The 72089-nt window shown below is 40.2% G+C and overlaps 3 protein-coding genes, 1 long non-coding RNA gene and 1 pseudogene across 4 annotated transcripts; all 5 read right to left on the bottom strand.

The window, feature by feature from the left end:
* Positions 1–6176: 6176 nt before the first annotated feature.
* On the bottom strand, positions 6177–6569 carry LOC104608402 (protein S40-1-like). Its single transcript, XM_010274375.3, has one exon. The coding sequence runs from the start codon at positions 6567–6569 to the stop codon at positions 6177–6179; it is 393 nt and encodes a 130-aa protein (XP_010272677.1).
* Positions 6570–23190: 16621 nt separating this feature from the next.
* LOC104608403 (anthranilate synthase alpha subunit 1, chloroplastic-like) lies at positions 23191–34371 on the bottom strand. The gene is made up of 11 exons (XM_010274376.3): positions 33759–34371; positions 33444–33628; positions 33173–33362; positions 29555–29706; positions 29205–29320; positions 28858–29104; positions 28690–28746; positions 27700–27852; positions 26738–26818; positions 25074–25160; positions 23191–23899 (listed from the first exon to the last, which is right to left on the bottom strand). The coding sequence occupies exons 1-11, from the start codon at positions 33955–33957 to the stop codon at positions 23576–23578; spliced, it is 1791 nt and encodes a 596-aa protein (XP_010272678.1). The 5' UTR covers positions 33958–34371; the 3' UTR covers positions 23191–23575.
* Positions 34372–46192: 11821 nt separating this feature from the next.
* Positions 46193–47079, bottom strand: LOC148790651 (serine/threonine-protein kinase WAG2 pseudogene; annotated as a pseudogene).
* A 15248-nt stretch (positions 47080–62327) lies between these two features.
* LOC104608405 (subtilisin-like protease SBT5.6) lies at positions 62328–67234 on the bottom strand. Its single transcript, XM_010274377.3, has 9 exons — positions 67069–67234; positions 66777–66972; positions 66505–66678; positions 66297–66408; positions 64418–64982; positions 64229–64326; positions 63770–64127; positions 63466–63679; positions 62328–63089 (listed from the first exon to the last, which is right to left on the bottom strand). The coding sequence occupies exons 1-9, from the start codon at positions 67138–67140 to the stop codon at positions 62557–62559; spliced, it is 2322 nt and encodes a 773-aa protein (XP_010272679.1). The 5' UTR covers positions 67141–67234; the 3' UTR covers positions 62328–62556.
* A 2228-nt stretch (positions 67235–69462) lies between these two features.
* Positions 69463–71199, bottom strand: LOC148790650 (uncharacterized). Its single transcript, XR_016077908.1, has 3 exons — positions 70858–71199; positions 70550–70707; positions 69463–70432 (listed from the first exon to the last, which is right to left on the bottom strand). It is a non-coding gene; the product is annotated as an uncharacterized LOC148790650 (long non-coding RNA).
* Between the last annotated feature and the right edge of the window lie 890 nt (positions 71200–72089).

The raw sequence follows: 72089 nt of genomic DNA, 5'->3' as shown, positions 1-72089 counted from the left end.
TTTAGACCCCCGGAAATTGTAAAGAAAACTATGTGCCTTTGGAAAAAAATTGCTTAATTGAGTGCAGGAAAAAGGATTTTCTCTTCTGGGAGAGAGAAAGGTGTATATAATTGTAAAAAAAGCTCTGTGCATTTTCTCCTCCCTTAGGAAAAATGGGAAAAAATTGCTTGTGTGTAGGAATTGCTCCAAGTCTCTAACTTGACAGAAGAGAATAGAACTCTTTAGTTCTTTTCAATTATTTTTTTCTCACTTGCTTGGGTTAGTCATATTAATCTCTAACTAGGGTTTAGACCATTGAGAAAATCTATCCACTGGAGCTTCTTCAAAGCCATATATAGCGTGCATCCTCGTATAACATGAACCAACTTGTATTAACTTGTAGCGTTGAAACAGTGTTGAGATACTGTTATATTAGACATTCTCTTTATTTTGAGCTGTTGGCGGAGTCAAAAGACCAACCCCACAAGACAAGTTGCTCAAGCGTCTCGTCTCAACAAACCAAAATCTTGGTTGCGTTGCGTGTGTTCAGTCTCGTGTCCAGTGGGAAATTGTTGACATTGGTGCCTTCTTCACCTCTTGCCAAGACATGCTGGCCACGCGGCCTTTGTAAGCACTTTACCACAAGGCCAAAAGAGTTTTTTTTGATAAATTTATTTTGTAATTCCAAGAATCATTTTGAATTTGGATGCTTAAAAATTGATGGAACTTATTCTTTAATTTTTTTTGGGTTTAAAACCCATTATGAGAATTGATTTTCTTGGGGTAGAAAATTTAATTTCGAAAATTCATCATTTTTTGACAAAAACTCGTTCTCTAAATACCAATAGTGATTCTCTGGTGCAGAATTTTAACCAAACATAGCTAACATGGACTTAGTTTAATTTTTTCTTCATGCACCACTGTTAGAGAATAAATAGAAAAAAAAATTATTCAGAGACTTTGTCTAACAAATTAAGCTTTTAGGTTAAATGGTTCTTTGGTATAGTATTAGAAAGCATATATATTTGATCAAATGGTTTAATGTTTAATCCTTGTCGCCTCTGTTATATTCGAAGCCTAGTGAGCTTTTACATGAGGGGACATTTTATAGAATAAAAAAAAATGTATTAAGAGACCTCAACTAACAACTTATATTTTTAGGTTGAATAGTTCCTTGAGAACCACAAAGTACAAGGCTTATTGGAACTTTTGTGGCTAGTGTACATTATATTCTTTTTATTCTATTACAAAACTTATAAATGACTGACACTTGTTAGAAAATAAAACTTATTCAACGACTTCACTTTACAGCTTAAGCTTTTAGGTTGAATGGTTGTTTGAGATGGTATCAAAGCCACTTTGACCAAATGGTTTAGTGTTTGATTCTCGTCACCCCATTATAATTAATTAAGTTTCAGCACAAGGTATGAGTGGGCCTATGCTGTCCATGCTTCAAGCCCAATGGGCTTTTGTGTGAGGGGGAATGTCAGAGAATAAAATCTATTCAAGGACTTCATTTAATTTCTTAAACTTTTAGGTTGAATGGTTCTTTGAAAACCATTGAATGAAATATTTTGTTTGAGTTTAGTTTTGTGTAGCAATAAAAACAATCCAATACTAGCTTGATGGCTTTATTTCTGGGCGTATTTTAAGAAAAGTTGAAGACAAGTTCATCATTATTTAAAATTCAAAAAGTGATCCCATTCCAACATTTTTACTAACCGGCCGGGAATGGTTTCATGTTAGAATACTGAATGCAAAGGAAATTAAAACACAATGAAATCGTTTCATTTGATCTGCCAGATGGGCTGTAAGATTTAGCTTGAATTGAGCTCAAAGTTTCGATCCATTCCATATTTACATTTGAAATGGTTTAATAATCCTGGCTGCCAGCTACGGGGTCTTAATGATCCTGGGCTTCTTTGCTAACATAAATGTGGTAGTGGTATTACATGGATTCGAGCTGATACTTGAGAGCGTTGTGAAACAATGAAAGCATATACTTTTCATATCATCCCCCCTCCACCAAAAAAAGTAAATAAAAAATAAATCGACTTGTTCTTAGGATATAACAAAATATTTCATTATTTACCATTTTCATTGTTATTTAATTTAACCAAGTGCAGCTCTCTATAATCAACCTCTCATTTGATTAGTTACTCGATTCTTTTGATAGTTTATTAAACTATTTCTGATATCAAATAAGTAAATTTTATCAAATGTCCAGAAAGTTGTTAAGAATTTTAAACTAAACAGAGCGGAAGACACTACATAAGATAGCAATGAAACTGTATTGCCCAGCATAGGTTATTAAGAATTTAGGCTGACGCTGTGCTTGACCCAGCTATCAGTCTTGAACTACAAGGCCTGCCTAGCTAGGTTATTCCATGAGATAAGGTTTTTCTTCACCACCCAACTGAACTCCTCAAAAAGAAGGCCCAACACATGGCCCACATTAAGTAGGTGCATGAGATAAGGTGGTGGCCCACGTAATCTACAATTAAATCCAAATCAAATCTCCCAATTAAGAAGGCCCAACACTTGCCATGCCAGAGAGAGAAAGAGATCCTACTAACAAGGGTGTTGCACTAGTTTATGGTATCGACGCAGGCACCTAGACAGACTTCTTTAATTTGAAAGCCCGTTCCCTTTCATGGTGTTGATGATAGCTTCCACATCAACCTTTGCCAATCTTGCCAGCTTGCCTCCATGGTGACTGTGAAGTTGAATGCAAGCAACTGTCTAGTGTCTACCATAGAAAGAGTGGAGTGCATCATATCTATCCCTTATTAATTGAGAGCGCTCAGCTAGCTAGCTTGTAGCTACGTCAATCCTAAAGCCAAAACCTCTAGCTAGTGACTATATGATGGAATCAATGGAAACTTGATCAGGATAGTCTGTTGAAGAGTTTAAGCCTCTTCTTCTTGGCCTCCTCTTATAGCTTAATTCGACTTTAGACATGGTTTGATCTGCAACTTGGGTCACTTGACTACCTATTAGTCGAGTTAGGCTTAGCTAGGCCTTTTTCCACTAGCTTGGCCTCCGACGTATAAACCATGCATGACCTGAACATGTAAGTTGGCCAAGTTCTTAATTAAAGGTAGCCTTCTCCTTGGAGGACAACTTCTTGGCCGTATGTCATATGGAGGACCTTCCGACTAGTTCGAGTTGAGAACAACCTAAGGGTCCATTTGGTTTATAGTTGGAATCAGAATCGGAATGGCCTATTCCGTTCACTTGTTTGGTTCAGTTTGAAATCAGAATCTGGATGGATGGAATAGATTCTCATTTCTAGGGGAGGGGGAGGAAATGGCCATTTTCTCATATGGGGAATGCCATTCCACTAGGAATGAAAATAGGGTTTCAATTCTACCCAACCAAACAATTAGAATCGGAATCCGATTCTAAACCCCTATTCCTGCAACCAAACAAACCCTAAAATCGAAAGGAATTTTGTGGAGATGACCTATAGAAACAATACATACGAAGTATCTAAAAGAGTTTAAGACTAATTGGACTGAGAGTACCCTATGGGCTATGGAAAGACAATAGCCAAACCACCGAATCATCTAGAGGGAACTTGAAGTTGGCCATGAGGTTATCCTCGTAAATGCAGAGCCTACTTACACAAGATGAGTATGTTGGCTCTAGTCCTCCCTTTGAGAGTCTAAGTATGTGTTTGGTAGAGCTTTTGTTTACTAACTAAGCATTTGTAATTGATTTGTCTTCAAGTATAATAAACGCCACATCAGCAGAACAGTGAATAAAAGCCTAACTGTTTGGGGAAACGTTAAAATGAATCTTTCCCCAATGGTAGACATGCTCATAAATCAAGAAAAGCTTTTGTGAATATCTATGCATACAGATCACCATGATGACTAAATGATGATTTGGTGATGACATTATAATGTTTTGTTAAGCATCTATCTCGAAACAACCAAGGAACAAAACACACACTACTCTAATTGAGCATGTCACATATATCTCATGGATTTTGAGCAGGTCTCTAGTGGTTAAGGAGCATCGATTGGTTCTTTTTTTACTTGAGCCAAAGGTAAGGCAACCCTATGATAAGAGGAAGGACCTTGAGCCCATACCTTGGTTTCCTGAAAGCTTAACCTCTACAACATCAACTTCATCTACCTTGAGTCAAGAAGAAGAGCCCAAGCTTGAACTTGTTGACTTAGGTTGTGTTTGGTGCGTCTTTTTGAGCGGATTTTTTGACTGTTTACAGGCTGGGAAGACTGATTTTCGATCTATTTCTGTTTGGCATGCGGAAGATCTACCCGCCAAAAGACGAAATACCGAAATTTTGGGCTGATTTCGGAAAGCTCTAAATGAAGCTTCTTGCATCTTTTACATTTTATTCTCACGCGGAAAGACGCACGAAAAGACGTGCATCTGCTAAACGTGTTTTGGACTGCTCAGATCTTCATGCAAAAGCTCAATGTGTCTTTTGACTGTTAGAGCTACTAGAAGATCTTCCCAAAAAGATGCGTCAAACGGGCCCTTAGACAAGCGCTTATCATCTCCATAGTTGAACCAAGTTAGTAGTCACCTCATTCTCCCAAGTGGGGTCAAGAGATGCAACCTTAATCTGCATCCCAATAAGGAGTGGACACCTGGCTGAGTTGAGGAGTAGACATGTGATTGATGGGCTTCAACCCAGGAAACGACATGTGGTTAACTAACCAACCATATGGAAGTGATATGTGTAGACGAGGAAACACATGACTTGAGTCGACGTAATGTCTTGGGCTCTCTACCCCCTTAGCTCTGGAACATATGGATTCTTTTGGATCAAGTGGTCTATTCCATGATGTCATAAGTAAATAATAAAAATTAAAAAAAGATAAAATGTAAAAAAATACTGAGAATAAATTAAGAAATTTTGTATAAAACTTAGGGCACATTTTTAGTATTATATATTCATCATATTAGAAAAGTATGATAAATTATAAATATTTTTATTAATGATGGAATTGGAAATACAATTTAAAACCAACAAAAAATGAAACCACTATCCTATTCTCTCTTGTTAAGTTTCATTTAACTCTCATTCTCTCATTAAATCCTATATTTAAGGTATATTTGCTTCTCATCATTAAATTCTATTAAGTAAAATTTCAGCCTTAGTTTTAATAATACAAAATCAATATTTTGAAAAGTTACTTGAAAATAAAACCATTTTAATTTCTTCTCTCCTAGTGGTGAATAAACAATTCAACCATTTGGGTCAAATGAGACAATCAATGATGGTATAATTAAATAAAAAATTTAAAAATAAATAAAATATATAAATATAGAAAATAAAAAAAATTTGACATATCTCTAGTATTATATATTCATCATACTCATTGAAAATAAGTATGACATATAAGAAGTACTTTTATTAATGAGGGAATAGGGAATATATAATCCCAATACTAGAGTTTATTTTTGACACAAACTTTAATATCAATTTTGATTGTAAACATACCTTGAAATTTGTGTTTGATGTCATTTTCAATGCATAAATGCATTGTTATGGAACACTTGCAAAACTGAACCAAAGTAGATATATGCAGAATGCAGTGAAGGAGCATTCCCACTATTCCCAAACAGAGCCTAACAAACACAGCTATCGTCAAACAAACAAACAAACAAAACCAAGTCAAAACTGAAACAATAATAAACCAGAACTTACGGTCAGCCCATTTGCACTCCCATGCATTTACAGCACTGTAAATTTCATTTTGCTACAACCAAACAAGCCTAAGACAACCTTCCTCCTAGTTTCATCTTCTCTCATATTGAATGAATTGCAACCACATATCATTCAATTTTCCAAGCTTACTCCTCCCAATCAAGCAAAACCAAGGCAGGTCTTAAATTGCATATATAATCCAGAGACTACTTTCGGGTTTGAGTTAATTATGAGAAGTTCAGCATTGCGTTACCCAAATCTCCAAATTCAAGCTGGGCTCTTATAACCTATATATATATATATATATATATATATATTACAATTAAAACTTCCGAGCCGGACGGAATGCAATGCCCAATCAAGGGTGCCCCTTCAAAATCTCAGACAATTAATTTCAATGTACGTATTAGTATATTTTGAACCAGAGATGGTGGTAAGCGAGAGAAAGAGATAGATTGAAAAAATGGGAATTTTCCTTTTTAAATTGGGATTTTTTTCCATCTGGCCGGCGTCATGATTCGATGAACCCTGTCAATCGAAGTATGGAGTTTCGAACTTGTTTCAAATCACGACCCTTGAGGGTCCTGCCTTTGCCGGTGCAAACAGAGAAGGCCATCTTCCCTTCAAGTCTCCGAGCTACCAACAAGTGGGGCGGCACCATCTCGCCATTGCCATCTTCATCGGAATCTTGAAAATGTAACCAAGAACGACCGGTGGCCGTAGTCTCCGGTATAGTGACCGGAACGGAGCTGCTCGTTTTCATCACCTTCTTCCTCCATGGTTGCCTGGAATGATCAGAACTGTCTTCGTCATCGTGGTCGATGGAGCTCTGAGCATCGTCTCCTCGGCGGTGGTGGTGGTGGTCGGACCAGAACACTTCGGACTCCTGGAATACTTCTTCCATATTCTTGTAGGCTTGTTAGGTTGGACGGAGGATAGGAAGTTGGAAGTCGGGGAGGAGGGGTTGGTGGGGTTTTTATAGTGGGGAGAGAGCAGCTTTTTCTGTTGATTGATTGAACGACTTGGGTTGTGTATCGTGGAATCTTAATATATCGTACTGAGTAATTTTCATTGTTTGTTGTCAGATGGCGTCACCATGAAAGGCGTTGAGTGCGGTTGTCGGCTCTTTCTTCTTCTTTTCTCTCTCTCTCTCTCTCTCTCCATGAACATCTTCCTCCATTTCTTGAAACTCACGGCTTTCCATGAGATATAAATTACGGCAGACTGGTGGCCCCAGTTTGACATTTTCCTGGAATAGGACCCATGTGGGGATCTAGTGAGAGTCGGCAATTGTGGTATATTGGTCCTCGGATCAAATGCTTTGTTTGGACACTGTAAGTGCATGTCTGTAACATAATGGAGGGGAGCTCTGACGTTTGCTTTTTTACAGGGTTTGAAGTTTTATCTCCACTTTCGTTGCCAATTCTTTCAGTGAGAAAAAAGATGAACAAAAAGCAAAAAAAAAAAAGCAGAACAGAGACCCCTTTGATATTATTTGTTCTGTTGTTGCGGCCCGGGGCCCCGGTAACCTGACATCCGTTGACTACTTTTTAAGTCATTTCCACACTTTGAAGTTTGATGTAATATCTTGTCCTATGCTTTACCTTGGAAACTAATCAGAGTGATTTTTTATTTTGATACTTTTGTTCCTCTCTAACTTGAATCTCAATTTTTAAGTGTCGGATCTACATGCATTTATCACCCTTTCTATCCCCTGAAAACAATTTTTCTTGGAAGACAACAATCGATAATTTGATATATATATATATATATATATATTATGACAGATGAGATTATTGCAGAAAAATGGTTTTCTCCAATTGTTGCATTCTCCGATTTAAACATTTACAATCTAAATCTGAGCTCTGCATGAAATCTTAATCATCTTTCTACTGTATTTATCACATTCTGAAGCAACTATTTTATTTCCCCTTTTTTTTGGATCTTCTTTTGTTCCCTCAATTTTCAAGTGAGTGATCAGTAAATTAATACAATGGGTTTTGTTGAAATCAAACCAAAGCTTCTTCACAAAAGGGGCCTTTACCCCCTTTCGCAAAGCTCTAGCCTAAGAGCAGCTATTTATGCGACAAAGAATGCCAAAGTTTAATTATAAGGTCCAGATCCAACCCACTGTTCACCCTAACAAGACCCTAAATGTCCGGAACAAAAATTGGATAATGGCCCCTTTGACTTCTTGGAAATTTTAACTCTACTGTGGTGCCTAAATATAGCAAGGAATAAAAGATCTGAATAAGGTTCCAATAATTTGGAATGTCTAACTAATTTGGTCGAAGAAAACAGGGAGAATTTTAGATTAGTATCCTATACTTTATGTTTAGTATCACTTTGGTCCCCAGATTTTAAAATACGACAATTCAATATCTGAACTTTTAAATGTAACAATCCAGTACCTGACATTCATCGACAGTTAACCTGTCGTTAAGTGACATTTTAAAATGACACAAATGCCCTTCAAGTGTCATCTAATTTTCTTTATCAACTATCCAAACATTGATAAAAAATTAATAGCCCCAAATCCTTGCTTCTTCTATTCAAGAAAGTAGGGGTTACATTTGATTGGGCATTCTAATGACCCCAACTTTATTGAATAGAAGAGGTAAGGATTTGGAACTTTTAATGTTTTTGTCAACGTTTGGATAGTTGATAAAGAAAATTAGATGATACTCAAATGGCATTTGTGTCTTTTTAAAATGTCATTTAACGATTGATTAACAGCTAGTTAACGACAGGTACTGGATTACCACGTTTTAAAAGTTTAGATACTGAATTGTCACATCTTAAAGTTTGGAGACCAAAGTGACACTACACCCAAAATATAGGGTACTAATCGGGAATTTTCTCAAAACATAATAAGCATGCTATTTTCTTTTTTCATTTTACTTCATGGTGCTACACAACAGGGATGGGCGAATAACTCGTCCCTATACCTATAACCCCCCAACCCAGATGAAGGCGATCGAGAATCCATCCAAATCTTCACTAGAACCACCTAAAAGCCTTACCAACTGAGCCAATTAGCAGTAGCACCTTCATAACTTCATAATAGTGCTATTCATGTATGTAGGTTAAGCTACTCTCAAGTGTGCTCAATAATTTGATCAAGTGTGCTATACAATGCAACTAATGTACCATATAATTTGCTTAACAATTAATGGTCTCTTTTCTTTTGTCTGGGGCATTAATTAATTAAATAAAGCAATAACTATATCATAATTAATCAACTATCTATTGTATTGGAAGTCTCATACAAAAGCTACATTTTCAAATTAAATCATGCAAGGCATCATCGATCTTCTGTAACAAGAGTTCTCATGTGAAATGGCACGGTTCTTTTCAGTCTTAGACATTTATGCCATGTGGGTCAGATTAAGGTCTTAATGAAAGGAACAACCCAAATAAAAGAATATATACTTTAAAGAAAATGCACTTTGGAGTATATAGTTAAAGATAACTTTACCGTCTTATCAAAGAAATTTCAAATGTCCATTTAATTATGAAGATATAAATCCTAATCAAGGCACAGTGAAAGGAGAGCAATATACAGAAAAAAAAAGGTTGAATCCACCTCTTGATTTATCAAGGCACAGTGAAGGGGCAGCTCTTAATTGATTGATGCAGTTGAATCAAGAACTCCCTCATCAATTAGTAAAAATAAGTAAGGAATTAAGTGACCTCTTTAGAGTCATTTTTTTCAATCACAAGTTGTCTCTAGAAATCCTACAAAGAAAAAGTCTCTAGAAAAATTAATTCATGCTTACTAAACAAGTATATATATATATATATATATATATATATATATATATATATATATGATTAATGACAACAAATTTCTTGATGAATAGCTTATTTCTGACTAGTTGATACAAAAGGAATTGATTAAGCTAAGTGCAAACCCTAGATCAATGTAGAGAATATAATTAAACTTGAGTTTTGTCAAAATCGAAAGCTGTCTTACTTTTCCTTTAGATTTTCACAAGATGGTCTATTCCTCCATATGCCTAATCAAATTTGAAGTTTAGGCGCAGGAAGTTAGCTCTTAATCATATCACTACATGTCTAACTATAAGCAGATCTCATCATCACAAGTCAAAAAATTCATCGATGGTCAAGTGAGCTTAATTAGGTGGGGTACATATTGGCTGTTTTGTGGCCAAATGGAATCCAAGGTGCATGGAAAAGCCTCTGCCTAGCTAGTCCAAAGCAAAAGCTCCCCTCCTCCTAAGCCCTAGCTCTTCTTTAGCTCCCCGAACCTCCTCTTACACAGTTCAACTGTAAATGGTCACCAGCAGGCACCATTGACCCGCGGAACCAGGAAAGCATCAGCAAAGTTGAATTGCTTTTCCGGGAGGCCCGGAACTAGCCTTTCCAATCCTTAATAAGATAGGAGCAAGCGAGCTAAACAGACAAAACCTAAAAAGCCGAGACGTTGAATTGCTTACGAGAAGCAAGAAGAAATTAAAGCTGCCATGCATGCATATCAAAGCTGTGTCTCCAGTACTATTTCTATCCTACAGGCTACAGCTCATCATGCTCCGCGTCAACTGTGTCCTCTCTCATCAAATAAACCACGGAGCCAACAAGCAACAATGCCCATTACATCAAGGTTGTCCTGGTTTTGTATTCCAGTAAATATTAAGGCCCGTTTGGCGTGTCTTTTCCACTGTTTATAAATTGGGTAGATCGTGCCGTGGTCTTTTATCGTTTAGTTTATAACAGATTTAGCTGCCAAAAGTTGGTACATGAAAAAATGCGAGAAGTTTATTTTAGGCTGATTTTGGGAAACTCAAATGGAGTTTTTCGTGTCTTTCTGGCTTTATTTGTATGCAGAAAGATGCATAGAAAGCCAAATTAGTTTCAGACTGCTAAGATCTTCATGCAAAAACTTAATATATCTTTTGACTGTCATGACTATCAGTAGATCTGCCCAAAAAAAAACTTGCCAAATGGCCCCTAACTATCTTAAGCAAAAAGCTTTCAAAACGAAATGAAATATGTCACATGCATGTAAGGCTCCATTTGGGATGGTTTTTGCATTAACTGAACTGTGGTGGTTGATCAGGTTGAGCACCCATGCATGTTTCAGATGATTAATAAGCTACCTGGAATAACTTCATATATTATATACAGCAGTAAGGGTGTCCACGGTTCGGTTAACCAAATCATGACACTTTTTTGTAAACCGAACTGGTGGTACCGGTTAATCGGCGCATTGGTTTTGGTTTTTGACCAGTTTGGTTCTTCGGTTTTTTGGTTTTTTTATATTTATAATATATATTATACAAATATAATATATAATATTATATTATAAATAATAAATGATATATAATATATTATAAATATTTGAAAAATATATAATATATAATATATTTATAAATAGATCATTATAAGTATAATATAAGTATATATTTTATATATAATGAATATATATTTATATATAATACATAGAAAATATGTGACGTATATTAAAAATATATATAAAATATACATAAAAATATATACCGATCAATTCGATTAACCGTCATTTTTTTTTCTTTTATAAGTTAACCAAAAATTGAAACCAAATTGATCAATTTAATTAACTGCATTTTACGATTCGATTTTCTCAATTCAGTTCAGTTTTTCGATTTTTCATGAACATCCCTATACAGCAGCGTTTTTAACATTTGGAATGCCAATAAAGATTGGCGGTTAAATTTCTAGGTTTTCACCAAACACAGCTTAATTCTACAATTGGAATATCAGAAGCCGCGTCCTGAAAGAAGTCCATGTCAACCGGCCAATATAAGAAACTTGCATGCGTCCCCCCTTAGTACTCTCTCTGCGTTGATTGTTGGGTCCTTGATCCACCACCAATCTGTGGTTTGATGAGTCCGCATGATTTCTCTCTTGTATTTATCGTTTCTTTCCTTTTTTTTTCTATTTTTATTATATATACTTTACCTCTTTTCAGAAGGGGATTAGTTTCGAATAAAATGAGTGAGACAGTCTTAAGATATGTGCCTGCAGTGAGACATTATATTTACTTTTAACCTTGAATAAAATGGTTTTAATTTTTTAACTCAAAAAATTCCAAATAATTTTCTCCAGCAGAAATCTATACTACTATAAAAAGTATGAATAGGGTTTAAGATTTTTGGAATTTTTTGGACTAAAATACCCTTTTTTGAAATAGGGTCCCTATTTATTATGAGGACAGAAAAAGTAACGTAAATACTATTATTCATTTCATTCAATTCCCTCTCATAAAATTCTATGTAAGTATTAACTCCCATTCACCTTCATTTAACCATACATTTAAGGCATTTTTGTTTTTTTTTTCAATTACTAAGGGTCTGTTTGATTTGCAGGAATAGGGGTTTGGAATCAGAATCGGAATCCAACTGTTTGGTTGGGTGGAATCGGAATCCCATTCCCATTCCTGCTTGAATGCCATTCCCCCATTTGAGGGAATGGCCATTCCATGCCCCTCCCTTGGGAATGGAATCCCATTCTTACTGATTTTAATTCCCATTTCCATTCCTGTCTGAATCAAATAGACTATGGGAATGGACCATTCCGATTCTGATTCCAATTACGAACCAAACGGACCCTAAATTCCACTAGCTAAATCCATGCATACATATTTCTAATAACATAAAAACTTATATTTTTAAAATTGACTTGGAAAAGCAGTATTTTTATGTGGTGTTAAGAAATTAAACAATTGTGGGTCAAATAGGCCAACCCATGTTGCCTTGTTGCCACAATTAAATAAAAAAGAATTAAAACTTGATCAAATGCAAAAAAATATAGAGATTAAAGAAAAATTTGGGGACATCTTTAATATCACATATTCGTCACATATTCTCTCTCATTAAGTCTCATATCTAAGGTATATATTTAAGATATATTTTTCTCATCATTAAATTCTTTAATTAAATCCACAACATTGATTTTAATAATATAAAAATAAAAAATTTGAAAAATAATTTAAAAATAAAACAATTTTCTTCTCTCCTAATGGTGGGTAAGCAATTCAACCATTTGGGTCAAATGGGTTAACTAATAATGTCATAATCAAATAATAAAAATCAAAATAAGTAATATATAAAAATACAAAAAATGAATTGAGCATATCTGTAATATTATATATTCATTATAATAAATAAAATAAAGTATTAAATGTAAGAAATATTTTTATTAACGATGAATAATAAATATTTAAAAAAGATAGAACACAAAAAACGAAAACTATACAATTTTGTCGAAAACATTGAGGGACATTTTTAATGTTATATATTCACCATATTAAATACAAAATTGTTAAAATAAAAATTATTTTTATTTATGATAGAAATGGAATACAAAATGAATAATAATAGTAGTAGTAGTAATGGTGATTATAATAATTGTCATTGTAATTTAAAATTCCAACGTGCTTTAAAGCACGTCCACATTTACTAGTGTTCTTTAAAATAGTGAATTTGTCATTATTTTTGAACATAAATAAAGTTAAAAAATATTATTTAATTTCCAATAACTTAGACACTTGTGACTAATCGTAGTGATTGGATCAACTTAAAACATGATCAATATTTCTTAAAACTGAACCAGGGCTGAATTGGAAGTGCTGTTAATTAAAGACTTTAATCATCTTTAACAATATTGTTAAAGCGTTTTCTTCATAAATATTGCACCTCAATTAGATACTTAAGTTGATGACTAAGATGGCATAATGTGCACATATTTAATCATCATCTTTTTGGCTGGGAAGAGTGCTTTAGTATATATATATACATATATATATATATGGTATTTTTAAAATCTTATATTTGTGTTCTTTTCAAATTTTTGCAATCGGAATCATAATAATCTATTTCCATAGCCTATTTGGGAATGAGATTCCATTCACAAGAGCTAAGGGGGAGGGAGTGGCCATTCCCTCATACCAGGGAATAACATTCCACCAGAAATGAAAATGGGATTCCAATTTCATCCAAACAAACAGTTAAAATCGAAATAATCCATTTTGATTCAAATTCCCATGAACCAAACGGGCCTCTTTTGCAAACTTATATGAGCCCTTTTTTTTTGACACAAATGCCACTGTCAGTGTCAAGCACCTAAGTTTGTGTCTGTGCGTGTGTTACATATTGAGATAAAAAGACTAATAAAATTATTATATTAACCGAAGAATTCAAAAAGACAGGAATACTTTGTTTAAAGATGAATGATTGACATGCATTGTAAGTGCGCACAAATTGCTTGATAGTGATGCCTTCATCTATTTAAACGACAAAGGAATTTCTCTGTTAGTGGATTGGTATCGAATTTTAGGTGAATGATGGTTTGATGGAAACACTTGTAAGTTTGAGAAAACAAGAAAGAAGGGATGTCAGTGGGTTGGTTTAAGTAGTACACCACACTGAGTAGAACTGTAAATGGGTCGGGTCTGCTTTTGAACAGGGTTGGTTTAAGTGGTTTTATAGACGGACCCGGAGCTGAATCCATTATTAATTAAGATAATCAGGTCTGATCTGGTTCCATCCGATTATAATTGACATTTATAATTATTTATGATAATATATAATAACTTAAAAAATTTATGATAATATAATCTAAATGAAAATTACAGTAAAATAGTAAAATAATTATATATTGCTAAAACACGTATTTTTAACCAAAATTATCTTATATATTGTATGTCTATGAAATTCACTCTTCTATCTATATATATAACAAGATGGTCTATATCAGCATGACTCTCCTTGCTCCATTACCCCCATCTTGCATTTTCCTTAATCTCTTTTCTCCCTTTCTCATCACTCCCATTAAGCTATATCACCATTCCCAACCCAATTATCTAAAAATATTCCTAAGATTTTTCTCCCAAGTTATTTCCTTTAAGCCATTAGGAATGTATCATGTTACTTCATTCCCCAATCAATTCATGGTCAGTTCGTGGTTCTTCGGCAAAAGCAATTCATGGTCAGTTCCATTCGTAGTTCTCCGATGAATGCTGTTTTGGGAAGCAGTTATAGTATTTGGTATCGGTTGTAATGTTTGGGGCTCTATCCTCTTCTACAAATCTACCCCAACCTTGCTATTACAGGCTCTTTGCAATCTCTTTTGGGAACCTCTTCTGTCTTTTCTCTCGCCGTTTGTGGTGGATTGGAGTTGTGCTTTTCTACTTCTGTTGGTGATTTTTCACCTTTTTGGATTGCAGAGGTACATTTGTTCTACATCCATTTATATCTTTTGTTCTTCTTGAGAAATTGTATTTGGGTTGTGATTGGCCTTGTTGGCAATTCTATGTACTTGTATCAATTTCTTGAATGAATGAAATATGATTTTAACCTTCCAAAAAAAATCTCTCCCCAATCTATATCCACTCTCACATTTAAAACATTCATATTAATTAATAAACAGTTAAATACGGTTAATATTTAATCCAATCCATATTCAATGAGTATTAAATAGTGTTATTACCAAAAGTTAATAAATACAGTTAGTAAATTACCAAAAATTAAATATTCTTATTAGTATATTTAGTAAATTATCAAAAATTAATAAGTATTGTTTAACTCATCATTACTTTTTAAATTATTTTGGATAAATACTGTTATATTCATGTTAATTAACAACATTTTATAGAAGTTGAAAACTCTTTAATTAATTTATATAAAATTGAGAATTATATTTAACAATTATCAAAAAGTGTAAAATTTTAGTTATTGCTATTATTATAGTTAATAACCAAATGCAGATGGGGGGTTAAAATATTATAATATTGGAAAATGAATTTATTAATTAATTTATATTGGAAAATAAAAGATAAATTAGTGTACTTTTGTTAGTAAACTACCTAATAAAAATCAATATTTAATAATAATTTAAAATAATTTTCTATAAATCTCCATAATTACACAAATGTAATAACTTTTTTCAAAAATTTACATAAAACTACATTTTTAGTAAAATAACATTTCAGAAATTAAAAGATATAATTTTTTTTGAAAGTTTATTTAAAATGTGTTAAATAATTATAGAAAATTTTTGGAATGTTTTGAAAAATTTATTACATTTGATATATTTTGGAAAAGTATTGAAAAATTATGTAATTTTTATTGTAAAATATTGAAGATTATAAAAGATAAATGAGTATGAGAAAGGGAAAATTGTAATTTGAAACAATAATTAGACAAATTATTAAGATAAATTAATATAATATTGGAAAAAAGAAATTATTGATTAGTTTATATTAGAAAATATAAGATAAATTAGTGTAATTCTATAAGTAAGCCATTTTAAAAGAAAATAAATTATTTAGTAACAATTAAAAATAAATTTGAATAAATTTTCAAATTACACAAATGTAATAAATTTTCCAAATTTTTCATGAAAGTGCATTTATGAAAATTAAAGAAAATTTAGTATACTTTTAGAAATTTACAATGTGCTTGGTATTTAGTATATCCTTTTGATCAATTTTGTCATCAAATTGAATATTAGGTTGATAGGGAGTGGGTGCCTTGAATTAAAGTCACCCAACACTAGGGATGGGGTAGGAAAAATTTGAGGATTCCCCATCCTTGATAAGGAGTGGGTGTGTTGCCCTGAATTCGCCTGACATTGAGGACGAGGCGGGGAAATTTGAGGATTCTCTATCACTAATAGGGAGTGGGTGCCTTGCCCTGAACCCACTTGACATTGGGGACGGGGCGAGGATGGGGTATAGTGTCTTGACTATAGGGTGGGGACAGGGATGGGGTGTCCCGCCCTGTTACAATTCCTATATAATTGTTAATTATTAGTGAAATTAATAAAAATGTTAGCTTTTGTAATTATTTTTATTTATTTAAAGTCAAACAAAATTTAATTTAAAAATAATGAAAATAATAATAGTTATTAAAATTACTACAAATGATTAATAAATTAAATTTATTAAAAAATATTTGTTCATATTAAATTAACAATAGTTATTTTTTTGTAAATCAACATTAAATGAAAATATAATTATTAAAATTTTAAATATGGAAAAATCCCCAATCAATACCCTGTTCTTTGGCTTAAGTGACAATTTGGTCCCCAAACTTTAAAATGCGACAATCTAGTACCCAAACTTTCATAATATGACAATCCAGTACCTGGACTTTTAAAATGTGACAATCCAATACCTGTCGTAACCAGTCCGTTAATCAGCCATTAAGTGACATTTAAAAAGTCAAAAAATGCCCTTCAAAGGCCATCTAATTCTCTTTATCAACCATCCAAACATTGATAATAAAATGAACACTCCCAAATTCTAGATTCTTTATTCAAAAATGTTGGTGATTGTTTAGAAGAATCTAAAATTTGGGATTGTTCATTTTATTGTCAATGTTTGGATGGTTGATAAAGAGAATTAGATGGCATTCTTAGGGCATTTTTGACTTTTCAAATGTCACTTAACGGCTGATTAACATAATAGTTAGTTAACAGCATGTACTGGATTGTCACATTTTGAAAATTCGGGTACTGGATTGTCACATTTTGCAAGTTCGAGTACTAAATTGTTGTATTTTAAAGTTTGGGGACCAAATTGTCACTTGAGCCAAAATACAGGGTACTGATCCAGAATTTTCCCTTTAAATATTAACAATAACTTTGAATACTTTTAATTAATTAACAGTAAATTTTGGTTATTAACTTATCGATTAATTAATAATAAATAAAATTATTCAATATCTCAGATTTTCCACGGTCCCCACTAGTGCAAAAGAGTTCAAGATAACGAAGAGATACTTCTATATAAGAGGTGGTCCGACCAATTATTAATTAGGACGCAAAACACAACCAAACAGAACTGACTATCAATTCGGTTCAGATAGACTGACGCATTAACTAATAGCTCTATGCACTGACCCGGCCCTATTGGGATCTGGGGCTGGGATAATCGATGGTCCATGCGGAACCCAACCTGTTGAATGATTTTACAGCATTGAAATCTTGGTACGTAAATAAAAGATTTCAATGCTGCTGGGTCGGGTTTGGTTCGACAACCCTTGTATTTTTTAATCGGGTTGAATTCCTCCTTGCGTGGAAAACGAATTAATGCAGTCTTGTGAAGAGAACAGACATGATCAATCGTTTGCTTGGATTAGTCATCATCTAGCCCATTGGAATTCTATTTCTATCCACTGGAGCGCTTCTTCAAGCCATATATAGCGTGATTTGAGGTGTTGGCAAAGTCAAAAGACCTAACCCCCAACAAGACAAAGTTGCTCAAGCGGTTAGCGGCCCATCTGATCAACAATTTAAAGCAAAAAAAAAAAAACCTTGGTTGCGTGCTTTCAGTCTCTCAAGTCCAGTTGGAGATTAATTCTTTCTCTGGGTCTATAACCCATGACTGTAAAATCTAGTTATATAACATGCATCTATCGCTTTCTGGAGTTGTTTTGTGTTCATGCACCACAAAGAACAAGCATTAATGGAAACTCTTGTGGCTAGTCTTTTGTTCTATTATAAAACTTATGTGGTCTTACATCACTTGACAAGCACTTTACTCTAATCTGGAGAATTAAGATTGCGTCAATGGTCTGCAACTCCCTCCCAGATGTTATTCAATGAAATCTTTCATTTTTTTTGTTTTGTGTAGCATTCCAAGCAACCCAATCCTAGCTTAGATAGACTCACTTGTTGATGTATTTTAAGCAAAATCGAAGAAAAAATCATTTAAAATCCAAAAGTGATCTCATTCCAATATTTTTCTAACTGGGGATGGCTCCTGTTCATATATAGATATGCAAAGGAAATTAAAACACAACGAAATTGTTTCATTTGATATGCCAGATATATATATAGGCTGTAAGATTCAACGTGACTTTCTTTTCTTTTTTTGCTAAAGATCCAACTTTGAAGTCCAAGTATCCACTCCATATTTGCATTTGAAATGGTTTAATTCATTGCCACTCAGCTTTGCATTTAGTGCAATATCTATTGAGAGATAAAATATTGTTTCTTGTATATGGGGAATGGCTTAATTAGAAAGGGAGTCGATGTTCCTGACAGCTAGTTATGACATATGAGGGCCTAATCCAGGGTTTCTTTGCCATATCAATGTGGTATTACATGGATTAGCTGATGATACTTCAGAGATTTGTGAAGGTTAAGTTGTTATTAAATATAACAAAATATTTCATTTTTTGTCATTTCCATTGTTATTTGACCAAATACAGCTCTTTATATATAAAAACCATGGTGATCATGGGTCAGGTTAAGAGTAATTTTGTCATTTGTCATAAAAAATATTTAATAAGATTGATTGACCATTGGTAATATAGGGTCAAGGGGAAACTAGAATCTTGGAAGAACAACACCCCATACCTAGCGAGAAAACTAACTCTCTTTTAAGTCGATATTAGCATGTTCGATATCCCAAAGGAGCAAACAAAAGAAAGGGATAAATTACAGAGAAAATTTTTATGGGGTACGAAAAAGGAACAACAAATGGAAGAATGTGTATATGGACATGAATCAAGGAGGCCTTGGAGTTAGAAATTCAACACTAGCTAATAGAGCGAACCTAATGAAACTTGGGTGGAAAATTATGAATGAATCAGAAAATTTGTGGGTCCATGTAGTGACCAAGAAATAGCTAAAACAATCTGACCTCTTACAACATTCTGCCCTAAAGAGCAGTTCTTGAGAATGGAAAAACAAAAAATCATGAAAGAAAAGGAAAACATCAGAAGGAGAGTCAGATGGACAATAGGCAATGCAGCCCACTGTAATAACCTCTGGACAGACAATTGGGTAGAGGATACACCCCTTAAAACCGTAGTGAATGACAGAGACTGGGATCAGGAAAATCTCGCCCTCAAGGTGAAGGAAGTCATCGACGTGGATACAAGAAGGTGGGATCTTCGCAAACTCAATAACCTTGTCCCCACCCACCTAATAGAAAAAATTAAAGTCATTTATCTTCCCACCAGAGAAGAAGATAAGAGAGTGTGGGGTCATGGCACTGGTGGAAATTAATGGTTAAATCTGGCATATATTTATCTAAGGGGGGCGTTCTTTTTTTTGGATTTTGAGAAGGGGGGAGTTGGTCATCCCATTAATCAAGAAATCTATGTTGTTTTTTTTTTCAGATTTATTTTTTTGGGTATCACTTACCTAGGTAATTGATACCCATATCATAAGTGGGTAAATAAATTTCCCACCTGAGGGGAAAGTTGACAATACTCTTGAATGGGACAAAAATGCCTCTTTTAATAATAGATTTTTATGGTTAAAATGGTCATTACCTTATTTACATGGGAAATAAAAAAACATGGGTAAATGCACTTACCCATATAAGCCTTTCCTGAAAAACACTTACCCAGATAAATGCATTTACCCATATAAATAACTTACCGAAAAACAAATGGGCCTTAAGGATAAACGTCAGCTTCGACACTCAAATCCTAAGGGCCATAAAAATTTCCAAGAAAGTTCACTGCCCAGTAAAATTAAAAATTTTCTTATGGCTTCTGTTCACTGAATAAATTACCTTCCAGGAAATATCTATGTGAAAGAGGTTCGAACATTGGGTCGGGTTGCCCATATTGTGGGGAAACAGAAGACATAGATCATATTGCTCCTAAGATGCCATTTCGCCAAGCAAATTTGGAATTTGGTTGATACTCGAAACTGGCTAGGCTTGATTGACTCGCATGAGAGTGTACTTGAATGGTGGATACATTTAGAGAACAGAGAAATCCACAAAAGAAATTCTTGGGTCAGAGAAAGAGTTGCGAATTTATTCTGGTATATATAGAAAGCAAGAAATGAAAAGATCCAACACAATAAAGAATCATCTCTCCAAGAAGTTGTTTCAAGAGCTTGGAACTATGTAAAAGAATATTTTGAAGCAAACCCGATTTACTATCAAGCCTCAGGATCGGTAAGTAGGATCATATGGGTAATATGGAATCCAGCGGAAATGAACACCATAAAAATCAATTTTGATGCTTCAATCTTGCAAAATGAGACTGTGTGTTAAGAAACCACCTGGGTGGCCACTAGGTGAAGTGTTTAGTACCAAGATGGGCAAAATTGGAGGAACCACAGTCTCTGTAGCTGAGTTGTGGGCCGCTTTGGAGGTCCATGTGCGAAGCAGGCACGTTCGAGATAGTCTCTTCCCTCAAGATTAACCGTGTGACTGCAAGTTACTTATTTTTGTGGACACCGCCGGCTGGCTCATAATCCCCATCCTTGTTTTTCCTTTCCCAGTTGTATATAAAAAAAAAAGAGTCGTGGTTAGTTTAAGAGAAATGCCAAAAAAGTGAAGACGAAATTTAGACAATATCCCTTTTATTAAATGTCTGAAATCATTTTAATTTAAAGAATGGTAGGTGCAGGAGAAAAGGAAGGAAACTGTTTTCTTAAAGCCCATCGGCTTATAAGAGGTTTTTACATTATAAATATAATACTAAAGAGTAAAGATATACAATAATATAACTATAACAAATTGTTGAATCTAATAGAGCTCTTTTACTGAGGTTATTAATTAGGGCCCCATTTGGTGCGTTTTCTCGTGCGGTCTTTCAGCTGTTTACAAGCTGGGCAGATCGTGCTGCGGTCTTTTTCTGTTTGGTTCATAACAGATTTAGCCACCGACAGCCGATATGCTGAAAAGACACGAGAAGCTCATTTGGGGCTGATTTCGGGAAGTTCCAAATGGAGCTTTTCGCATCTTTCTCTTTATTCTCACGCAGAAAGATACGGAAAGATGCATGAAAAGACGTGCAATAGCCAAACTAGTTTCAGGCTACTCAGATCTTTACGCAAAAACATAATGCATCTTTTGACTGTCAGAGCTACCAGAAGATCTTCTCAAAAAGACTTGCCAAACAACTCCTAAATAAAAATATATGACAGAAAAAGCTGTGCTTTGATCTAACATAATAAGTGGGCTGTGATTAATTTACCCGGCCTAGTTACAGTAGTTTTAAACCAGTTTCAAGAGTTAGGTTGGAACAGGCTATGGATGTCACTGTTGAGACCCCAAACTAGCTCCAACCCGACCCGACTATTGTGGGTGGGGGGTGATTTGAACCAACTCAATCCAGTCTGTGCCTTGATCTGCCTGGTCTAGCCGAGACATCAGGCGGATCAGACTAGCTAGACTATTTTTTCCACCACCCCAGACACAATAGATAGATGTGGCAAATTCCCAGAGGGCTCCCTCATCTAATGAATTTCTGGAAATTCAGATCTACCATTAGCCCATTGAATTTCTTTTTTGGAGATTCTTGAATTCAAAGCATTGAACACATCCTCACGATAATAACTTGTAGCATCTAAGCAAAGATTCATCACAACCAGTTGGCATTTGCGGTTTCGTCAATCATCCATATATTGTGCTGAATGATTGAAAAACCATGGAACAATGTTTTTGATCCAAACAACTAAAGAAACAAGATTCTGTCAATAAGTTGAGAAACTGGTTTGTTCATTAGCTTAGCTCACATTAGCTGAGTCAAAGCCAAATTTTCAAACCTATGATGTCAAGGAGGTTGTGAGCTCCTTAATGGCTAAATATTGTTCCAGGTGGCCAACTGGTTGGTAGTTGGTATATCTGTAGCTTCGCGGCAGTGGAGACGCAGATCTATTCCCATTGCCACAGGCACAGGGGGGTTGGGAGATGGGTTACCTCATCCCCAATTCTCCATGGTGGAAGGTTGGCCAAAGGGAGTAAAAAAATAGATGCCCCATATTGAATGCATCGTATTCTTATCCAAGGCCATGGAAAACCATGTATACACCAATACAGAAGGGATATAGGGGTTTTCGAAGTTTGGGAAGGCTACCCTTTATTCCTCTCAGTCTGTTGAAATAAAAAAAAAAAAAAACAAAAGAAAAATTTGACCCAACGTTGCCCCAGATCCAGGCACAAAGCACCCTCGCCACCTCAAACCCAATCCAAAGAAATGAAAACATTACAAAAGATTTTGTAATAAGAACCAAACACGAGCAGCAGCAGCAGCCGCCGCCACTAAACAAACAAACAAACCAAACAAGAGGAATTAGCCAATACACAGAAGGAAAACCCATGTTAGTCTTCCCACAATAAATTGGAAAGGTTACTACATAATCTTGATTTATTTATTTATTTATTTTTTGGTATTACATTATACACATTAGAGTCAAGTCTAGGACAGAGCACTGTGAGGATCAAATTCGAATTCTCATTTAGGAGGTGGAATCAAACCCATGGATATACAGACTCTCTGTGGTATAGCCAGTGGGCCTCACCTTCATCCTGCTCTGCCCCATCTGGTTATTTTTTACGACACAAAAGGGTAAGGACAGAGCAGGGTGCATATGAGATCAACTGGACAAATGGAGAGGTTGCAGCTCTGCCGGTTTGATTATAAAAAGTAGAAAGAGGGCCTTTCCATAATGACTTCAATTCAATCTGGGCTTATAACCTACATATTACACTTAAAACTTCCAAAATTGAATATATGCAATGCCCAATCAAGAGTGTTCCTTCAATCTCAGACAATCTCAATGTTCAATTTATTAGTATATTTTGAATTTTTTAATAATCATGATACAATTTGTTCTATTGTGTTCTCTGTAACTTCCTACTACAGATTTTAAACAATGGAATGCATATACAGTATTAAGCATAGCTTCTTCAATAAAGTTATAAAACTCAAAACACCCCGCATAGATGTAAAATCATTTTTAAAGTGTGTGAATCTTGATATGTCCATATATTTGTACCCATTGGCATCCTATATTTGAACAAGTTCCCATATCCCAAACTTGTAGGGTGAGACAGATTCCAACTCCAAGAGAAATGATACGTACCCGCAGTTGAACTCAGGTAACATAAGAAAGCAACTCCACATGCATATAAAAATATGGTGCAACTCATTATTTCTCAATGAATGTTGACTCTGCAAGATCAATTGCACGGGCAAGAGCAGCAGCTTTGTTCTCGCATTCCCTTTGCTCATCACCTGGGTCACTGTCAGCCACAATTCCTGCTCCAGCTTGAAGGTGAGCCACCCATTCTCGTCGTTTGTTGACATCCTTATATGAGTATATGGTGTCATAACGAGTCCCAGTGGGGAAAACCATGGTTCTAAGTGCCAAGGCTATGTCCATATCACCATAAAAAGAAATGCACCCAAACCCGCCACTATATGGCCCCCGCCTTGTGACCTCTAGTTTATCAATCAACTCCATTGCTTTAACCTGTTTTACATGAGATCATACAATGAGAACACACATAACAGAAGACCATAATATAGTAACAGAAACAATTTATAACGTTCCAGCTTCAGCTTAGGTACTGGATTTTAGGTATCAAAGAGAATTAAGTAGAGGAATATTTACTACCACAGTAGACATAACCAACTAGTAGAATCAATAAAAATTCTCACACAACATGCTTCAGAACAACCATACAACAAACCACATACACAAGAATTGGGGCTCCACCTTTACTTGAGGTAAAGGAATTCGTATTTCCATGATGAGCATAACTGATTAGAATGGTCAATAAAGAATTAGTATTTATACAATCACCAATTACTGGTTTTCCGAGGGCAATGCTGAAATTACAACTGGAGGCACCCACAAGCAGCAAAGAACACGATCTTCTATAGAAACATAATATAAAATAATCAAATAAAATCTTTTCTGGAAAAGCTTCATAACTCTTTATCTGAGAGTGGAAAAAACATCAAAAGAATATAACAGATCAAGTAAAAAGCAGAAAGATGATATGATCATTGGATTATATCGTTTTATTCTTTTCATCAATTTTTCTGGTTGGTATCATTTTGATTGAGACTGAACAAATAGGGGCTTCAACATCCCCTACAAGTCTGGCAAAGGTAACAGACAAGCATGAAAAATTCACCTTCTATCTAGTTTTAATTGTATTAATTGTTCTTTTATCAAAGCAAGCACATGCGAGACTGGCCAAACCCTATAGACTTGGGGCCTGTTTGGGAGAGCTTCAGATTTGATTGAGCTGCTTTCACTAAGCTGCTTTGAAGAAGCTAGTAAAACAAGCTTCACCAGAAAGCCATATTTTGGATGAATGATATATTTGGGCTTTGCAGGTTTTTCACCAATCATTGCTTTAGACTGTCCGTGTGGGTTCCATCTCACAAAAGCCAAAAGATGGTACTCGAAAGATCTCCCAAACAGGCACTTAGTTTCTGTTTGTTAATGGCTGAAGTGGCTGAACAAAATGATCTATTGCTTTTTTCTAGTGTGCTAAATTGTTAAATAAAATAATCAACAGTATGGTAATCAATCCAACTTTATCTTCAGCCATTAAAGAGATCACAGTTGTTGATTAGAACCAAAAAACTTGGATAAACATTAGTAACCACAAAATAAGGAGGTTACTGAAAACCTTTGGTGCACCACTAACTGTTCCAACAGGCAATGCAGCACGCAAAGCATCCCAACAAGTAAGATCATTGAGTAGTTCGCCTGTAACCTACAAAGGACCAAGGGATTTCCATTAAATTCTAAAACAGATATTTACTTACAAAGAAGCTCCTATGGAATTCAACTCTTTGAAGAGAATAGGTTGTCTAAATTCTAAAAGCAAGGGAACCAATGTCATCCATAACATGTATGTCATGTATTATATCCATGAGCAAATACCATCAGAGATTGATCCAAAAAATAATGCAAATACCATCAGAGATGAGATTTTTAAAAGCAAAAGAACCAATATAAGTCCATAGATTTCCAAACAACTGAGACACAAGGTGGGGTGCAGCTTTTTAGAAATGATAAATAAAGAATTTGATATATAAGAATATGCAAATATAGATTCTGTATCACAAGGAAAACATTTAAACCTACATAATGGCATAATGCAACAATCCATGACCACATTTCACAGAAACAAAAAGGCATTGATAAATCAGTATCTTTAAAGCACCATAACTTACATACATGCAAGACAGACAAGTCCATGAAGGTATAAATAAGGTTGAAATCAAAGTTTAAAGTTTCAAAATAACCACAAAATAAATCATAGAGAGGGAGGAGGATCAATAGGGGGTGAAACCACTGCTTTAGGCAAGAAAGAAGGGGAAGAGAGAGGAGGAAAGGCGGAAACCTTTGTTTCAGACTTTCAGTGAACCCCTATTCAAGTGAAGAAAGAAAAAAAGGAAGTTATATATACCTCAAGCCTATAAAATTTTCAATGTATTTGTTTGTCTCCTAATTGCATAACTCAAAATAGCTAATGTGATGTTAGATCTTTAGCATTCCTAATCCTAGAAGGTTGGGCTTCAAGTATTCAATAGGTTTTTCTTTTTAATGTTTCTTTTAAAAGTTCATAGATCATTACTACTGCACAAGCAACAATAAATGGTTATACCGAAGTTAATACTCTCATACTGGTGCAAAACACATAAGAATATACAAAAAAGAAGCAAATATTGCTAGAGAATAAAAACCTATTCAGGGACCTCACCTAACAGCTTAAGCTTTTAGGTTGAACAGTTTCTTGAGATGGAATCAAAGCCTGCTTGACTAAGTGGTCTGGTGTTCAATCCTCGCATCCCATTATAATTAACTAAATTTCAGCACTACAGGTGGACCTGTGCTTGTCCACAATTCAATCCCAACAGGCTTTTACATGAAGGGGCATGTTAGAAAATAAAAAACTATTCAGGGACCTCACCTAACAGCTTTTAGGTTGAATGGTTCCTTGAGATGGTATCAGAAACTGTCCAATCTAAAAGCTTAAGCTGTTAGGTGAAGTCCTTGAATAGGTTTTCGTTCTCTAACAAATATAGAGGCATGCACCTAGGTTGCCTGCCTCAATCCATGTACTTGCCTTTAAAAGGTGGCATACCTTGAGTTCAATCTAGGTGCATGCCCTAAAATGCATCCTACCTGTGTGCCTAGGTGTGCCTTTAAAACACTAGATGAGACAAAAAATAAAAAATAAAAGAGTAGCTTGCACATCAAGTTTTTTTATGGTATGTTTGGCTAGTCTTTTTCTGTTCAAGTTATAAACTCCACCCAAATCCAGAACTGCAAGAAGATTCTTACCGTAGAGCTGATATGCATTACATGAGAGTATCTTTCTATATTCATAAGCTTCTCTACCTTCACAGAGCCAGATTTGGAGACCTGCAGCAATAGTCTCTTATACATTAAAGTGTGTCTTAATAATCTACAACTCATGGTCAAAAGGCATGCAAATTTTGAGAATTAAAAGTGGAAGGAACATGGTCCTTGCATAATTCCTGACATGGCCAAAACACCAGAAATAAATATGCCTCAAAGAATTGAATCCATAAAAAATAAATGTAACATGTAAAAATTTTAACTCACGATGAAAGGATCCAGCATATTAGATGCAAATATTAAGTTGTGAGATCCATGTTAGTAATAGAATACAAGTTCCCGGTGCTTGCATTGCTGCTGCCAAAACCTAGTCTACAAACCTTAAGTTACTTAGACCTATTTCCTTCCCACACCTCATTTTCTTATTACACTTACTCGTGTGCTAGGTTGATGGTAAGAACATAACCATGCCAATCATATTTCATCAATGGTTTACTGATTTTGTCTGTTCATAGACTTTCATTTAAGTGCTCATAGTTTAAACAGGATTTATGCAGCCAATCCCACAAAGTTGGGATAAGGCCTGGATGATGATGATATATATATATATATGAAAGCAGATTTTTCACAATCTAACCCTTAATTGGATTGGAGACTGGGAAGTGACTCCTTACAAATTTAAAAAATGGACAAGAAAAAAGAATAGAAAGTCTAGGTTGAAAGGACCCAATTTTTTTAAGCTATCTTCCTCAATCACAAAACCAAGGGCACACTACTAGGTGAGAATCAACAGGTCTCAAAATAAGGCCCAAAGTCTACCCACATAAAATCACAAGGAAATGCATCTAATGTTTGGAATGAAAGAATTATATAGAAAGTTGAACATCTAACACTGTACAAATAAATTTTCAGGTAGATGATGAACATTAGAAAAGAAGAGAAACCTTTCCAACATCATTTCGTCCTAAATCAACTAACATAATGTGCTCTGCACATTGCTTTTCATCATTCAGAAGCTGCTTTTCTAACATGTCATCCTCCTTGTCTGTTTTTCCTCTTCTAATAGTCCCAGCAAGTGGTCTGTTAATAATCTTTCCCTGACAATATGAGCAAAATAGAGTAACTAGTTGGTAAAACATGAGGAAGAGCTCAACACTATAAACATGGAAAGCCTATACACAAAATATTATCATTCTAAACAAGATCAAAAGAGGAACATGTATATGAACATCATGACATCTAAAACCAATGTTAGATGTCAAAATCTTGGGCGCTGTTTGGATAGACTTCCACTTTTGTACTTTCAAAAATATCAAAGTATAAAGTACATTAAATACTTTTACTTTGGTATTTTTGCTTTGAAAACCGTTTGGGTAAAAAATTTTGAAAAGTATGCTTTTCAAAACAAAGTACCATTTCTGTTTGGCAAAAGCATGTCTGTTGGTACTTCCAGTGACGGTTTCCAGTGGTTTCAGGGTCTAAGACCGGTGATGGTAGTTCAACTCTAGCAGTGGCGAGCAGAGGTAGGGTCGAGAGTTTTATCGAAGGGTGGTCACGTGTGACCACCTGTTCGCACAAAAACGGAAGCGCCAAAAGCACGAAGTATAAAAAGCTAACTTCGTGCTTTTGGGGTTTTTCATACTTTCAAAAGTATGAAAGCAAAAAGTATAAAGTACACAATACAAATGCTATGTCATGTTTTCCGTACTTTTATACTTTCAAAAGTACGAAAGTACTTTATAGAAGTCTATCCAAACAGGGCCTTATTTTAACAAAATGTCAAAAATATGATTTAACTTCCAAGAGAATAAATCACTTCTATAGAACTAAATGTAAATAATAAATTTTAAAAATCTGTAAATAAGGTAATCATTTATAAGGAGAAAACTTCTAAGCTATTCAGGTAATGACTCAGCCAAGCCATATCAGTTTACCTTCTTCACACGGGTGAGAATTTCAGGGCTTGAAGCGACCAGAATGCATCCTCTAGCCTAAGTTTGATAGGAATGTAAAAACAAAATCAGTTACAAATGTAATAGAACAGCTCATATAAACCAACTTTAAGTGAAATTATGTAAAGCTACAAAGAAGAATAGATGCACCTGTAAATAAGTCATATATGGACTTGGATTCACAATTCTCAATGCTCTGTATATTTCAAATGGGTCTGCAAATGTTCGGCGTTCAAACCGTTGACTTAAAACAATCTGAAATATATCGCCTGCTAGGATATGTTCTTTAGCCTTCATTACTGCATTCTTGTATGCTTCACGTGTCATGTTTGATTTTTTCAATGAAGAACCAAAGTGCCGAGTATATAATTTTACAGACCCTGCTGATAGCCTTGGGCTAATAATACATAACGAGAAATAGGAAGAATAATACATAACAAGTAAGAGCTAATAAGGAGTATAACAAGGAGGCAAGATAAAACGAAAACTTTACTCACGGAACAATATTGTGCACTTTAGACACTAAAACTTCCAAGCGGTTCTTTCCATCAGCATAAGCCTCATCAATTGAAGAATACTGATCCAGCCGAACCCAGTGAATCACATAAGCTCTCTGAGGGCAAAAGAAACACCCAAGAAACCCTCAATGCTCAATCAAGTTAGTAGTTAGAAACCTCCAAATAACTCAAAATGAAATCTACGACTAAAACATTAATAATGTATGAAGAACATTATGGATGATCATAAATTCAATTGGCATAGTTAACAACGGAAGCATGGAAAATGACAAACTTAAACTTTGTTCTTGTTCAAAAGAGGGAATTGATTGTTGTTATAGAAAAAGTACCTTCTCTACATGATCAAAAACTATGACATCATCATAGAGGCCTAGATGAACATCTGCTAGGTTTCTGTCATCCTCAGGAGCACTTGAAAAAGGAAGTTTTTTCTTCTCAACATACCTTACAGTATCATATGAGAAGTAACCAACCCAACCACCTGTTCATATGGCATAAGCTATAATTATGTTTTTTCTTTATAATTATAATTCAACTGAAATGAGTAAAGAAACAGAATTGCTTTCAATCAACCGGTAATCCAACTATTACCAAAAAAACTGCTATTACAACATGGAAAACTTTTTCATGATACTATAACATTAAAAATAGTCATTTCTAAATCAATAGAATACTTCAGATGATAAACAATTCCTGTAAACTTGACTGTTGTTTAGTGGCTCCAGTGAATAAACTACATAAATAAAATAAGATGACCATTATAATCCTGAACCCATAGTTTTCAAGGTTCTAGGCGATTCTAGGCGACATTGGGGCGCCTAGTCGCTTAGGTGGGTGCCTAGGCAATAAGAATTCTATAATATAACGAACTAACTTTTGGATAATTCCCTAGTTTTATATACCATTCAGCAAGCATATTAATTGAAAAATAGCAATTTTCTTTATTAAGAATCTCAAAGAGCCATTCAACCTGAAAGCTTAAGTTGTTAGTAGAGGTCCTTGAATAGGTTGATATTCTCTAACACGCCCCCTCACACGAAAGCACATTGGCCTTGAAGTGTGAACAAGCACAGGCCCACCCATACCTTGTGCTGAAACTTAATTAATTATAATGGGGGTAATGAGGATCGAACACTAGACCACTTGGTCAAAGTGGCTCTGATACCATCTCAAAGAACCATTCAACCTAAAAGCTTTAGTTGTTAGGTGAGGTCCTTGAATAGGTTGATATTCTCTAACAAAGAACATTAAATTTCCTCTAAAAATGTGTCGAATCATCACATCTAAAAGAAAAAAATCTTATACATATAGTGATTTCATTATTTTAGAAAATAATACAACTATAATAAGTATTTAATAGAGCAATTTCATATCAATTAGCAGCTAAAGATGGTTATTAACTTTATATAATAAATATTCAAGATGGAAAGTAAAATAGTAAAAAAAAACAAGGATGGAATTTCTGTTTTATTTAATTGAAGAGAGAGTGTGTAGAAAAAAAATACTCACTATACTTCTAAAACATTAAAACCCTTTAATCTTTTAAATTTCAATAGTAAAATATTAAAGCGAAGTAATATGATATATATAATATAAAATAAAATGTATTTAAGACACATATAATAAGATACACCAATATAAATGATATTATATAAGGCACTTGCCTTGTCATTTTTGTCACCTAGGTGGGTGCCTAGTTGCTATAAGTCGAGGCGTTTGGGTGAGGTGCCCTTGGCAACTATGCATGAATCATTCCAGAAAGTTGTTAGACAGTGTATGTTCTCAATTCCAAAGTAATGTAAACTAATACCCCTTAAAGTTGGACATTTATGAGACTTATGTTAGCTTAAAATGTTCTCAACCAATTGATAAACTTGGGGAGTTTATCATACCAAGGTTGACACTCTTGTGTTGCCAAATTTGTGGAACAATATATCTCAATTACTTGGGTTGGACCTAAGGTACAGTGAGTGGGTGTTTAAGAAACATTAAACAAGACCATTTCCAATCTAACCCTAGACTGTGGAGACAGGTGGGTAAAATTGGGAAGTTGCATTTAATCCCCTGACTAGATAATGATACTACACTGGGTGTTGGACTGGTCTGCTTCTAATATGACAACCAATGAGATCCTTTTGGGGTCAAATAATTGGGAATGTTGGAGTATACTACAAAGATACTTCAGTGAGTGATCATTGTGATAGGATTAGCCACTTTGTTAGACAAAGAGAATATCTAGGTTACACTTTCTATGATGGAAACCTAAAGTTGCCGGTAGTGGATTTCAACATGTTTTGAAATTGCTTTGCAAAATGTACTTATATTTATAAATAGTTTATTTTGATAAAGAGTTTGCTAATGGTTTTAATCATAGGATTCATTATGAGTAGAGGGTGTGGCACTGCATTTGACAGTTAGGGAAAGGGTCCATCTATATCTGCAATGTTATGATATTATTGGCTGCGAGATTTTATGCAAATGTCTTCTTAGGCCTTAAATACTTGGTGGACATTAACTCAGCCCAAATTAATGGTCTTGGGCTCATAGGATGGATAAGACCCAGTTTTAAATATAAGAATTAATGAGCCAATTGTTGGGCCCAACACACTTTGGCAAATTCACTTGTATAGACAAGCTGAATTTGGTCCATATGTTAAGTGAAGTGTGGATCACTCTTTTAGAATTAATTTAGCTAAGATCTTGTGGGTCCCATGCCACATGGAACCTTTTCTCACTGATCCTTATCCCTAATAAGATTTAGATGTAACCTAATGTTGGTCAAATTCTAATTAGAAAGAGTTCTAGTTGGAGTCATAACTAACTAGTTTGACTAGTCAAAGTCCTAGCAGAATTAGAAACTCCAATTGGATTGGGACTTTCCTAATCAGAAAGAGATGATTTGGCCAGATCATGCATCTTCTTGCATACTATTCTTTTGAAAGAGTTTGTAAGAAAACAATTCAGCAATAGTGAGAGAGAAAACTGAAGATCGCCATTAGGCTTTTGACTCCCAATCTTGGACAACATTCAAACCTGTTCTTGGAGAAGATCAAGGCAACAGTTGACCATCTTCCAGAGTTATTTCAGAGGCAAAACATTGCTAGTTCATCAGAGATCAAGGAGCAATCTTGGAGGTACGCCATCTTCATCTCCAACATTGTATCTGTGAGACTATAATAAGGTGATCTGACATGAACTACCACTTAGATGATCTGCACTTGTGGACTGTCAAAATTTCAGGTATGAGAGTTTTGAATCTCTTCTTTTGGTCTGAGAAATCTTGGTGAAAATCTTGAAGGTGAACTCAACAATATTGGGTGAATTTAGGTTTGAAAACCCTAAACCAATTTGTTGATTATGAATTTGGAACATCACAAAAGTTTTGAACTGTAATTCCCCCTCTTGGTGCCAGTGTTAAAAAAAATTGAGTTTTGATTTAACTATGCCTCAATTACGTCTGTCTAAACTCCACCCCAATGTGGTCTACTAGGTTCTCTTTCAGAAAACTAAATATTAGCTACAGAGACTAAAAGAATTGATCTGAATTGTTAACTGATCAGCAACAGTACCATTTCAGTTTTATCCAAGATCTCCAACCTAAGACCATTGCCAACTTAATGCAATAAAAATGATGTATGTGGTTCAAGATTTGAAGTGTCAAAAGAAAAAAAAAATACATATAACTATAAAGAAATAAAATTTAAGTATTTGGGCTCTAAGATTGATTGGCATTTGTAAAAAAAGAGGTAAGCTCATGTATCTTATAAACAACTCCATAGATTTATAAATTAACTCTTTTAGTCATGTAATGTTCTACCTAAATAGATTTTCCAAGGGGGGATTTATGTCATTCACATTCCATGAAATTACAGAGCAAAGTTGAGATTGATTCATAATAAGTATGATGTTTTCATAAAATATGCAAGTAATTGATTCCTTGTACTTACCACAAAATACATCTGGAAGTTCATCAATGCGTTGAGGCTTCCAATTCTTCATAATTCTCCGAGGAATTACCATCGGATCATCAACATATTCCTCAGTTCTACTCCCTTCCTCATGGTCCATAATTGTAACAAAATTATCCTTTGCCACAACTTCCATTGTTGGCTGAGCTCCGATTACACTATAGCGTCCCTGGGGAATGAATTCAGAACAGAATACATGACAACGAAATAGGAATTATTTCAAGAAAAGAAAGAAACAATGGGAGCTTACCACATTAGTTGCTCGGAAACCCTGCTTTACTGATTCAAACAAAAAACTTGGAGCTTCTCGATCATCTTCTTTAACTAGGCATCGGTAAGCAAGCACCGGAGTCAGGTGGTCTGAGAAAATGCAGCGGTATAGCGGAATTAAGTTTCCGTTCTTGGAAGCTTCTGCAAACTTCGCATCCTCCTCAGCTAAATCAATAAAACCAGAAATCAAAATCAAGTTCAAGATATTGTAAGAGAAATCATTCTTAATTGTATCTAAAATCAATTCTAGAGACAAGTTAGGAAAAGGAAGCCCTCGTAGAGAAGAAAGAGATACCTAACGAAGAATAAGAGAAAGCCGAACAGTTCAAAGTAAGCTGACGGAACTGGGTGCGAGAGTGGGAGACGGGGAAGCTAAGGGAACCTGTTGATCTTCTGCTGCAAATGGAGACAACTGAAACCTTTGGAGATAAATGTCTACGCGACGGAAGAAAATGGGGTGAAACCACTAAAGTTTCCATCTTCAGAGCGTCCATTGAATTTGGAGCGACAAGTTGAGCAGAGACAAGTTTCAATACGAATTGTGTTTCATGGTTGATGGGCCTTCTTTCAAGCAACCAAAAAACTTGCGGGTATCACTGGTCAAGCAGTTGATTCAAACAGCCATTGGATGAGGAAACCAAGTTGAAGCGTATTGTAGTGGACTTTCAAGTGGGAATAATGAAGCAGAATAACCTGATCTGATTGTTTAACGAAGGAGAGATGTGGGGTTCCAAGTACAAGGAGCGTCTTTTAATGGATCAAACCATTGATTTTCTGACTCTTAATGGACTGGTTTAATGGCGGCGGCGAGATGATCTAGTAGCGCTGGTTTGGCCGTGCTAACTGCGGCAGCAGTTCCTGGAGACCAGAGGTAACAGGCAACCGGTAAATCATGATGATCTAGTAGCGCCGGTAAATCATGACGATTCTGGTTTAAGTTAACGGATCGAATTTCGGATATTGGATGATCCGATTCGATGTGACCCAATCCGATCCAATCAGATCGATTTCGAATTTCGGATATTGGATTCGGATCAATCGGATTTTCTTAACGGATCGGATCGGATATGCCCTTACCGAATCCGATCCGATCCGTTTGGAGCCCTATAGGACTGAGTTGGAAAGAACATGGGGGTTTTTTATGGTTGAAAATAGATTTGGATGTAAATTGGTAAGAGAGATGCGATAAATAGAGCGAGAATAATGTATTCATTAAGGTTATCTATGTTATGGGCCCGGGCGTAGGATCTCGTCACGGGGCGGTTTGTTGGGAAAACTCCTTGCCTTCCCCTTGCCTTCCCTTTGCGAGTTGACCCTATGGTGGCGAACTGAGGGGTGATTTATTCAAGAGATCACCTAATTCTCCTTGTTCTCCTCTTGACTGAAAATTTAATACCTTTATTGAATAAATCAGCTCCTTAAATAGGAGATTACAGGAGGGTTTCCTTCTTGTATTCGGCTAAGGTAGTCCCTCTCTTATCGCAACTTAAACTTCTATCGAAACTCAAACTCCTACTTCTAAGGGGAACACAAAAATAGGGGATAAGGGAAAGGTACAGCTGGCGTGTGGGCCCCGCTCTACGTTGGCGCGCGTGACCCACCTTGCTGCTGCTGTGAGGTGCGTGCTGCTGCCATGTGGTGCGTGCCGCTGCCGTGCGGTGTGTGTTGCTGCTGTGCGGTGCATGCTGCTGCCGGGCGGTGCGAGCCGCTGGGCGTGCGGCTGGCAAACTGTACCGCGGCGCGCTGCTGTGCGCACTGCTGCCTGTGGTTGCGACGTAGTGTGTTGCCGGGAGTCGTGTCCATAACATTACACCCCTCCTGGGCAACGAGCTTGTCCTCAAGCTCGAGGTCGGGGTAGGTGTTGTGCAGGTCGGTCCATGGAATCCAAGTGGCCTCCACTGATGGTAGTTCGTCCCAGTCTACTAGAACCTCGAAGGTGCCCTGATTGATGCATGACGGACGAGAGCTCTAGGTTGGAGGATGGGTCTGCCGTCCTTGAGAGGGGGTAGAGGAGGCACTTGCGTTGGGGAGTCCCTGTAAAAGGCTTTAGTAGGGACACATGAAAGACATCGTGGATTTTGTTGTGCTCGGGCAGTTCCAGTTGATAGGCAACCTTCTCGATCTATTGAAGAACTTTGAAGGGCCCGTAAAACCTTGGGGTCAGCTTTTGGCGGCCCCGTTGCCTGAGGGAGAGCTGTCGGTAGGGCTGGAGCTTTAGCCAAATGAACTGTCTTGGCTGGAAGGTGACCTCACGGCGGTGCTGATCGTAGGCTATCTTCATGCGTGCCTGTGCCTGCTGCAACCGTAAGGAGACTTCAGCCAGTAGGGCATCGCGGTCTTGGAGGTTGCGGTCTACTTCTTCCAACCGTGTTGAACCCGGTTCATAGGAAAGAAGACGATGAGGGTCTCGCCCATACACCACGCGGAAGGGAGTCATGCCGAGGGACGAGTGGTAGGATGTGTTGTAGCAGTATTCGGCCCAAGGAAGGCAGTCCATCCAGCGTCATGGTTGGTCCCTCACGAAGCAACGGAGGTACATTTCTATGGTGCGATTGACAACCTCCATTTGCCCGTCCGTCTGTGGATGATAGGCGGAGGAAAAGGCTAGGGTCATGCCTTGTAATCTGAATAGCTCCTTCCAGAAGGTGCTGGTGAAGACTGCATCCCTGTCACTGACGATGGTCTCGGGCAGCCCAAGTAGGCGGAAGATGTGTGTGAAAAAGGCGTGGGCCACAGAAACTGCGTTGTAGGGGTGGGACAATGGAATGAAATGAGCATATTTTGAGAAGCGGTCCACCACTACGAATAAGATGGATTTCCCTCCGACTTTAGGCAAGCCTTCAACGAAGTCCATAGAGATATTGGCCCAGATCTGCGTTGGGAGTGAAAGGGGCTACAGGAGTCCTACTAGGTGTAAGTTCTCCCACTTTTGTTGCTGACATATGGAGCAGTTCTGGATGAAATCCTCGACCGAGCCTCGAATACCATGCCAATGAAAGTCTGCACGGACGCGGTGTAACGTCTTCTGCACCCCTTCATGGGTGGCAGTGTGGATGCTGGCGAGGATAGCTGGAATCAAGGGACAATCTGTTGGGAGATATACCCTTCCTTTGTACAGTGCAAGTCCCTCGTGGATGGTCCAGTTTGGTTTGGTTGTGCCCGACTGTAACTCTTGCATCAGGTCTCTCCACGTTGGTGATTGGGGCAACACGCTCCTTAGGTCCTCTAGTAGGGTCATGCGGGGCTGGGAGACCGCGCAGAGGTGCGCCGTGTCCTCTTCACGCCTGAACAACGCATCAGCGGCCCGGTTGGAGGCTCCCGCCTTGTGGTCTACGCGGAAGTCAAATCTTAGCAGTTTGCTTGCCTAGTGCTGTTGGGGTGGAATAGTAAGCTGCTGTTCTAGAAGGTATTTGAGGCTGTAGTGATCTGTCTTGACAATGAAGGGTTTGCCCCACAAATACGGCCTCCAGTGCTGGACGGCCTTGGCCAGTCCGATCAATTCGCGCTCGTAGGCCGGTAGCTTGAGGTGCCGATCTACTAGTTTGCAGCTAAAGAAGGCTATGGGGTGCCCTTTCTGTTGCAGTATTGCTCCGATGCCTATGCCAGACGCATCACATTCTACCGTAAATTCTTGCTCAAAGTTTGGTAGTTGTAGCACGGGGGTAGTGGAGAGTGCGTCCCTTAGGTTTGTGAAGGCGGTGTTAGCTGCTTCATCCCATTGAAATGCATTCTTCTTAAACATCTTGGTCAATGGGGCCGCCAGGAGTCCATAGTCCCTTACAAACTTGCGGTAGTATCCCGTGAGCCCCAAGAACCCATGGAGAGCCCTAATGGTCTGCGGCTTGGGCCACTCCCGGATGGGTTGAATCTTGGAATTATCTACCGAGACTCCTTCCCTGCTGACTATATGGCCTAAGTAACGAACCTGTGGCTCTCCAAAGGAGCACTTGGTTTGTTTTAGGAAGAGCTTGTGCTGTCGTAGCAGCTCCAGAATTGTCCTTAGGTGACAAACATGCTCCACCCACGAAGTACTGTAAATCAAGATGTCGTTGAAAAATACTAGGACGAACCTGCGGAGGTGGGGCCGAAATACCTCGTTTATCAGGGCCTGGAATGTAGATGGGGCATTGGTGAGACCAAAAGGCATGACCAGGAATTCAAAGTGGCCATGATGCGTTCGGAAGGCTGTTTTCTCCACATCTTTAGGGGCCATTCGGACCTGGAAGTAACCTGACCTGAGATCCAACTTAGAAAAGTACTGAGACCCGTGGAGCTCATCTAGCAATTCATCTACCACCGGGATCGGGAACTTGTCCTTGATGGTTCTACTGTTGAGCTCCCTGTAGTCCACACAAAATCTCTAGGTGCCGTCTTGCTTTGGCACAAACAAGACTGATGAAGAGAATGGAGAGCGGCTGGGGCATATGATTCCCTGTTCCAGCATCTCTGCACACTGCCTCTCTATCTCGTCCTTCTGTAGGTGCGGGTAGCGGTACGACCTCACGACAACGGGTCCTGCCCCTGGTATTAATGGGATCCAATGGTCACACGACCGGCCAGGTGGAAGGCCCTTAGGCTTTGAGAACACGTCTGAAAAGTTGACAAGAAGCCTCTCCATCTCTGCGGTGTGCAAGGCATCGTCATGGAGAGTATGCACCTGTGGTTTTCTTGCTCTCATCTTGGTCCCTTTCCAAGTGACCCACTTCCCATGTAAGTCAAATGTCATGGTCAAGGCGCTGAGATCCCATAGGATGGGGCCGAGGGTGATGAGCCACTTAATCCCCAACACTATGTCGAACTCGTCTAAGGTCAGTACAAATAGATCTGCGAGGAATGGTTCAGAATCCACCTGGATTTGGACGCTTCGGCAGATCCCTGGACTGTGAATTCTCTCCCCGTTTGCTACAACCACCTGGAGCCGCAGCCTGTCATCCATTGGTAGCTTCAGTCAGAGCGCAGCCTGCTTGCTGATGAAGTTGTGGGTGCTCCCTGAGTCAACCAGAATCCGTACCTGTTTTCCTGCCACCTGGGCCTGCAGCTGCATGGTTTGGGAGTTTTGGACTCCAATGATGGCATGGAGGGAGATCTCGGGTTCTTGTGCTGCCTGTTCCTCTTCTTCCTCCTCCAGCTCGTCTACTAGGAGGCAGAATAACCGCTTGCAATGGTGGTCGGCTGTGTACAACTCGTCACAGTTGAAGCATTGGCCCTTGGCTCGGCGCTCTACCATCTCGGCCCTGGATAAGCATCTGATGGGAGGTGCTGTCGTGCTGCTACCCATGCTAGTTGCAGCTCGGGTGGTGTTGCTGGTGAAAGGGCGTTGTTCCCTGTTGGCAGCCATCGTAGGCCTTCCTATGGTAGATCTTGGGTTCGCCCAAGTCGTTGCGGGACGCCCCATGCTGGACAGCCCTTGGATGATCTGCAGCTTGTGCTCGAACGCTCGGGCCAGATTCATTGTTGTGACCAAGTTGGGTGGGCTCTGCATCTCCACATCAACCCTCAGAGGTTCCAATAGGCCGGCTGTGAACATATCCACCTGCTGGTCTGGCCGAACCGAAGAGGCTCTGGCGAGAAGGGTCTAAAACTGCCGCTGATACTCCACGACGGTCCCGGTCTGCTTGAGGTTAATGAGCTCCCCCAAGGGGTTGCTTGTTAATGGGGGCCCGAACCGGAGGAGGCAATACGACTTGAATTGGCCCCAACTAAGGCCTGGTTCTTCTTGCTCCACTCGGTAGAACCAGAGCTGTGCTTCATCGGTCAAGTGGAATGCTGCCAGGCGACCTTGTCCTTCTCTTCCGTGCGCTGATTGCAGAAGAATTGCTCACAGCGGTACAGCCATCCAAGTGGGTCACCGTTGCCACTGTATGAGGGGAACTCCAGACGACTGTATTTGGGTATGATTGCTGCTATTGGTGTGTCACTCTGTCACTCACCGGAGCCCTCTGCCCGATCTGGGCGGCGGTTGTGATGAGTGGCTGCCCCTTCAGGGCTCCCTTCTCTAGTGGAGAAGTATAACTCCAGTAGATGCCGAAGTTCCCTAATGTCCTCTTTAACTTCCCTTACCTCCGCGTGATTTTCCACGAGACGGTGTTCTAGCTCGTAAACCCTGGTCGATAGCTGCTTCGTGTCGCCCATGACACTCGGCTCTGATACCAAAATGTTATGGGCCCGGGCATAGGATCTCGTCACAGGGCGGTTTGTTGGGAAAACTCTTTGCCTTCCCCTTGCCTTCCCTTTGCGAGTTGACCCTATGGTGGCGGACTGAGGGGTGATTTGTTCAAGAGATCACCTAACTCTCCTTGTTCTCCTCTTGACTGAAAATTCGATACTTTTATTGAATAAATCAACTCCTTAAATAGGAGATTACAGGAGGGTTTCCTTCTTGTATTCGGCTAAGGTAGTCCCTCTCTTATCGCAACTTAAACTTCTATCGAAACTCAAACTCCTACTTCTAAGGGGAACACAAAAATAGGGGATAAGGGAAAGGTACAGCTGGTGTGTGGGCCCCGCTCTATGTTGGTGCGCACAACCCACCTTGCTGCTGCTGTGAGGTGCGTGCTGCTGTCGTGTGGTGCGTGTCGCTGCCGTGCGGTGCGTGCTGCTGCCGAGTGCTGTTGCCGGGCGGTGCGAGCCGCTAGGCGTGCGGCTGGCAGACTGTACCGTGGTGCGCTGCCGGGCGGTGCGTGCCGCGGCACGCTGCCGAGTGGTGCGTGCCGCTAGGCGCGCTACTGCCTGTGGTTGCGACGCAGCGTGTTGCCGGGAGTCATGTCCATAACACTCTAGCTGTCCTAAAACAAGAATTCACATGCTTGAATGTGTTTGCTAGCTGTCCTAAATCGAGGCATGCAATTTGTCGAGTTGGTTACAATCAACAAACAGCTTTTGTGAAGATATCTACATGTTGATCTTTCGTGGAAATGTGAGATGTTGTAATCATCTTTCACTGGATGTTTTCTCGAACAAAATGGTAGTCTATATCTATATGTTTTGTTTGTTCGTGAAACACTAGATTAGCTACAATATCTAAGGTAGCTTGGTTGTCACAATACAATTCCATAGGAGAAATGATGGGCATGTTGAGGTCACTGAGAACACACTTCAACCATAGCAATTCAATAGTGACGAAAGCCAGAGCGTGGTATTCAGCTTCTACAAATGACCTAGATAGTATGCTTTATTTCTTTGTTTTCCAAGAAATGGTTGAATTACTGAAGAATACGACATATCTAGAAGTCAATCATCGTGTGAGAGGGCAATTGACCTAGTCAGAATCACAATACGCCTTAATGGAGAGATCAACATTGGCATCTAAGAACAGACCATGATCTTTAGTGGAGTGGAGTTACCACAAGATATGCATAACAACAATCATATGATCTTCTGTGGGTTTTCATGTATTGACTAAGAGCATGAGCAGAAAAATTGAGTTCAAGCCGAGTGATTGTCAAGTAAACTAGTCGACCAACAAGACATCTATAGAAACTTGGATCAAACATCATCCCGAAAGTTATGTTGGTGTTCCATAGGAGAAGGACTAATGTGACAGTTTGTCATGCCTACTTCTTTAAGTATATCCATAAGGTATTTGTGTTGTGAAAGAGGTTAGAGGGCCTAGGCCTTTAATGTGGAAGCAAGTAGTCAGATAGGATTTGAAATCAGCAATGAGATCAAAATTATCACCAATGATGATTAGGTCGTCTACATAGATGAGAGCTGCCATATAAGTACCATGATGTCAATAATAAAACAAAGAGCAATCAGCAAGAGATTGAACAAAACATACGCCTTAACTGCTGTTGTGGAACTTCTCAAACCATTGTCGAGAGGCCTGTCGGAGTCCATAAAGTGACTTGTTAAGCTTACATACCTGATTCTGGAGAGGAAAAACTTTGAGGGATGGTTATGTATACCTCCTCATGGAGATCTCCATGCAAGAAGGCATTATTAATGTTGGGTTGATGTAACAGCCAATTCCAAGTGGTAGCAACTGCCAAGAGGCATCAGACGGTAACGAGTTTGGCCACTGGTGCATATGTATGATGAAAGTCTTCTCCTTCAATTTGATTGTAGCCCTTGGCAACGAAGCGTTCTTTATAGCGTTCAAAAGAACCATCTGCACAGAGCTTGACCTTGTATACCCATCATGAACCAATTCGACGCTTACCTAGAGGAGATCAATGGGTGTCCAAGTATTGTTTTGTTTTTAAGGCTGCAATCTCTTCTTCCATAGCCTTTGTCCAATTAGGATCAAGAATGGTATGAGAGAAACTTGATGGTTCTGTTGGAATGGAAATAGTATTCATGGAAGGTGAAGGAAAATCACAAATGTAATCTTGTAGTTTGATGGGAGGACGACGAGCATGAGATGGTCGAGTTGAGTGATTATGGCTATCAACAACTGGTTCAAGTATATATTGATGTGAGATAGACTATTGGAGTGAAGATGGGTTTGATTGGGTCAAGAAATCTAATGGTGGTGGGCTTGTGGCAGAATTGGGCGACTCACTGATAAATTTTGGGTTTATAAGTTGAGGTGAGTTCATAATTGGTGGATTTGCATTGTTTTGTTATGGCAAAAGGTGTTGTTCTGATTCAACGTCTGGCTGTGGTAGAGGTATAACTGGATACAAAGGCCGTGTTGTATCATGGCCTTGAAACGGGAAGTTTGTCTGATAGAAGATAACTTCCCGAGAAGTGAAAATTTTGCAGGACTCAATGTTAAATATGTGATATCCTTTTTGTCTATGAGGATATCCTACAAAGATGCCTTTAGTGGCTCTGGATGATAACTTGTCCCGTTGCTTGGGGTGGTTGTGTGCATAACAAAGGCACTCGAAGACACAAAAGTGAGAGTAAGTTGGTGGCTTCCCAAATATGGCTTTAAAGGGCGTTTTTTCCATAAAGAACTGGAGTTGGCATGTAATTAATTAAGTTGTTGTCATAATGCATTCACCCCAAAATTCTAGAGGAGGGGATGCCCAGAAATGTAATGCACGGGCAACGTCGAGCAAATGGCAGTGTTTCCATTCAGTGGTTCCATTTTATTGTGGTGTATCAACACAAGAGTGTTGATGTAAAATCCCTTCATTTGAAAAAAAAAAACCCTTCATTGGTTGAGAAAAGAATTCAATGCCATTGTCTGAATGCACTTGTTTACAAAACTCTGAAATTGTGTTTGAACCATTTTACAGAAGGAAATCAAGTATTGTAATGCTTGTGCGTTATTCTGTAGGAGGTACACCCAAGTACTACGGGTACAATCATCTACTATTATGAGGAAATATCTAGCACCACTGTGTGATGGAGTGGTGTATCAACACAAGAGTGTTGATGTAAAGCCCCTTCATTTGAAAAAATTCCTTCATTGGTTGAGAAAAGAATTCTATGCCATTGTTTGAATGCACCTGTTTAACAGAACTCTGAAATTGTGTTTGAACCATTTTATAGAAAGAAATCAAGTATTGTAATGTTTGTGCCTTATTCTGTAGGAGGTACACCCAAGTACTACGGGTACAATCATTTATTATTATGAGGAAATATCTAGCACCACTATGTGATGGAGTGTGATATCCACCCCATAAATCAACATGAATCAAATGAAATGGTACTGCAGCTCTAGAGGTATTGACAAGAAATGGGGTCCGTGTCTATTTGGCACAATGGCAAATGTCACAGGGATGGCCAATATCTGAAGAAGAAACATCAAATAAATGTGATAGGTTGCAATAAGGTGCATGACCTAAGCAGTGATATCATATGGAGGGAGAAACTTCACTACGAGCTGGAGTAATAGTTGCAGCAAGCTAGGAACTAGAGCAGTGAAGTAGTATATTCCTTACCTAACTTTACACCTACCAATCTCTTTCTTCACACTCGGTCCTGTAAAATGCAACAAGTGGGAAAGAAAACATCAGTTATGGATGTTTGATTTGTTAGTTTGTTGATAGAAATCAGATTATAGTTGAATCTAGGTATATACAGAACATCAGTTATGGAGAATGCCAGAGTGAGTTGGACACTACCAAAATGTGTGGCTGCTATTGTGTCAGCATTTAGTAATTGAACCATCTTTGGTTTAGCTAAAGGAATGGGGTCATCAATCAAGGAAATGTCAGAGACCATGTGGTCTAAGGCCCTGCCATCCAAGACCCAACAGGTTTTATTAGACGAAGGAGAGACTTTACTAGAGAGGTTTATAGTAGAATTTCCATATACATTGAGTTGGAGTAAAACCATAAGCTGGTTATATTGATCAAGAGTAAGTCTAGTCATCGGTGACATTACAAGAGTAAATTCTTGTGTGGAAGTCACAACAAGTGAAGCTTGTCACCGTGGTTCCTTAATCTTTTCCCAATTAGGTGGATAACCATGCAGAATAAACTACAGAATAAACACCGTGGTTCCTTAAGCTTGTCACCGTGGTTCCTTAATCTTTTCCCAATTAGTCATCGGTGACATTTCAAGATCGCACCATATTTCCCTGGCTGTATCAGAATAAACTACACTACTATGGAGATCTTTAATCAAAGAGTTGAAAATCCAGGAAATCACCCTGGAATTGCATTTTATCCATGTGTGTTCCACCGGCAATTTTGGTTCCGATTGTGAGAGAGATCTGTCAACAAATACAAATTTATTCTTTGCTTGAAGTGCATTTTTCATCGCCTTTTGCCATGTTGAGGAGTGGTGAGGACAAGATACAAGGAGTGCCCTTGAATTGTTAGAAGCACTAAAAAAGTATGGAAAGGTTGGATCAAGTTCCATGTTCAAGAAGAAAACAATCAGTAAAAATGAAGAACAAGAAGTAAGGTAGAAAGAAAGATTAAAGTCTAGCTCTGATATCATGTAAATTGGTACAATGAGATGTGAAAAACAGAGCGAGTGATAAAGTATTCATTAAAGCTATTTAAAGATAAGTTATAATGTTCTCCAGCTATCCAAAAACATGAATTCACATGTGCTTGAATGTATAGGTGTTCGCTAGTTGTCCTAAATCGAGGCATGCAATTTGTTGAGTTTGTTACAGTGGTTATGACTGTTTTCTGTTATTTGTTGTTGTTCTAATAGATTCCGCCAATCAAAGTTCCCAGGAATCGGAATTGGAATTATTTACTCTTGTTTGATTCAGTTGGGAATAGAATATAGGATTTTGATTATTGCTATTATGTTCATTTTGTAATGGTAAATTACACGGACCTTGTACTATGGGGTCATTAGATAAAGAGCCCATCCATTAGCGTTCCGTCAGGAATTTGCATCTACTAGTCCCTTGGACCAGCATCTTGCTAGTTCACTGCTGTGGTTCCCACTATGTTCTTATGGCAGCATATTTTTGTTAGTTATGTCAGTGTTAATTGGTAGTTATTTCAGTTTGTTATTATATCTTGTTATTTCAGTTTTATTATTAGTTTATTTGTCATATAAGCAATAAGGGCAATTTGTCCTTTTACAATTAGTCAACATATATATATATATATATATATTAAGAATAGATGGGCAGATCAACTATCAACCCTCTCTTCTTCTCTTCTGAAATTTCATCTTTCTTTTCTTTTGAATTCAAGACTGATTGTAGTCTTGATCGACTACTCTCCACACAGCCTAAGCCCTTTTAATTGAAAACCTTATGGGAGTCTAGACTAATGACCGTTTTAGACTCCAAATGACATGTCTCTTTCTTCCTTAAACCAATTAGATTTTGAAGAGGAAGTTGGATGGCGGCGTACTGTGAACCCTTTTACCCTCCCTAAATTGTGAACCGTGAACTACGGCACTAGACGGCGGCGATCATTTGAATAGAATAGTTTGGACAGCGACAATAACTCGGATGACAACCCCTATGAACTTTTCATAATATTTGTTAATGGTTAAGCATGAACTCTATATTGGTCTATTAGTCAAAGCTAATCTAAATCCATGTGATTGAAGAAGAAGAAGAAGAAGAAGAGAAGGAGGAGGAAGAGGGAGATATACCTGGTTATGCCGGAGAAAATAACGATGAAAGCTTTTCTAGTTTTCGGTAAAGATGATCTTATCACCGAAGTTAACAATTCAGGGAGGGTAAAAGGGTTTTAGAGGCTGTCGTTAGTTTTTCAATGAAAGGGGTTGGGCTTCGTGGAGGTTTTTTATTGGTTTGGACTAGCAAAATGCTGGTCCAGGGGATTAGTAGATGCAGAATCTTCCATCAGGTATATTCAAGAAATATTTCATTTTCACAGTTACCATATTTTATAATCCCTAAATTGCCCTTATGATAATTTTTTTGGACAATTTTACCCACTTTCTTCTCCATCGTGTTGAAGCGATCAGATCGTTGATAAAAAACACACAACTGCTTCCACCTTCGGTGAGTGTTGGTATTCACTTAAGCTATAAAAGAATAATTTTTCTGGCATTCGATTTTGCACTTCCAAATATAATAAGAGTGGAAAGCAATGCTCTATTTTTCTTGCTCTCTCTCTCTCTCGGTCCCATTTACACCTCCATTCATTATTAACTATTTTTCTCCCATTAATAGTGACTAGATCATTTGGGGCATAATTCCATAATAGATGGGAAGATGCAATACTTGTTCGATCGTACCCTTCTTTTTGGAACGGTTTCTCGATGGCATAAAATGGCAGAGGTGTCATAGTTCGTGGCGTACTTACACCATATACACCAGTTTCTGATTAAATTTAATTCCCAGAAAGGGATGGAAAATCTTTTCTTTTCTTCATTTTTTTTCTAGACTTAGATCCATTTGTGGTCTCCATTTTTGGTTGACAAACTAAACTGATGGAGGTTCTTCCATGACCATCGTGCTCGGCTTCTCCTCGAACTTAAACTAACTTTGTTCATGTGCCTCACGTGTGTTACCTTCTTCTTTACCAGCCCATGCACCTCTTCTAGCAGTCTGTAGCTCCATATCAATGGTCACTTTATCCCCTCAAAGAACGGGTGTTGTTTTATCCCCGTCGCACCCTTGGTGCACCCTAGCCTCTTCCTCAGGTCCTTCACCAACAATCTCTGTATCGGGTCTCTAGCATTCGATATTCCCTCCTCTTCTTCCTCCGCCATACCATAGTCCCAAAACCTAAATGACTTGGTTGACACTACGTTGCACAGTGTGGCTTCTTTACTCCTTCCCATAAAAGGCGTTTGACCGTATAACAACTGAACACCCCAAACACCCATTAGTCCACTCTGTTACCATGTTCGTTGCCACTCAACAACTTCAGTGCCAAAATACTCGTGTGTGCCGATGCAAGATTTCGAGAAACGCCGTCATCGACTCTGCCACCTTCGTCATTTTACACCGTTGGGAAACCATTCCAAAATAGGTAGACTGTTTTTTGGTTGACCCCACCCCTGCCGGATGAAAGTGGCGTTTGTTGAGGATAGGGAGCACATCAGCTTTGAAACACGAGCTTGAGTTGGATGAGGTGCAGTGACCCATCGAAGGAGAGGTTGGTGGCAGCTTTAATTGCCGCCCAATGGGGGTTGGATTTCCAATGGGGCCGTCATGGAGGAAGAAAGGTGGGACTCGAAGCTGATGCTGAGACTGTTGCGAGCACTAGAAGAGGTGAAGGTGCGATACGTGGAGGTATTGGAAATGCAACTAGTGAAGTTGAAGTTGAGATCAGTGTTCGAAGGGAAAATGATGCCTTCGTCCATGGCTTCAGACAGAGATTAGTCAAGGATCTTGTAGAGGCCATTGTTGGTTATATAGGATCGAGAGATCGAGACTTGAGATAGAAATGGAGTATTAGTTTACTGTTTAGTTGACCCATCTCATATCTCTGCCATTAAAACATTTCTTTTTCCGAAAAGGAGGTGATGTTGGGAGCTATCAACTCTGAGCTCTCCATGGCTTTGAGCCTCTGAAGTAAAAGAAACTGAAAAGATGATAAAACATAACATAAGAGTTATTGTGCATGATCGTATCCATGCCAAAGTTTACTCACAGATAGCTAAAGGCGCCACCGGCGGCTAGAATTTGAATAGAGAATTCGATATAACACAAGAAAGAAAATGGTTTCTTTTTTTTAAGAGAAAAGTGCAATGAAAAGAAAATATAGAAAGTTCTAATGGGTATTTTAGTAATTTAATGCATTCTGATGAAGGGGAATTTGGCCCGACCTCGCAATCACCCGATACGTGGCAAAAACAAGCAACTCGGGACAGTAGAGCGCCCGAAGCGAACACCGAAAGCAAGTTCAAGCTCACTACTGAGACCAAACTCCAGACCACTCTACTAGGAGCCCGAGCTCCCTACCAAGAGTCCGAGCTCCCTACTGGGAGTCCGAGCTCCCTATTAAGAGCGAGCTCCCTATTAAGAGTCTGAGCTCCCTATTAAGAACCCGAGCTCCCTACTGGGAGTCCGAGCTCCCTATTAAGAGTCTGAGCTCCCTATTAAGAGTCCGAGCTCCTTACTGAGAACCCGAGCTCCCTGCAAGGAGCACGAACTATATTGGGCCCCAAGCCTCACAAAGCTGTGACCCGAGCTGGCCCATGGCAGCTCGGAACACTCCCCAAACCGAACTCAAGACCTCGCTCGCCACTCCAACACTTCGCTTCCGAAACACCAGGTTGACCAAACGTACCTGACGCCAAGGACGTCCGTATCCAAGGGCGACGCACCTGACTGATTTGGGATCTGACGCCTGACAGCCGCACTTCAAACGGCCTCTTGCTACCGCCACCTGCCACCATTGTTACTAGCCGCAGAGACGGCTCTAACAAAAGGAGCAGTGGCGGTTCTGTCCGGCCAGAGGAAATGACATCCGAACTGGCAGGAGTTCAGAAGTAATCATGCCCGATCTGACGGAAGCCTGGAAGTGAGTGCGCGAGATGGTTATAAAAGGCTCCTACACCCCAGGAACGAGGTATGCTAACTTTTGCGCTATCTGGTTTATCTTGCCTTTGAAAGACTCTAACTTGAGCTTCGGAGCCCTTACGCCGGGTTCTCCCCGGAGCTTCTCTTTTCCCTCCGTTTCAGGTCCCTGCCACCCGGTTTAGAGGCAAGATCGTTGACAGCTAAGATCGGCCAGATTATGCATCATCAATTGGCGCCGTCTGTGGGAACGCTTCAAAAGGCCTCCCTCCAAAACTTTCATACCCCTTTCTCCTTCTTTGAAAAACTCAATACTCATGGCCTCCTCCAGCAATGCCGGATGCGGCACAGAGACAAACACCACCGGGGAACAGCCTCAAGTTCCCATGGTGTGTGTTGGGCAGTTCACCATCCCCCTCTCGGTGGACGGAATTCCCAATTTGAATACGCCACAAGCAGTGGCGCCTGTAAACCTACTTGCCACTAACATCCCCTTTCCTCTCCCCATTGAAACTACCTTCACTGAACCAACCGTCGTCCCCCTGGCAGCTAGTCAAAATCGGTTGGACGACCTAATGCAGTGCATGTGGTTAATGCAAGCCCAGATGCAACAATTCCAGCAACACCAGCTTCACCAGCACCAAGTGTTGCACAACCTCTCCCAGTATCACTATCAATAGCAGTTCCCCCAACTGCCACCGAACCAACCACTACTTCCACCTCGCCACCCTGCTCCGAAGCCGGTCAAGGCCTCTCCGCAGGATGGACGCCTCCACCAAGGAAAGGCCTCCAGGCCCCAGATCCCCCCAAATAGCCAAGCCTCGTCCCCAGGCCGGAGAGAGAGAAAAGTCATACCCGCCTCGCAGCTCGCAGGCGGGTCGGGAACCTCGCCCGCGAGATCGGCACCTCGGGGCTCCAAACCGGAGTTCCCACTCGTGGAAAACCAATTTGGCGCACTGGCAGCAGCGGACTACCAGCACTCCGGGCCCATCGAGCTCGGCAACACAGAGGCCAGCAGCACTAGTACAAGGCCCACTCAGCAACGAAGGTGCCGTCGAGGTTGACGAACCACCACCCGCATCCTGTCAGAGCTTAGAGGCAAAGGCGAGACGAGCTCGGACGAGGTAGGAGTTGCCCCGATTCTCTCAGTTCCTTCCCCCCTCGCGTCAGAACTCCTGGCAGTTCCCCTGCCCAGAGATTTCAAGCTCCCGCCTCTAGACAAGTATGACAGGTCCTTCGACCCCAACGACCACGTTGACGCTTTCCAGTCCCAAATGCACCTCGCCAGAGCCAGCGAATCATGCATGTGCATGGCCTTCACCACCACCCTCAAGGGGGTAGCCCGCACTTGGTACAAGAACCTGGCCCCCGGGTCGATAAAGTGTTGGGCTCAGTTCGTGCAGGTCTTCACTGCACACTTTGTCACCAGCAAACGGTGCCCCAGAGCAGAGGAAAGCATATTCGGGGTAGTCCAAAGAGAAGGAGAACCCATACGGGGCTACATCAAACGATTCAATGAAGCATGCTTACAGATACCGCGGTTAGACCCCGCGGTGCAGCTCGCCGCAGCAAAAAGAGGGGTGACGCACAAGGAGTTCAAATGGCACATGGTAGCCAACCAGCCCGTGACCGTGGCCGAGTTCCTCAAGCTCGCGGACAAGTTCATGACGACGGAGGAGGAAATCAACCAGCGAACCGAGGGCGGAAACGAGAAAAGAAAGAGGGATGGCGAGCCCTCTAACTCAGCCGACCGAAAAAACCCGGCCCGGGACCCAAAACCGAACTAGTCGTTCCGAGCTCCCTTGCCAGCTCGAACGGATTACACGCCACTGAACACGAGGCGGACCGAGATCTTAATGACGATTAAGGACGCCCCGTACGTGAAATGGCCACCTCGCCTAAAGGGAAATCCGAACGAAAGAAACAAGAATTTGTATTGTAGTTTCCATAGGGACCATGGTCACAGTACCGAGCAGTGCAATAACCTCCAAGACGAAATAGAGGGGCTCATCCGTCGCGGATACTTAAGAAACTTTGTACAGCACAACAATAATAGCAATAAAGCGGATCAGCCAGGCGAGCACGAAAAGGACGCCCCCGAAACTAGCAGCAGGCTTGCCGAACCGATGCAGCGACAGCCTCTGACAGAGAGGCCAATTCGGGGAACCATCCATGTAATTGTGGGAGGTTCGGTGGTAGCGGGGTGTACATTGGCGGCAGCCCGGACTTCAGTTCGCGAAGCGGTCCTCGAGGAGAGGAATCCTCCGAAAAGGCCAAAGACCGAAGAGCCAATCCTCTTCACAGAAGACGACGCGCGAGGAGTTCGCTACCCTCACGATGATGCGCTTGTCATTAAACTAAGGATCAACGACTTCGAGGTTAGGCGCGTACTCGTAGATTCGGGCAGCTCGGCAGACATCCTCTTCAAATCGGCGTTTGATTGGCTACAGCTGCTGAGGAGCGAACTAAAGCCCGCAAGCACTCCCCTCGTGGGCTTCAGTGGAGAGGAAGTCAGGCCCCTTGGAAAAATAACGGTGCCTGTGGAAGTTAGCACGTGGCCTTGTGCGGTCAGACTCAACCACGACTTCCTGGTGGTCATGACCCCCTCCCCGTACAATGCCATAATAGGGCGGCCAATCACACATATCCTGCGGGCGGTGGTCTCCACCTACTATTTGGCCATGAAGTTCCCTACGGACTTCGGTGTGGGGGTAGCGCGGGGCGACTAGCTCGAGTCCTGCAAGTGCTACGTTGCCGCCCTAAAGGGAAAGACCAAGGCGGCCGGCGACCTCGATCTGGAGCGGCCCGCGGAACAAGGCGAAGAACGAGCCTCGCCCACAGAAGAAACAGTCGCGATCCCAACCTCGCCCACGGACCCAGCTTGCGCACTCCAGATTGGCGCTTCCGTCAAAGGACCCCTACGAACCGAACTGTCAGACCCGTTAGATAGAAGAAAACGAAACTTAGCCCCAGAGCACTGGAAAGCAGTCGACGAGGAAGTCGAGAAGCTCCTCACAGCAGACTTCATAAGGGAAGTCCATTACCCGAGCTGGGTGGCCAACCCTGTGCTGGTGAAAAAGGTGAACGGCAAGTGGCGCATGTGCGTCGACTACACCGACCTGAACCGAGCTTGCCCGAAAGACTACTTCCCCCTTCCTAGGATCGACCGCCTAGTGGACGCGACCTCGGACATGAATTGCTAAGCTTCCTGGATGCCTACTCAGGCTACAACCAAATCCGGATGGACTAGTCCGACCAGGAAAAAACCAGCTTCATAACCGAGTTCGGTCTATACTGTTACAAGGTCATGCCCTTCGGGTTAAAAAATGCCGGGGCGACCTTCCAAAGACTTGTAAATAGGCTGTTTCGGCCCCTGATCGGCACAAAGATAGAGTGTTATGTAGACGACATGGTCGTCAAGACACGGTTTTCACAAGAACTAATAAAAGACTTGGACTCTGTCTTCCAAATCCTGCGTCAGTTTAGCATGAAATTGAACCCCAACAAATGTGTCTTTGGCATCACCTCGGGCAAATTCCTAGGCTACGTTGTCAATCGACGTGGTATCGAGGCCAACCCGGACAAGATAAAAGCCATCCTAGATATGAGACCACCTCGGAAAATAAAAGAAGTCCAGAGGCTAAATGGCCGCATAGCCGCTCTAAGCCGCTTCATGTCCAAGTCGGCAGATCGCTGCCTACCCTTCTTCAAAGCAATCAAAGGCAAAGGGTTCGAATGGACCCAAGACTGCCAGCTCGCGTTTGACGAGCTAAAAGTTTACCTCGCCAGTGTGCCAACCTTAGCTCGGCCCGAGGAAGGCGAAGTCTTAGAACTGTACCTCTCGGCTAGCGACGAGGTGGTCAGTTCGGTACTAGTAAAGGAGGCAGACCGGGTCCAACGACCCATATATTATGTTAGTAAAATCTTGCAGGGAGCAGAAACAAGGTACTCGCAGATAGAAAAGCTAGCGTACGCACTGGTGGTGGCAGCACGGAAACTCCGCCCGTACTTCCAGGCTCACACCGTCATCGTCCTGACCGACAAACCTCTGAGACAAGTTTTACTCAAACCCGAGGTTTCCGGTCGGCTGACGAAGTGGGCCATCGAACTCAGCGAGTACGATCTCCAGTATAAGCCAAGAACTGCCATTAAGGCCCAAGCCTTGGCAGATTTTATCGCAGAATGCACGTTTAGCCTCGAAGCCCCTGAGCTGGTCGAGCCCGAGATCCCCAGTTCGGGCGAACTCGGAGCTCCCAAGCCAAACGAGTCCGAACCCCGTGAAGTAGCAGCCAGTGTGGCATCCCTCCTGGTTAGACCAAGTGCGAACTGGGATGAGGAGCCCTGGATCCTTCACGTAGATGGCTCCTCGAACCAACAAGGCAGCGGGGCTGGAATAGTGCTACGCGGCCCGAGCGGAACAAAACTGGAATATGCACTACGCTTTGAGTTCGCGGCATCCAACAACGAGGCGGAGTACGAGGCACTGATAACCGGGCTAAACCTAGCGCACAAGGTTGGAGCAAAACACATGGTTATCTGCAGTGATTCCCAGCTCGTGGTCAACCAAGTTACAGGCGAATACGAAGTGCGCGAGCTCACAATGATTACATATTTGGCAAAAGTAAAGGAAGCTCTGCTCAACTTCTAGTTACACTTCATCAAGCAAATCCCGAGGTCAGAGAACGCTGAGGCCGACGCCCTGTCCCGTCTAGCTAGCACGAGCCACAACGCCAGGAGAACCGTGTACGTAGAGGACTTACCTCGGCCCAGCATTCTCGGTGGGGCAGAAGAGGTCGCTCCCGTCACTGAAGCAGAGCCGAGCTGGATCGACCCACTCATGAGCTTTCTGCTAGACGGAACCCTCCCCGCGGACCGCAACGCAGCCAAGAGAGTGCAGCGCCAGGCAGCCAAATACGTCATGATAGACGAACGGTTGTACTGACGATCCTACACGCTCCCCTACCTGCGATGCTTGCGCCCAGCCGAAGCCGAGCTGGTACTCCGTGACACCCATGAAGGCTTGTGCGGCGGACACCTGGGGGGCAGAGCCCTCACCCAAAAAGCACTTCGACAAGGATACTACTGGCCAACGATGAAGACAGAGGCAATCGAGCTCGCCAGAAAATGTGACAAGTGTTAGAAGCATGCCAGCATCCACCATCAGCCCGCTGCCGACCTCAAATACCTCACCAGCCCATGGCCCTTCGCCCAATGGGGCATCGACCTCCTGGGGCCATTCCCACCAGCGACAGGCGGGAGAAAATTCCTAGTGGTGGCAGTAGATTACTTCACAAAGTGGATAGAAGCTGAACCCCTGGCAATAGTTATAGCCCGAAACATATAAAACTTCTTTTGGAAGAGCATTGTATATCGCTTCGGGCTACCTCGGGTACTGATCTCCGACAACGGCAAACAATTCGAAGATATCAAGTTCCAAGAATGGTGCCAAAGTATGGGAATTAGTCAGAACTTCACGTCGGTCGCACACCCGCAGGCAAATGGCCAAACAGAAGTAATGAACAGAGCCATCCTCCGCGGACTGAAAGCACGATTAGACCGAGCCAAAGGTTTGTGGGCAGACGAACTACCAAGTGTTCTATGGGCTCACCGAACCACGGAAAAAACCACCACAGGAGAGACCCCCTTTAACCTCACCTATGGCACCGAGGCGGTGATCCCAGCGGAAATCGAAGTGCCTACGTTGCGACTAGAAGCGTACGACGAACAGACAAACAAGGGCGAGTTAAGCACCAACCTCAACCTACTGGACGAAGTGAGAGACCTCGTGCACATCCGAACTGCGGCCTACCAACAAAAGGTAGCTCGGTATTATAACGCGCGAGTAAAGAAGAGGAACTTCCGTGTCGGCGACCTGGTTCTCCATAAGGTCATGGTGCCCGAACCCGGCGTAGGGAAACTTGGATCAAACTGGGAAGGACCCTACAGAGTAATGAAAGCACTCGGTGGGGGAGCATACGAGCTCGGAACCCTAGAAGGAAAACAAGTACCCCGAGCATGGAACGTCGTCAACTTAAGAAGATACTACCTATAAACCACAAAAGCAAGTACCCCGAAGCCTAGGTAGAAAACGAACTGAAGGACCGAAATGGTCAGTTCGGCAAAAAACGCAGCTCGAAGACAGGACAACCAGCACTTGAACAAAAAGCCATTTCATTTCAGATAGATGTGTACATTCAAAAAAAAAAAGCCATTACAAGCCAGGGGCTACTTCATCATTATCAGAAGCCACTTCGACAACACCCGAAGGACCTGCCTCCCCCTCGGAGTCCGGTTCGGCATCCGCAGCATTAGCCATCTCTTGAGTAATGCGCGAAGTGGATATGGCACTGGTATCAAGCTCGGGGTACGTATTCCGGATCATCCACCGGCTTAGCTTGAAACCCCTCTTGTAGGAGTCCACCATCAGATCATCGAAATCCGGCGAAGCAATATAATCACTGACAGCTTTCTTCTTCGCATCTTCGATGCTTGAGAGAAGATCTGAGTCCTCTCCCTGATATCCTCCTGAAGATACTCGACCTGGTGCTGCAAGTCCAGCTTCAATTCCGCCATATGCTTCACCACCACTCCCATGGCCTCGGCATCTCTCTGAGACCTCGCCTGCCTAGACCGCGCGAGTCGAGCAGCAGCCTCAGCAGCACGAGCAGCCTCCTCGGCAGCTCGCGCCTGCCTCGAGCATCTCTCCACCTGGTTCGCTAAGGCGTGAATAGAAGAGTTCACCTATCAAAGGAAAACGGGATCAAAGGAACGAATAGAAGAATAAAAGCCGAACAACTTTAAAGAAGGGAGCACTTACCACCATAGCATGAGTAACGGCACGGCAGGCCACTTGGTACAGAGGGAGCTCGGTCCACGCCGCAACTTCCTCGGGAAACATCGCCCCCTTACTCCGTTGAAGAGCATGAACAGGCGACAACACGCTCTAGAAGTCCCCCGGGACCTCCGAGCCCGACGGCCCAGCTTGCGTATGGGTAGACTCGGAGTAAGCGGGAGCCCCTGTGTGTGTGGTTTCGGCATAAGGAGCCCCCGCCGGCTCCTGCATAGGAGGAACCATCTCGGGCTCCTCCACCGGATAGTCCGACACCTTGGGCTCCGCACCCTGGGATGGTTCGGCGTGAGCTCGCTTAGCCACCCGTTTTCTCCTCTTCATGCCCTGGAACAAGTGCCCACCTCGGGTCCCTCGAGAGTCCATCGTACCTGCGAAAAGGAGTTCGGCATCAGTAAGACACGTAAAAGAAGAGCAAGATAGGATCGCTAGGGAAAGAACCTACCCGAACTCAGGCCCGCAGCAATAAGCTTGGCCTCCGTCAGATACCGTTGACACTCCAACCTAAGCCGTGCCCATTGCCGGAGGCCCTTCGCCGTCTCCTTATCGAGTGTAATGCCGGAGTCGGGAGCGGCCATCCCCCAGCCGGTCTGAAACGACCACTCTAGTGCACTTCGCACCCCGAAATAGTCCCGCTTCCACACTGGGACCTTATTAGGGAGTTCGTGTAAGAGCTTGAAGCCTGGGCGATGAGACAGGTAGTATGCCCGCCTACGCCCAGGAAGGGGACCCGCTTGCTTTTTCAGCATTAAAATAGAGGAGAAAATCTCCAGATCCAAAGGAAAGTTCTCATCACAAAATAAGGAGATCATCCCCACTAAATTCCTAATGGAGTTCGGGTGAAGCTGGCCGACCGTCACACCGAAGTGGTTCAGAACCTCGACGAGAAGAGGATGAAAGGGCAGTCGCAGCCCCGCAGCAAGCTGTTCCCGGAAAATCACGATCTCATCAGGACCGTGTTCCCAAGGGAAGCTACCCGTAGGGATGAAGTAGGCGTGCTCCCCGGGCAAGTCGTAGTAGTCTATGAGGGATTGAAGTCCCTCAGGCGTCATAGTCGAAGGGCCGAACTGATCTACAACTCGGCCACGACGGGAGGTGGACGCCGACCTACCCGAAGCACCTCGGGCTGTAGGCTCAACCCCTTCCTCGGGACCTACATCGGGCTCACTTGAACTACCGGGGGACGCAAATTGGTTCGTAGAACCTACATCAGACCCGCTTGAACAATCTGAACCCTCCGAACTAGACATCTGAGAATGGAACGGGATTCCAAAAGCACTCACCCGGGAAGAAGACTGAAGTAGACCACGAAAGCTCGAACAAGCAAGGAACCTGGGACGCGAGCTGAAGAGCCTGGACGCGAATTGAAACTTAGGCGCGAGCTCAAGAGGTACAACAGTAGCAAGGACGCCCCCCCCCCCCCGCGCGCTATTTATATCCACAGCGGCCGGAAAGCGACGGCCCAGATCAAAGCCAATCCAACGGCCCACAGCCGCGCTAAACCGCACGTCTTCTGAGGCCAATCAACGCACGTCTTTCCGAAACTGTCGAGGCGTCGCGCACGTCCTGTCAGAGGACGGGTGTCAGTACGCACCTTCTCGAAACTGACGGGGAGTTGGCGCACGTCTCCTCGCAAAAAAAGCATCTGCAGCTCAACTCTCGAACGACTGCCGTCACGTCTCCTAAACGCGCACCCTTTTTTGAAAATCAAATTAAAGCGAGTGCCCTTAGCACGGACCAAAACCCTCTTGCTACCTTACGAACTCCCTGCGCCAAGACAGGATCCTTGTCGTAGGGAGTGGGGGGCAATTGATGAAGGGGAATTTGGCCCGACCTCGCAATCACCCGACATGTGGCAAAAACAAGCAACTCAGGATAGTAGAGCGCCCAAAGCGAACACCGAAAGCAAGTCCAAGCTCACTACTGAGCCCGAACTCCAGACCACTCTACTAGGAGCCCGAGCTCCCTACCAAGAGTCCGAGCTCCCTACCAAGAGTCCGAGCTCCCTACTGGGAGTCCGAGCTCCCTACTGGGAGTCCGAGCTCCCTATTAAGAGCGAGCTCCCTATTAAGAGTCCGAGCTCCCTATTAAGAACCCGAGCTCCCTACTGGGAGTCCGAGCTCCCTATTAAGAGTCCGAGCTCCCTATTAAGAGTCCGAACTCCCTACTGAGAACCCGAGCTCCCTGCAAGGAGCACGAACTATATTGGACCCCAAGCCTCACAAAGCTGTGACCCGAGCTAGCCCATGGCAGCTCGGAACACTCCCCAAACCGAACTCAAGACCTCACTCGCCACTCCAACACTTCGCTTCCGAAACACCAGGCTGACCAAACGTACCTGATGCCAAGGACGTCCGTATCCAAGGGCGACGCACCTGACTGATTTGGGATCTGACGCCTGACAGTCGCACTTCAAACGGCCTCCTGCTACCGCCACCTGCCACCGTCGTTACTAGCCGCAGAGATGGCTCCGACAAAAGGAGTAGTGGCGGTTCTGTCCGGCCAGAGGAAATGACATCTGAACTGGCAGGAGTTCAGAAGTAATCATGCCCGATCTGACGGAAGCCTGGAAGTGAGTGCGTGAGGTGGTTATAAAAGGCTCCTACCCCCTAGGAACGAGGTATGCTAACTTTTGCACTATCTGGTCTATCTTGCCTTTGAAAGACTCTAACTTGAGCTTCGGAGCCCTTATGCCGGGTTCTCCCCGGAGCTTCTCTTCTCCCTCCGTTTCAAGTCCCTGCCACCCGGTTCAGAGGCAAGATCGTTGACAGATAAGATCGGCCGGATTGTGCATCATCACATTCCATTATCTGACTTAACGGTTATGGGGTCTTTGTCTAATGGCCAAAGTACAGGAGGGTCTTTGTCGCAAAAAATAGTATACAGGGGGTCTGTGTAATATACCCATTTTTTAATTTTGCATTAGTATATATATTATTTTATTAATATTTTATGAATATATAATTCTTATTTTATTAGTATTTAATAATTAATATTTTAGTATTTATCATTAATTTCTGAATATTTTATTAATATAATATTATTTTATAATTACTTTAATAATAATATTATATTTTAATATTAATTATTATTTTAATTATTAATGTATTTTTATTTGATTATTATTATGTTTAATAATTAACATCTTTGTTTTTTATTATTAATATGCTAATGTTTTATTGTAATGCTATTATTTTATTACTAATTTACTAATATCTTGTGTAATTTATTAATATTTTATTATTTTATTAATATTAGGATTTTGGATTTTTAGTCACGAGTTCTTTATTCTTAATAAATGGGAATCCCATTCCCTAACCCTAAAGGGGAGAGCTTGGAATGGTCATTCCCCCGTATGGAAGAATCTCATCTTGCCAAGAATGGGAATTTAAATCCCATTCCAACCAAACAAACAGTTGGAATTAGAATGTGCCATTCCAATTTAGATTCCAAGCATCTATTCTAGGAAATCAAATGGATCTTAAATCGAGTTTTCTTTCATGAGGTTTGTGTCGATGCTAGGCTTAGTAGCAGGCATCAATGCAATGTATGGAAAAATCCAATGTCCAATTTGGTGGTAAAAGGAATCAAAAGGAAATTTAAACTTGTATTATAAACGAGCCTATGAGAGATATTGATTTGAGCTCTTGCACTTGTATATGATGTTTACAAGGCAATCAACATCTATGTCGGGGCTAATTGGTAACATTAATTTACTAATTTTGTTTTAACAGTAAATTACAGTATTAAATTATTGAAAATTAACAATTAAAATACAACGAATCAGATTACTAAAAATTATTAAAAATCAAATTGGTTACACTATTTTTTTGTTACAATAACTTACTGAAAATTACAGTAATTAAATTATTGAAAATCAATCGTTAAAATACAATGAATTAAACTACAGAAAATTACTGAAAATCAATAATTTTGGTTACAGTAATTGTTGGTTACAATAAGTTTGTAATTTTGGTAGCAACTAATTATTGGTTACACTAAATTAATATTGAAATTATTAATATGAAATTACAGGAAAGCAATAATAATGTAATAATTTGTTTTAATTAACAGTAAATTACAACAGTTGAAGTATTGAAAATCAATAATTAAAAATAAGCTCATGTACACAACATTTTACATTTTTAGTTTATCCTTGTGCACATTACCTTTTCTTAAAAAACTTCTATTTTTATGTATTTTCAGGTTTTTCTTTTATGGTTGCATGTTGCTACCCATTGTTTCCACCATTTACTATTTTTGCTTTCTTTTTGAATACTTTTAGCTATCACACACTTTTTCTTTCTTCTTAATTGCCACGTGTTACCACATGAGGCATCCAAGAGTGCTATCATATAATGTAGTCCATTTGGAAAGTGTGTACTGACTTGATTGATTTTTTTAAGGGGTTAAAATTTCACCCTACCTCTATCATCAACCGAGCTCATGTTTTATTAAAAGTTATAATACAAGCTTTCAAATCAGACTTAATTGAGAACAATACTTCACAGTTACTTTTACATAAGAGCAGAATGATGTGAATTATATCTTTAATTTTGAGGAGTGTCACCATAATGTGGACAATGACTTTATTTTTAAGGGGTTAAAATTTCACCCTCCCTCTATCATTAACCAGGCTCATGTTTTATCAGAAGTTATAATACAAGCTTTCAATTCAGACTCGATTGAGAACAACACTCCACAATACGTTACTATTGGATCCTGATGTTGATAGATCGTTAAACCCATACATGGTTTTTGAATCACCGTTGATTTGGACAGTCAGATCATTTGGTTTGAGAATTATTCAGACAATCGGTTCCGTTTTATTCCAAACTCAGTTTTTGACAAAAAAATATTGAAAAAATCAATGATTTTGTTGATTCAGGCAGTCAAATCACCGACCTATTGACTTGTTCAACAGTTTTTAGCTGTTTTTTATTTTTAATTTTTTATTAGAACAGACCATCCGTTTGAACCAGATGATCGGACCGTTAACCAAAAAACCAGTGGTGAAACTTAATGTTGGTGGTGTTGGGAATGCTATCTCTGCGTTGGGATTGTCCTTTGTAACAGTTCCGGTGAACTACTCTTTGGAAGAGCAATTCCATTCCAAAAAAAAAGCCCGTTGATCACTGAAGCACTTGTACTACGTGAGGGTCTGAAGCTGGCATTAGAGGGTAATTAGTAAAAATAGTTACTTAAATAATCTAGTAAGTTATTTAAATAAAATAAAAATGGTTATTAGTTTTTATTATTGATTTTAAATATAGTTTATTTAATTTAAAATTAATTTAAATTTCATTTAGAAAAGGTAAAATTATAAAAATCTCCTTGGGTTTTCTAATAGTCCTATGAAATTCTCCTATATTTTGATCTTAACAAAACCCTCTATTTTTTTTTGAAAAAAGGTGTAAATACATTAATTTTTTAATTACCACATTTACCATTAACCAACTTCATTCACATGTAAATTTACTAAATACCTTGCAAAAAAGATTTGCTTCATTTTACTTCACTTTAGTATTTTTACCTTACTTTGTCCAAGAAGAGTAGTGGGAATTACTCTTTGAAAGTTGGTTGGCAAAATAAAGTTGAAACTTTAAATTGTGTACAATAATGTCTTAACAATAGTAAGGTTGTTTGGTAATTTCCATGTCTTTGTTACTAAAAAGCCAAGGGAAATGAGGTATTTACACATTTTTCTCAAAACTATATATAGGAAAGGCCTTGTTAGGGAAAGGTGGTTTGTAGAGAATTGTTATAAGAGGAGTTTCTTTTTTTGTAATTTCACCTAAAAGTAATATGAAAATAATAACTAACCCATAAAAAATAATAAAAAATTATCATTAAGATACATAAAACAATACAAATTTATCTAGAGCATAAGAAATTGACCACTCCCAATAAAACACAATTATATATATATATATATATATAGAGAGAGAGAGAGAGAGAGAGAGAGAGAGACGAGTAAGAGAGGAGAGAAGAAGAAGAAGCTCACTTGCCTCTTGGTCTGTGTTCAAATAGGGAAGACAATGAATGTAGTGTATTCTCGGTATAAATGCAAGGTAAAGTTTAGAGATAACTCTCAAGAATGTAGACGAGATTAAAATTCATTTTGGAGTCCATACTTCTTCTGACCTCCATTAACTTCCAGTCCTGTTACTTTTTTTTTTTTTTTAAATGAAGGCTCAGTTTGAAAGGAGTATAAATACAAATATGTAGAGTGAAAATCCTTGTATTTTGTATTATTTTATATGTATTTGTATTATATATATTTGTATTCATGCTCTTCCCAAATTGAGCCTTTGAATACAAATATGTATAGAGCAAATACAAGATAGTGTACATATTTGTATTTGCACTCTTTCCAAACTGAGCCAAAATGGAAGAATAAGGTGGGTACATGTAAAAGGTGGACTAACGGGTCTATAGGATATGAGTTCTCATAGAATGATACACCTGTGGGGTCAAATCCATTCCTAATTCCTTTTATATTGGATGCCCGTAAATCTTATTAATGGGTCCTAATGAGGGATAATTTGGTCTGTCAAATTATGTGATGACACGTAGAGTGATAGAACGATGAGGAGACACATCAGCAACCTTGGTGACACATCTCGATTATAAGCACCGACCTGCCGAGGTGTCACATAATCTCTATCCAGAAGCAGGTCAACCGTCTTTGATCTCATCAACATCACGACACCACGTCAACGGAGTTATCTTCTCCCCACCTGATTCGGATGGAATTGGATAAGCCTTATCAGCTTATATGGAGTCCGTTCTTAGGTGTAAAACCAACTCCGGACTAGGTGGGCCAAGGATCTCGGACACGCATCATGAGGCCTATGGCCGCTCACCTATATAAAGGCTTTGTCTCTAGTTTCACAAGGTATGCACGATTTAACTCTCAAAAGTATTCTAACATTCTTGTTTTCATCTCTCTCTCTAAAAACCTCTACATCACTATATAATTTAAGCATCGGAGTGCACACACCGGGTAAAGCATCCTGGACACTCTGATTTGTCTTCTTGCAGCTCGACCAAACGACCTCACTAGCCCGACGTCTGAACTGTCCTCCAGTAGAGAGCACCAGGTCATGCATCATCAGGTCCCAACGGAGAAATTGACAATTTATTTTATTTATTACCCCACAACAGAATTGTTCTGTCTAGTTGAGATTTCAAATTTCAATATGTTGGATTTCAAACCATTTTCTGGTCTAAAATAATTTTTTTCTTCTCTTTTTCTGAACAATCATTAAGCTTTGCCAAGCCCAAATTACATTATTTATCATCTAATCTCATCCTTCTTCAATTCCATCAATCCCCCCTTAATAATCCTCCTTTCTTCTGTAATCTGTCAACCATCAATCTATAACTTATATGGAAACAATTCAAAGATGAAAAAAAATGGAAGAAAGGAAATTATGCTAGAGATATTGCCATGGGGCTTCTGACATGATGGATCCCATCACTCCATATGTACCAACCGAAAACATATTCATCTCTTATGTGTACTTGGCTATCTTTTGCCTTGACAGTGATTGTGAAGCTCTTCTTCTCGCCAACTCTGCTAAAGCTTAGAACTCTGGGATAAATCTTCACGGAAACTCCCAAGGGTGGTATAATACTCGCAAAGTACACGCTCTTGCCACCACCAACGTTGGTTACAGTCCTGTTCACTGTCATGGTGCCATTCAGCTTGGAGATTGCCAGGGATGGATAATTGAGGTTGCTCGCTGAAGGTGAGACCTTTGGACACTTGAATGCAGGGTCGAGGCCCTTTAGTCCACTGCTACCACATAGGAAGAGGAGATAGTCGGTGTACGAGGCATCGTAGACAAGACCAGGATCTGCTGCCTTTGTTGGGTCAAGGTGGCCTGATCCATAGTTGAAAGGGTTAGCGCTGGTTCCAGCTGCATTAGTTAATGGCTTACCCATATTGTTTCTTGTTGTTGCTGAAACAAAAACGGAGAAGAAAAGGTTAAATATTAGCAAATTAATCCTGTCCAAATAACCTTTTCAAGCTTGTTTAATTAAAGGCCTCTTTGGTTCGTGGGAATAGGGTTTTGGAATCGGCCATTCCAATCCCATTTCGATTCCAACTGTTTGGTTGGGCGAGTCAAAACCCAATTCCCATTTCTAGTGGAATAGCATTTCCCCATTGGAGGGAATAGCCATTCCCTCCCCCTTGGGAATGAAATCCCATTCCTGTCGATTATAATTCCCTTTTTATCTGAACCAAACAGACCGTAGAAATAAATCATTCCCATTTTGAAGGATTTCGATTCTAATTCTGACTGCTAACCAAGCAGACCCTAAATTAATATTTACCTGTGGTCATGATGGCTGATCTTATGGCAGCACTGCTCCAACTTGGGTGGATGGCTTTGAGAAGGGCTGCTGTGGCTGCCACATGAGGGCATGACATGGAAGTTCCCGAATCAAAATTGTATTTGACGCTCCGGTGATCTGCCAGCAGCTTTGTAGGGGATGATTTCTCGCTCCATGTCGCCAGGATGTTTACTCCCGGCGCGGTAATGTCCGGCTGAGCAGAGGATAGAAGCAGTTTAAATTGTTCAGAAGCTAGCTATTAGTCATTTGTGGGTTTGATAGAAACAGTGCAAATAAAAATTACCTTGATAATATTGGGTTCAATAACATTTGGACCGGTTGAAGAAAATCCAGCCATGTATGGAGCAGGTTTAGCATTCAAAACACTCTTCCCTGGAACTATTTTGGCCATTGGTTTCTTGGTGGAATTTATGTAATCAAGAATCCTTTTTGCATCGTCAAATCCTACTGCTGTTCCTGGAAGAAGATAACTGTCCATGGTTAGTTCATTTCCATTCAATCCACTGTTGCCCAGAATGATTGCAGCACCTCCAGCTCTTTTCACCTCTAAGCCCTTCCCGACTCTCGTCCCGTTTCCTCTCAGGCACAACACAATCTTCCCTTTAACCTTCTCAGACGACAGGGAATCAGGGAGACATTGCCTGTAAAAGTCAAATTCAAGGCAACAGATCATTAAATCTTCCTGGGTGCACGTAATTCCTGAGCTAGCTAGACCTGAGACGAAGAACTAATTACAAATTACCCGACGATGTTCTTAGGTACACCAGGGACTACTGCATCTCCGGCGTAGACCAGTGGGTACATTTTATCCTCCAGCTTGTATGGAGCTACTGATTGGCCCTGAAATCGAATCCAGCAACTGTGATGAAAAAATAAGACTAAACTCCGTTCTGCTAATTTTGTTGCACCAATCAAGCAAGCCAAAGGGTACCTGGATTCCGACGCCATTACCCAATACAACAGGTGAGGGGAAGGCGCGATCGATGCTGCTTGCGCCCACAGTGATGATCCAGGGCGCGACGTTGGATAAGGTGCCGGGGCCGGGGCCGTTGTTCCCGGCGCTACATGCCACCACGATGTCCCGTTTGACAGCGTGCAGTGCACCGATCGCAATGCCATCGTTGGTGTAATTGACAGGCGAAAACGATCCAATGGAGATACTGAGGACGTCTACCCCATCCCCAATGGCGTCATCCATGGCAGCGAGCATGTCGACATCGATGCAGATGTTGCCTTCTGAAGGGTCTTTGTTTGGCAGAGGCCAGCAGACCTTGTACATGGCAAGACGTGCGAGTGGGGCTCCTCCAGACACGGTGCCTCCGGCGAAACCTCCCAGAGCCGAGACTCCATGGACAAGTCGACCACCGGCAATGGAGGATGTGTGGGAGCCGTGGCCATCATGGTCACGAGGAGACCGGAAGTCCATGGAGGTGTTGAGAGGAGCGCCGTAGTAGGCCTCATAGCCTTTGAGGTAGTACCGAGCTCCGATGAGCTTCCTGTGAGCCAAAGTGTCATCAGACCAAAGAAAAAACAAAAGAAACTGCTGATTGCCTTATACAACTGCAGTAGTGATGGACAGAGATGGACTACAATGCCTAGGTTTACGTACTCGATCAGCAATTACTGTGAAATGATCACAACGAATTGGTCAGAGTGGTCACAGACACTCAAGCTAGTCACGAGTGATCCCAGACTCAGACCTGATCATGCAATCAGATCAGCTAGGCCTAGAAATTAACCTACGTTCAATCAAGAAATTGGATTTATAAAAATCCTATTTGAATGGTTAGAATCGTTGGGATCCACTTGGTTTTGAACCCCACAATTTCCAAATCTTCCCTCTTCAACTGGCCTGACACATGAAAGCTTTTGTATTGGGAGAGAAAAGGGTCACAGTTAGTTAATTAAAACAATTGAACGGTTCCAGTGGGACCCACGTTGGTATGATTGAAGAGTATGTGCTGTCCAATTTTGATTGTTTCTCAAGGAGAAGCCGAAAACAATTAATTTTTCCTCAAGTCAAGCCATTTCCATGTCTGATTGAAATCGACAAGGGCCTTCACAAGGGTTCATCGACTCTCTCACGGGAAGCATGCTGACGATGTACACACTGAAACACAACAATATGGGAATGGGACACAGAAATTAGGCCCCGGGAATACTTTCTCATCACAGAGACGGTCATTGGGTCGGTATTCTTGAGTTTATGCGATAACACATCTACATCAAATATCAGTAACCAGACAAAAGCTCTGCGTATAGAGCTGTACGAACATGTGAGTGAGGTCCCTACAAACCCTTCCAAGCTGGTACTTGATGAAATGACTGAGAAGAAAATATGGAATTTCACTCCCTCAAATGAGATACCCTTTCAAACTTGCAAAGAGTAAAAATTAAATGGTTCATTGAGCTGAAAGAAGTTGATGCAGACTGCCCATTTAATGGTGATCAAATCATTTTTATAGACTAGCTTATTACATAAAATAAAGATTGCTCAGAATATTGGATGGTTAATCCTTCCCAATTAATCTAAGCAGCTATATTGCGTGTCAACTTTGTAGAAATCAACATCACCCCAACTCCTTCAGCTGAATGTGGTGCACACATTCAACCATGACATGCCCAATAATCAACTCAAATGGGAGAACCTCTAACTATTGGATCAGGTGTCATTTCACAAGAGGATAGAGAAACACCCTTTTTGGTTTCTAGCAACATTAGAAGGTCCTACCTCAAAAAGACCACCACAATTAGATCTGGGTATCTTTGACCCTTTAAAGATCAAAAGAAAAACAAACAGAAAAACTTACCTATTACAGTGAGAGGAGTTGAAAGCATCTCCAACTTGACAGATTCCCTTCCATGATTTGGGTACTGGCCCCATTCCTTCATCACTGAAACTCTTTGATTCCGGCCATATTCCTGGCCATCATCAGTAGCACAACACATGCATTAATTAACGCATAAACAATGCTATTCAGGGTTCCTTTCTACCCTTTCTATTGCTTTCTTGTTTACCTGAATCCAAGAGCCCAACGATGACATCTTGCCCATATCTGGCTTTGTGCATTAAACCTTCTCTCTTGCTCTTATCAATCCTATCTTTTACGCCCAGAAATTCCCAAGACCTTGTAGTCTGAAGAGACCATTTCTTTGCTTGGCTCGGAAATACAGACACAACTTCATCCATCTCTATTGGAAATAAACCAATTACGATCAGAAGATAAGCTAAAGATAGCTAGAGAACAACAAGAACGGCAAGAACCCAATTAGAAGTTCTCGATCCATACCAGATAATTTGGTGGCTTCATCTGGGGTTAGAAATGCAGCGAAGCCATTGATGCTGTTCTTGTAACTATAGATAAGAGAGCCTCGAGAATCCTCCTCAGTTTTCTTTACACAAGAGAGAAACGAGTGATGGGTGTCCTCAATTTCTTGCAGTGTTTTCTCTCCGCTGTGTTCTCCAAAATATACTACATAAGGTTGCTGCAAGATAAAGAATTTTGGTGAGAACATTAGCCAAAAAAAATACAGAGAATCACATAGAATAGAATATCAACCGAAAGAAATGAAGAACAAAACCTGGCGCTCAGAGTAGGCACTCAGAGGGAGGAGAGGGAGAAGAAGCAGAGAGAGAAGAGAAAGGTTTGCCATCTTTGGATGATTGAGATTCTGGACTACAGTAATGCGTTTTTATAAGCGTTACAGATTGAGAAGAGATTTGACACGTGGAGGCTGTTTTGATAGGACTCCCATTTACGAGAGAAGTGATAGAATTACTTACTAAAAAGTAAAAACCAGTAAAATCTATCTACCAGTATTTGTCAAAGAATTAATCCATACAAATAATAATGCAAAAAAATTGCTTCTGTAACTTATAATCCTGGAAATTCAGAACTAAAATCCAGTGAACAAGGAACCCTGAGTCCCTGATCAGGGCTTAGGATTCAATTTATCATTTCAGAACAAAAGTTAAATAAATGTGAGATATCAAGCAATTAATTAAGGGCAAAACAAAGCAGAACAGAAAAAAGAATCCTTCCTTAGGATTTGGACTGATGAGAGTGCTGCCTACTCAGCAATTTTTGGACGTGAACGTGATAGAGGGAATATAATAGATTTTCAGATATACGGCTGCAGGGACTTTAGATCCTGTGGAAAAATTATTGTCGCAGATGAAGTAACAAATTTAGGGTTATGATTCAACGGGAGCGTGATCGCTGAGTTAAATGGTGTGATCTCTACAGTGTTCATCAGTCGTTGGCAATTTTGCCATTTGGCACAAAAGTTTAAAAGCTAATACATTCTTTAAGCGCCTCCACGAACGAGATAGGGTTGGCACTGTTTTTCCAGCGGGATCGCTCCCGCTTGATCAAACACGTGACCAGAGATTGGGACCAGGCCCTTACCCAGAGACGGTTTTATAACAGCCGAAATTGCTCAACAGAAAATCTTATTGCTTTGTCTTTTTAATGAATAAATAAAAGTATTAAATAATAAATATCATAATCATACACAACTTGATTTTCACTTTTCAGCTATTAAGAAGCCCACGACCTCTTTAGAAAACGTAATTCACTCAAAGACAAAGAAATAAATTTTTCAGTTTTTCAGTTCAGCCACTTCAACTATAATCTAACGGCCCCTATTATCAAATAATAATCCAACCTCCCTTCAGATATCTTACAATTTGGTTTAGGGCCTGGATTCAATCTAGTTCAAAACAATGCAAACGAGCTTGAACCGAAAAACTTATTGCTTTCCTTTTAATAAAATTATTAAATAACATAAAACATTATTTAAAAGAAAATTTTACTTTATTACTCTAAACTTTGGGGGTACTGTTAAGTTAGTACCCAAACTTTCAAACATATCACTGCAGTACCTAAACTTCCAAAAAGTGTCAAGTTGGTATCTGCCATTAACCGATCATCAGTTATCTGTTGAGTATATCAAAACTACCATTCAAAAGAGGACACTGTTCAATGTCTTATACCTTGAGACTGAACCAGTTATCTTCAAAGAAAGAAAAAAAAATATGAAATATGATAGAGGGAAACAATAACTTAAAGCAAACAAATAACTAGACAAGAATGTGTTCAGATCTAAAGGTAGAAGACAATGACTTCATTAGTCTAGAATCTCAAACACCTTAACCAGTTTAGTCTCAAGGTAGAAGACAATGAACAATGTCTTCTTTTGAAGGGTAATTTTGACATTTTCAACAGATAACTGACGGTCAGTTAACGACAGGAACCAACTTGACACTTTTTGAAAATTTAGGTACTGTAATGACACATTTGAATGTTCAGGTACTAACCTGACACTACCCGGAAGTTCAAATACTAAAGTGGAATTTTTCTAATCTAAAATTCATCATGACTTTTTCATATTTCTCTTAAATTTACTATGACATTTCAAAACCTCCAAAGATCCCCTTGTTATTCATGTCAGCATTTAAGTATTTACATGACCAAACTACCCGAAAAATGGATGGCCAACCTTATTAAATATTTTTATGATAAAATTACCCCTAAAATGGCTAGTCAACCATATTAAATATTTCAGATCTGGGCCTGGTTTGAAGTTTAGGCCCAAGTTTGACTCTAAAATTTTGTAGGCCTAGTGTGGGCTTGGGCCTAGTTAGGGGTAATTTTGTCATAAAAACATTTAATAAGGTTGAACGACCATTTTAGGGGTAGTTTGGCCATGTAAAACACTTTAATGCTTACATGGACAACTTCTATTAATGGTCACTAATGGTGTTCTAACAGAAGTCTTAATCTTAACAAAAGATGAATTTTGGACAATAAAACTCAATGACATGGGCTTTGGAGGTTTTGAAAAGTCATGGTGAGTTTAAGAGAAATGTGAAAAAGTCATGGTAAATTTTAGATGATATTCCATAATAAAATAATGGGAAAATTCTCGATCAATACCTTGTACTTTGGCTCGAGTGACAATTTGGTCCATGAATTTTAAAATGCGACAATCTAGTACCTGAACTTTCAAAACGCGACAATTTGGTACTTGTCATTAACGGACTGTTAACTAGCACGTAAAATGACATAATTACTCATCATTGTTATAAATGATTCCTCTATTTTTTTTTTTTTTTAATTCAAAAACTAGAGATGAGACCACATGAAGGCAAACTAGACGAACACTTGTTGCTGGTGATGACTGAAGAGAAAAGGTGTGGCGATGCAATGCGAAGCTTCACGCTTCAGGCTGCTCGATGAAACCACATGAGACCCAACAACAAGCCACATTTTGGACAATCTCAATGGTTGTTGCTGGTGCCGAAGAAGATGAATACCTGTTTCTAGTGCTAGAGAAGGCAAACCAGAAGTCCAATCTCAACGGTTGAGCTCGCCAAGCGATTAATCGATCGAGATGATTGCCTCTCAATCACTGTCCTGTGTATGGAGCCACTATCTTCTTGCGGTATTGACCCTTATGTTGTATTGCTTGCTGCCTCCACACCCTGACATTCGTTTCATTACTCTACCTCAGGTCGACCCACCGTCACCCAAAGTTTATATAAGTTCTGAAGGGTTCACATCTCTCGTCATTGAAATTCACAAACCACACATTAGGCACGCTCTCACCCAACTTATGTCATCCAGTTCTGGTGTTGGCACGGTTTGAGTTGCTAGGTTGGTGATCGATTTCTTTTGCACCTCCATGATCGATGTAGTTAGGATGCTCGGGAGGCACCAATTGCTGTAGTCTTGAATACTTGAGGAAGGACCCTTCCCTAGCTTTCTTCCATATACAGATGGATGAGCATATATCCTGTATTTTGACAAACTAGTTACATTCAAGAGAGCTACAAGAGTCTTCATTTGCCTTATAACCTCTTCTACAATTATATTCTTTTTTGGGTAGTTGGTCTATTCTTGAAATATTGTTGAGGGGTTGAGTAGCTTCCTTACAGTGCCCCCTGGAATTTCATTGACCTTTCCATGTTCAGTAAATTCATTTTACTAAGCAACTAAAACAAACTAAAACACAAGACAAGAAAACTAACAGTTTTGTTTTCATAAAGCAGTGAGCTAACCTGAAATGGGAATGTGCTGAACTTTGAAAGAAAACTTGGGTCTTGTGTGGATTTATATGCCTATCAACCCATGATGCCCAGGTCATTAGAGCTCTTCTTAAATCAACAGAGACATCCGGATGGAGATAAACTTGTTACCCTCCTAGTAGTAGTTCACCCTGTTAATTGAAGTTTCATTATAGCATTTTTTGATAATTGACTAGATTCTTCAAACGGAAAGAGAGTAGGAATTAATAAATGAATGCTCAAATACAAAACAATAACAAAATTAGAATTTGCAACAAAAAAAATGAAATTAGAATAAATACTTGGCGAGATATAAGGGTGACGACTAGCGCCAATATTGGAGAATGGAGACTTGAAGAACAAATCTAGCTATTGGGAGGTATTTGGGACGATGCCGCAGAAACAATTGGAGTTGAGGTGGAAAAGAGCCAGATCTGTTAAGAGGCTAAGCTCGGGTGGGAGATACCCAGCAATGTCAGTGTGGTTGAAATTGATAACAGAGACTCGAAGACTGCAACGTCGTGGAGATCGGAGAAGCTCTGGGAATTTTTCTCCTAGTATGGTGAGCTCGAAAACTAAAACGTCGTCGTTGATAAAGCTAGTGGAAAATTGAAGGGCTATGGTTAATCCCCTCCTTCGTCGGTCTTCCAACCCAAGATTGAAGATAACCTTTTTTCCTTCTTTTATTTGTTTAAAGAGAAAGGGTAAAATGGTCCAAAACTTATAAATAAGGGTAATTTTGACATTTTGTAATTATTTAATTCGCATATGGTGTCACGTGATGGCATTGGTTGACAGCCCGTTAATGGTAGGTATCAAATTGTCGCATTCCGAAAGTTCAAATACAAGATTATTAAAGTTTGGGGATCAAAATGTCACTCCAGCCACAGTACAGGATACTGATCGGGAATTTTCCCTAAAATAATCAAAGGTGGTATTCAACCCAAGTGCAGGTGGTATTCAACCCCAAGTCTCCGCTACAACCAGTAGGAGACCTTACCCAAGTTTCATCTATTAAAGAACCGAGGACCTCTTTAAAAAAATAAAACTTTTTTACTAAAAGACAAAGCAATAAAATTTTCAGTTCAGCCATTTCAGGTGTTATTAAACAGCCCTTAGTTACTTGAGTAATAATCCAACCTCTCTTCTGCTGTCTTGCAACTTGGGCTAGAGCCTAGACTAGTCTAGTCCAAAACAATGCTGGTGACAACAATGGGAATGTTCAATATGAGCCCGGAACTTTTGAAAGCAAAAACTTTGAAAACATGAACACAAAAGCACATCAACAATATCTCCCATTTTTGCAGTGTCTGCTTTTAAGATATCTTGTCACTAGGGTTGGATTCTAGCCGAGCTGAGCTGAATACTTGGCTATCGAGCTTGGCTCACTGAAATAGTCTTAGGCTCAAGCTCGAGCTCAAGCTCGGCTCGGTTCAAAGGTCGCAAGTTCGAGCTCGGCTCGGCTTGAGCTTGACTACAAGCCAAGTTTTTTTTTTAAATAAAATTTACACATATAAAAATATTTTTTATTTTA

Source organism: Nelumbo nucifera, chromosome 6 (assembly GCF_055504915.1).
Source record: "Nelumbo nucifera cultivar China Antique chromosome 6, China Antique-T2T, whole genome shotgun sequence".
Classification (NCBI taxonomy): domain Eukaryota; kingdom Viridiplantae; phylum Streptophyta; class Magnoliopsida; order Proteales; family Nelumbonaceae; genus Nelumbo; species Nelumbo nucifera.
This window is presented reverse-complemented; position numbering and strand designations above follow the sequence as displayed.

Bases quoted from the DNA above. Each gene is read 5' to 3' on its own strand.
- LOC104608402 (XM_010274375.3), bottom strand. From the start codon at position 6,569: ATGGAAGAAGTATTCCAGGAGTCCGAAGTGTTCTGGTCCGACCACCAC.
- LOC104608403 (XM_010274376.3), bottom strand. From the start codon at position 33,957: ATGGACGCTCTGAAGATGGAAACTTTAGTGGTTTCACCCCATTTTCTT. The intron at 28,747-28,857 runs GTGCATCTATTC...TATCAAACTTAG, and splicing joins CATATATGACTTATTTACAG to GCTAGAGGATGCATTCTGGT. The intron at 23,900-25,073 runs GTTTTCAGTAAC...CATGTAAAACAG, and splicing joins CAGTTAGTGGTGCACCAAAG to GTTAAAGCAATGGAGTTGAT.
- LOC104608405 (XM_010274377.3), bottom strand. From the start codon at position 67,140: ATGGCAAACCTTTCTCTTCTCTCTCTGCTTCTTCTCCCTCTCCTCCCT. The intron at 64,327-64,417 runs GTACCCTTTGGC...ATTCGATTTCAG, and splicing joins GTAATGGCGTCGGAATCCAG to GGCCAATCAGTAGCTCCATA. The intron at 64,128-64,228 runs GTAATTTGTAAT...TGACTTTTACAG, and splicing joins GTACCTAAGAACATCGTCGG to GCAATGTCTCCCTGATTCCC.